The following is a 72,089-nucleotide window of genomic DNA, read 5'->3' as shown; positions in this document are numbered from 1 at the left end:
GTCAGAGAGAACAGGACCACCCTAAGCTTTGCTTATCTTTATGAGCACTCCCTAGGTTGAAACCCAACAGCTGGGAGCGCAGTTCCTTCCAGGGGCTACATTTATGGGTACAGGTTATGTCCTTTAAAAATAGAACCAGACATTTGGTTCATGCTGGAAAACACTTTCTTTTAAGATGGTTGTCCTAATGTCGTAGTAGTGATAAGATTTTTTCAGCCTAAAGGCCAAAAAAGTGCATGGGAAAATACATAGACCACAATCTTTTAACAAATAAAAAAGCAGTCCCTATCTAAAGAGTAGAAAGCAATACAAAAAAGTAATAGAGTAGTATGGTGTTACTGTCACATGATAGTATATTGTCCAGGTACACAAGGTCTCGTTCAAGTCATTGAGACCAACAATAAACAGTGGAATTAGAGAATTATGGCAGTTATAGTTTCTTCTACAAAGATGAAAGTAAATACCCAAATGAGACAAGTACAGAAAAAGATGGTGTAACACTGGGAAATGTAAGACTTCAGACAAAAAATTACTTGTTAAAAACGTTTGTTTGTTATTCGTGGGCCTTATTTCCCCTAAGGAAACCTTGCCTTCTTGTCATAGATACTGTACTTAAAAACAAAGTGTAATAACAGTAATCAAGAACCCAAAAGACACAAATAAAGTGCATGGGATAATCAGCAGCCATTAGTAATCAAGGAAAGTGCATAGTAATGTGACATCATAGATTAAGGGAATTCTGTAACATAGTGCATCCTACTAACAGTTACTAATAACTGATAATACATCAGAGCTCCTAGAGGGAGATCTTTCTCGCATAATTAGCAGCTATAATGTACAATCATAACCATAACTATCTTGTTAAAACAATGGTATCTCATTAAGCACCAATAAAGTGCTTCTGCCTTACTAGAAGAGGCAGAGATAAAAATCCTGTGGGCGGTCTGAGAACTATTGAAGCCCAAGTTAAGGCACAAAGGGCGATTGATCTATTTGCACCTGGTGCCGGCAAAGTAAGGGCAGGAGAACAGAAAATTATCAAAATCCTCGATTTCATGCCCGGAAATGATGCACTCAGTAGGGGAATTGTCTGAAGACATTTTAGAGGTAGTATGCCAAAAGCGAAATTTGATGGAAAGGCTTTCAAAAGAGGAGAGGATACTTCTTTCAAAAAAGCTTCACCTTTGGGTAGCAGTTAGTGAGACAAAAATTGATTGTCGAGTGATCCTAAGTTGGTGGAATGGTGCCAGTGGGTCAGTATAAAGAACCAATAAGTTTTAATTATAAGGGCTTTCGTGTTGGGTCTCATTATCTCAGGAAGAGTGTATATTGTCTGGAGACCTAGTTTTGAAAAACATTCAATTAGGTGCAAGAGCCACTTGATTTTGTTGCCTGAGTCAAGTTTTTTGACTTCCAAAATACCCCTTCTGTAATGATATATTTTGTGGTAAGACCAGAGCCTTGCCCAGTATAAAAGGGGTTTAGGAGCAGCAAGGTGTTCAATTCCTTTGAGGGCAGTATCGATGATTACAGGTATAGACGGTGCACTCATTCGTATTAAAGATTTAATAAACTTAAGTTCCTTAATCCTCAACTTGCTGAGGTTGCATGTTCCCCATACCTCTGCATGATAGAGCACTGCTGTCTGGGTTTTGGTCCTATAGGCCTTCAGTGCTGGAGAAATTGCGTGAAGGTGGGAGGATCTATGCATTTTTAGAATGCCAGCCAAAGTGTGTGTGATAATCAGGCTTCTTTTGAGGATCTCGGAGGACCAGGAGAGTGAATTTTTGATCCTTATCCCAAGATATTAGAAGGTTTTAAACAACTGTAGAGCAATATTATATAGGGTAAATTTGCTCTTACAATTTTTATGTGGTCTGAATGACATAAGTTTGGTCTTATGTATGTTAATTTTGAGGCCACTGGAATTACAGAATTCTTCTAAATTAGTTAAGAGATTTTGAAGAGCAAACCAGATGTGAAGAGTGTCATCCATGAAGAGGACAACAGAGATCGTATTTCCACTAAACTTTGGGGCATTGATACTCTCAGAGTTGAGATAGTCAACATTCCCTCTGAAAGGCGGAATTATGTGGGCGCCAGTCGGCACCCACATCGAACTCTCCTATGTACGGGTCGTTCGCCACCTCTTCCCAATTTGACTCTCAATAGTTTTACCGATAGAGCCTAATAAGAATGTATCATATATGGGGAGGGACTCCCAGATGAATGTATGACGTTACTACGCATACTAATACCATGTATGCCATTACAACATGGGTATTACTACTGGGTATTACACTTACAATGACCAACCATTACAAAGCATCCTTTTACCACACATTTGCCTTTACCATGCATGCCATTACAAAACAAAGGCATGCATGGTAAAGGTATAAACTTGGTAAAAGTGTGTAAGGTAAGAAACACTACCCTGCCCTACCCTAAACCCAAATCAGTAACCCTGCAAGACCCCCCCAATGCCCAGCCATTGCCCCTTCCGAAACCCGTACACCTGCATGACCCCCATGGCCCCCAGACCTTGCCCTACACTAAACCCTAAATTACTACACCTGCATGGCCTCTCCAACCTCATTCCTTTCGCTACCCTAAATCCTTGACCACTACCCCTGCATGCCCGACCCCAGTCTTCTCCCTACCCTAAACCCTAAAACCCTACCCCTGCACGACCCGACCCTCAATCCTTTCCCTAACCTAAACCCTAGAACACTACTCCAGCACGACCCTCAACCCTCAGACCTCTCCCTACCCTAAACCCCAAAACACTAACCCGCATGACTCACCCAACCTCCAGTCCTCTACCTGCCCTAAACCTTAAAACACTACCCTTGCACGACCCACCCCTGACCCATCCTCTCCCAACCTTAAAACACTACCATGCATGACCCCCGACCCCCAGTCCTCTCCCTACCCTAAAACACTACCCCTGCATGACCAGCCCGACCCCCAGTCCACTTCCTACCCTAAACCCTAAAACACTCCCCTGCACAACCCCATCCTCCAATCCTTTCCCTACCCTAAACCACTAGCCCCCAACCCCCTTTTACCTTAAACCCTAAAACACTAACTCGCATGACTCACCCAACCTCCAGTCCTCTACTTGCCCTAAACCCTAAAACACTACCCTTGCACGACCCGCCCCTGACCCCATCCTCTACCAACCCTAAAACACTACCATGCACAACCCCTGACCCCCAGTACTCCCCCTACCCTAAAACACTACCCCTGCTTGACCAGCCCGACCCCCAGTCCTCTTCCTACCCTAAACCTTAAAACACTCCCCTGCACGACCCCCTGTCCTCCAATCCTTTCCCTACCCTAAACCACTAGCCCTCAACCCCCTTTTACCTTAAATTAGTAAGCCCCACCCCAGGCCCAATGCCCCATACCTCTTTCTCCTCGTAGTTCCTCACTCTCCTTGTGTTTATTGGTTCCTGCAGTTGTCTGAGGGGCAATGCATGTCATTGTGAGGAAGCGAAAGAGCCTCTGTTTCCTCACAGTGATGTGGATCGAATATATTTTTTTACAACTTATGTGCTTTTACAGTACATACCTTTACAACCTAATTAGTTGTAAAAGCATGCATGGTAAAAGTACATGCATTGTAAAAAAAGCATAGTAAAGACTACACTTTGTTACAACACGTGTGTTGTATTGCTTGCATTGTAATGGCATGCGGGGTAACAGCCACGATGTAACAGCCATGATGTAACGGCTGTTACACTGCCTCGATCATTGAGTACTTCCCAAAGAGTGTGTCTAGGGACCCGGTCGAAAGCGGCCCGAAGATAAACTAAGGCCATGTTGAAGTGATCTTTCAGAGGAGAGACATATTTTTAGGTGATAAGAGAGAACCATAGTACTTGATTGATAGTGCTAATCCTGCGACGAAAATCAACCTAGAAGGCGGAAGAATTTTGTTGTCACCCAACCAGTCCTGGAGTTTAGTAAGGAGCTGGAAGTACAAGCTTTTTTGCAGGTTATCCAGGAGAGTTATGGGCCTATAAATCTCCTCGAAAACCTTTCTTGTAAATGGGGATAATGTGGGCCCCTGCCCAGATGGGGTGGTTCAGTCGGCATCCATTTACATTTCATTAGAAAGGCAATTAATGTAAGGGGCCCGGATGTCTATCTTCAATGTACAAAGGTCTCCGAGTATGGCATCTGGTCCAGGAGCCTTTCAAGGATGTAAGAATTCAATAGTCAACCTTGTATCCGCTAGTGAGAAAAGCAACTTGTTGCCCACAGGGTGATGGAGGGAGCAAAACAAAGGATGGCCTGCGTAACAGCTCACCAGATAAGAATTGCAGTCAGAAATGGCCTGTAGTGTCTTTATTCAAGCCCTGAAATAATGCTGCTTGTTCCTTACAATCCCCTTCATAACTGCCTATATATATTTAAAAACCCTTTCCCTTCCAAACAAGAATCTCTCTTCCCATCAATTCCATTTTACATCACAGAGCCACTTACATCACAGAATAACATTACTACAGGCTGCTCCAGTTGGATATCGGCATAAAGCTCTGTGAAATGTGTTTTTCCGAGTAGATCATGAATTAAAACAGTTGATAGAGGAAATAGCCCCAGTACTATCATGGGATAGAACTGCCAGCACCTCTTGTGCACGGCCATGAACTAATGAACTATTCACAACTGGATGTTAGTGCACCAACTCATTCTCAATCTTGCTAAAACGGAATACCTCTTCTTATCTAACTCTCTCTCCCCGCCTCCTGTTCAATCTTGGTTGGATCAGTTGAATCTACTCAACAGTAAACCCATCATTGTGGACTGCGCTAAATCCTTAGGTGTCATACTGGACAAAAGACTCAACCTAATCTCACACATCAATTCCATGGCCAAGAGCGCACGTTATCAGCTGCGCCTTCTTTGGGGGATTCGTCGGTTCTTCCCAGAGAATGACCTAAACACATTGGTTCAATCGCTAGTTCTCTTTAGATTGGACTATTGTAATTCTCTTCTGACTGGCCTTCCCAAATCTCACCTCTCTCCCCTCAAATCCGTCCTCCATTCAGCAGCTCACTTCATTTCAGGGTCCAAGTGAAGTGACCACATCACCCCTATCCTGTCTTCTCTCCAATGGCTTCCCATCGAGGCTAGAGCTATCTACAAAACGACGTGTATCACCCACAAAGCTTTGCACTCTTCCTCCCCTCGCTATCTGGTGAATGAACTGAAATTGTCTGGAGGCTCAAGACCGTCTCGGAATGCGGAAAAGTTCCTTCTTGAGCCCCCCTCCGTCAAAAGGGAAAAATTGATGGCACAATCGTTCTCAGGTAATGCGGTGAGAATCTGGAACTCACTTTCTCCTTCGCTCCGTGCCATCACCTCCATCCAGATCTTCAAAGCGGACCTCAAATCTCTTTTATTATAAAGACACTTTCAGAACTAATTCCCCCCTTCTCAGACCTCGCCAGGAAGTTCTTTAGTCATTGTAAATGTGTCACATATATTTATATTTTTATTTGTACATCCTGTGCTTGCTGCGTTTGATTTTGTGTTCCATTTGCCTGAGTTGTTTTGAGTCTATGGCTTGCTATTTTTCACCAGGAAGTTCTTTATTCATTATAAAATTTGTCATTTATATTCATATTTTTGCTTGTACATTCTGTGCTTGCTGTGCCTCAGATTGTGTGCCTTATGCTTACGTCGCTTTGATTCTATGGCATGCTATTTTTATTTGTTCCATTCCTGTAACAGTTCTCGCATGTAACGTAACTGGTTCAAGTTCAAGTTCAAGTTCAGTCATTTGTATAGCGCACTGCTCACCCAGAGGGTCTCAAGGCGCTTGGGGATGTGGTACATTATTTGTCTATTGTTCAGTGCCCTGACACCTTCGGGTAAAGTCCGCGCTTTATAAGAATGCATTAAATAAAATAAAATAAATAAAACTAAATAAATAAATGCTCCAGTCCCCATTGATTGTAAACCATACTGTCTAAGTCGCCTATAGATGGCCTCTATCTAATTTAATAGGCGTATTAGGTCTGGAGCTTGCAGATTTACATTCTCAGTATATAATGTATGGCCGGTTCATACAGGCCCATTAACCACTCCAATACTCAAGTGACCCAGTCTGATATGCTGAACTACATGAGGTAATTGTCCATCAAATCATGCTTTGTGCCCTTGATTACTAACGGGACATCTAAGTTATGACATGATAAGAGTTAGCAGGCAGTGCAGCAGCTCTTTATGTATGAAACTTCCTAGTGTTTGGATCTACATGATCAAACTCAACCAATGAGTAAAATATTTCAAACGGGTATGCAGCATGTGCATTTACAACAAAAGGTACCCCATAGCATGTATTAGGAAACCCACCTGCTGTGAGGCATTGTTTTGCTGCTGCCCTGAAGTTTGCTCATATTGAAGTAGGTTGTACTATTGTAAAACAGATTGAGACTTAAAACTGAAATTGAATTGGGGAATACATTTAACTACTCAAATATCTGTCAAACACACAGCAGGGAGGGCGCACCAGTCTGAACTAAGGGGATCATTAGGATGGAGGAAGGACCTCCACCACCAGCCATGCGGTGGCCGTCCTTCCGTACGTGAGTTTGCCCCGCTAAATTAGGATGGTGGGGGGAATTTCTACGTGACCGTGGCGGTCGCAAAGACCGTTGGCCACGGAACCACCACAGGGCAGAGTTGTCTTCACCTGTAAAATGGCGGCGGTGCCTAGCAGGCACCTTCCGCCAAATTACAATGAATACTGGAGACAGCCTTTCAACAATGGTGGTGGGCCGCCCTTGTGATGGGGGAGGTGAGGGTGCACTCGGGGAGTACCCATGGTACCCCACTACATTTGGTGCCTGCCAGGTAGTGCTGCTAAATGCACAACATGGAATTTGAGTATCACAGAGGGTGCTGCTGTCAGCAGCACCCGCTGCAATGTTAAGACGCAGTATCTGACTGCCACGGAGACGGTTGCATCCTGATCCGTTGTGCGGGATCGCCGCTGAAATGGCGGACGATCGCAGTTTACACCAGGATGGCGGACGGACTCCAGTCCGTCCGCCATCCGAATGAGCCCCTAACAACGAATGTTTCTGCTATTAGTAATAATTGTAAATCTTGTGTGAGTAATTCAATCTTACTCAAAGATCAGCCACATGCAAAGGCCGCCAAATCATACATTGCTTGGCACTAATGCAAAATATGGCCCAGCTGTGGGCTCTCTAGTTCCTTTAATAGTATGGGCGTTGTCAACATATCAGAGAACCCGGAGGACTGTAACCCATGAACCACCTGCACATAACTTGAGGAAGGTGCTACTGGGCAACAATCCATCCTGTGATACACCCACAGGAATACTTGTAATTAGAGGATACCAAACCACCTTTCATCATGAACACACACTTTCAAGTACATGCATTAAGAATATACTATAACAACTTTTATTAAAATCAAAATCCCATTCTACTGCATATAATGTGCCTAACTGTGGCTATAAAAACAAACTAAAGAGTGGCAACAATAATGGGTAATACATTCAATTTTAGAAAGAATTGCTACATTCTAAATGTAATTTAGAATGTGTCTGCATTTGATCTTTATCCCCTCTCTTCTTGCCTTTAACCTAGCTAACTTTTCCTCTGAAAGTAACCTGTGTGTGTTTTTTAGGTGGCCTTGTCTATCACCCTCACACCTTAAAGGAACAATGGAGGTATGGGGATGCTGATGTGTTTCTCTCTGCACACAACTATGGTGTCCTAAGGCAAGCCTCTTAGGCCTGTCTGGCTATTCAATGGACATTCCTTTGGCCTTTCAAAAGGGAAAGGTGTTTACAACTCATGTCTGTGTGCTCCCCCATTCTGTTGCTCAATGGAAGCAAAGATTCCTCTTTCCCCAGCAATGGTCTAAATGCAGCTTAAATACTTATTTCAGACTTTATTGGATGTGATTAGGACCAACAATTAATATATAATCCTCAATGCCCTTTTACTTAATAATGTTTTTCTTTAAAGTACATGTGCGACCAACTGGCCAACTGCTGAACAAATATTATACAAAACGAAATTTTGTTGACTTCAAAAATAGATGCTGGCAGCAATGTTGGAACTATCAAAAAGTTAAGGTATAAAGGCATGAAAAAATGAGGTATCAGGTCCTCAAACACAGAATAAGTAATATATTAATGGAGGCTGAATGATCACATTGCAATGAAACAAATTTTAAATACTGACTGGTACGTGACACCTGACATTGCGCTTGTATTGTGGACTACAAAGCTCATGGGGGCAGATTTACAATTACTGGCGCATCCCTGCATATTAGCAGAGATGCACCAGTTATTATGTGTGACTTAAAAATAGCCTTGCGCCATCATGGATGCAACGCATTTACAACGCGGTGCACCGTGGCGCAAGGATAGACAGATGCGTGACGTATTTGTCGGCGTGAAGGTGACCCAGTGCTGGAGTCATGTCGCAAGCATGACTCAACTACAACACTGCTCAGGGACGACCTATACTTGCTGTGCTGCGTCACTCCTTGTGCCTGCTACAAGCAAGCGTAAGGTTTTGGCGCAGCGGAGACGTAAAAGTGACTCAGTGAAATCTTGTAGATTTCACTGCGTCACTTTTACGAGGCTTCCTTTCAATGGAACGCCCACCCTCCATACATTATACCTGACGCAGGTGTAATGTAGCACAGGGCTTTACAACGTGACACCTCTCCCTAGATGCATCATGTAAATTTGTCCCATAGCGGTACATTGTTTACGAAGCCGCTGCATCACAGAAGTGAGGCAACGGTGTCGTAAAAATGTTACCAGGGGCTTGTAAATCCGTCCCATGATTCTGTTGTGCAGAGGGAGGCAGGAGGAGGAGGAGGGGCTACCATGCATAAAGTGCACTTCAACACCCTGCAGTGTGGGATGCGCCAAGAAGACTGGGCTAAGATGTCCCCATCCGCACCAACCCAGACTGAACCGGGCCACCCCTCTTTCATCTCTTACTTATTGTCTGACCCGGCATGGGGAAATATAAGTTTATTGCCCTCAGCAACAATTCTGAAGAGAAACATAAAGCAAATTGCAACAAAGATCCTTTTATTAGCTTTTTGGGCTCTGCTAAGGGAGCCTCAACGTGAAGATCATAACGATAGAAAAGGAATTGAGTTTACACACGTGAGTCATGGACTCTAACCTTTCAATGGGGTCCAATATCAGAAGTCCACTTTTACTGGTGGATGAAAGCAGTCGTTGGATCACATAAGGGCAAATCCCACAAGGGAGAGAGGTAAGTGTCTGTATCGGCAGATGCTCACTTTTTGAATATCATTGTAGAGGAATCAAAGTCAGTTTACAAGCTACCAGCATGAATGCATAAAAAAATGATCTAAAGATTACCACAGCCCGGCTCCCAATGCAGTAAAAGCCCCTTGTCAATCCGCTGAAGTTTCTAAAGCAGAGCAATGAGAGCTGATCCACGTTTGAGTGATCACTTCTTGAACAGACTAGTGATTAGACACAGCACCATACTGTTCTAAAGTGCAGTCAGACTCAAGACCGCAGGAGACATGTACATTTCATCCACCCATGACAAAGAGAACCCCTGCCTCTATCTTCATTCATTCCAGCTGCTCGTGTCTCCAGACTGTGTGAGAGGTGGGCTAGACTGTACGTCCTCAATGGGCTACTCTAAGACTCAAGTGAAGCCAGAAGCCCTAGCTAATCCGTTTGATGCTACTTTTCCGGATATCTTCTTTCCCAGGACAAGACTGGGTGCATTAACCAGTACCGAATACTCACAGCCACTACCAGCAATGCTTGAATGGATTCTAGTGTGTATGCAAAAACCACCCTGGATGGTGCGGCCATAGACCTTGAGCTCCTCAGTTAAGAATAATGTAATTTGTCCAATAGACTACACACAGCTGAAACAATGCTTCATGGTGTTCAGCCACATACAACAGACCTTCTCAAACAAATACAGAACCTCACCTCACGAGTCCATAATTTATAAGGACACGCTGAAGACATTGAAGGCAGAGTCCAATGGAACAATATGTGTATGTTGGATTACCCGAAGCAATGGAAGGGGATAACTCCACTTAGTGCATTAGGAACTGGATTTTGCAATCTGTCACTCCTCAGTCCCTCTCAAACTAGTTCACGTTGAGAGAGCCCATTGCAAATGTGCCAAGTCATCTCCTCCTAGTGCTACTCCTAGACCTGTAGTAGCGTAGATGCTTAATTATAAAGATACCATCGACCTGCAGTCACGCAGACAAAGGCACTTCATCGTCGGATCCAAAAAAGTCATGATCTTTCTGGACTACCCCGTTCGAGATCTGACAATGGGAGATATGGACTGATAGAGGGTAGGCTGAATGATCGCCCTCTACTTTAGGCCAGTATTTATGAATAGTAGCAGCTGGCAGGGAACAAGAGTGAAGGGGCGGGGGAGGGGTGATCTCGGTGGTGTACAGCATTTTAAAAAAACACACGTACCTCCTCGCTGCCTCCGCCATCCCTCGCGATCTCTCTGTGGCCGCCAGAATCAGGAAACACACATTGTTCCTCCCCTAAGCCAATCACACCGCTGCAATGCAACGGTGTGATTGGTCTGAGTGCCCTGGCTCGGCACTCAGATGGGGAATGGGAGGCTGGCCATGTTCCCCACCAGGCTGTGTAATGCAGCCAGGTGGGGAACATGCAAAGTGCGCGTGACTGTTTGGCCTGCCTGAGAGGGCCATCCAAACAGTCAGGCCCACTTTGGAGTGCAGCAGCCAATCCTCCTCCTGGACATAATGAGAGCCCAGCCACCACCCACCTAACCTGGCTAATACTTAAAATGAAATGATAATAACGAAAATATTTTCTGGTATTATTACTTTATTTTTGCTTTTATACTTCTATGAGAATAGTGGGGTGATGCACCCCTGCCTTGGTGGAGGAGCCGCCACTGTTTATGCACCCAATGCGAGGAAACTTTACTGCAGTTTTAGACGTACATTTAGATCACTCTCAATTACTGTCACAAAATGCACAAAAACTAAAAGGGCCTTATTGCCTTATTTACAAGCCCCTTGTACCGCCAGTACGTCACTTTTTCCCATATTCAAAGTAACGTACCGGCTGCGCAAGAGGCTTAAAAATAAGCCCCAAAATGTTGAAAACCTTACAAAGCTGGCTATAATATTGGACCCTTATGTGGCTTAAGCAGCCTTAGACCCAATAATATTCTTACCACTCATCAATCCATGATGCCGCGCCCGCTTAGACCATTTTTTTGAATACACCAGTCTTCTCTGACATAGACACAGCTGAATACGTGGGCTGTACTATATCAGATCATAACCTGCTACTGACAAACAATAATTTGGGACAAAACGTATCCCTACATAGAAACTTCAATGCAGCACACCTGAGTATTCAGACTCTCAGGAATCGCTTAGAGAGCTTCTAGATTCATACTTCAAAGAGAATATAAATACATCTATCATGCATTCCAACATGTGGGAAAGGGATGAGAAAACATGTAACCCAACAACTCAATACATTGGACAGTTACAGCCAAGACTGAGAAACTAAATCAATCACCAACAATACCTCCCATGCTCATTTACATGTGGCTAGGAAAGAACATACAACCTTAGTAGATCAGCATCGCTGCATAGATTATACAGTGTACACAGCCCACCAGCATGTGAAAGGTGACAAATTAGGATGATTACTTGCAAACTAGACACCATTTTGATCCTTATTGCTGACGCAGGTGGGTTTCCTTACCAATCCCAAGAATCCATCAATGAAGCCATTTGTTAATACTATAAAGCTCTGCACACCAACACCACACTGGTCTAATTTCGGATATAAAATGCTTAGTTAGATGCCCCCCTCCTCTACACTCCCACATGCAGATATGACTGAACTAGGATGTCTGATCTCCCTCCAATAGGTTTGTAGTGTAGTTCCTATATTCCCAATTGGCTCTGCACATTGGAATAGTGTATCCTGTAGTTTAGACGTAGGACTGAAATCAACTAGGTCTCTACCGAATATACCAGACTTAATTGTGTGTGTGCCAGCTAGCTCAGAGGTCACTAGAAACTTTCTTGAATAAACAAGAAGGGATTAGTTTCTGACAACCGCTTAAAACATGACAACTTTGTTTCCCAAAAATAAGAAATATATCTCTAGAGTCGCGGAAACAATAGATAGTTATTTCACTCAGTCAATCGTGCATGCTTGTTTCACCAGAGGTGCAGAGAAAAAGAGAGATAGGTGTTTTCAATAAAAAGGGTATTTATTGAACAGTCTTCTTTCTCAAGCATAAGAAATGAACTGCTGCAATTTTAATACTTGCTGTAAAGTACAGAGCATACAATACGAAGAGTATTATAAAATAGTACTGTAAAAGCATGATATGGTTTCTAAGCCATAAGATACCTAAACTGCATAAACATCCATACAGTGATAAATAATGACTAAAAGTACTAAACTTGTGCTTCTAAAATACGCCTACCCTGGTGTACCTAACCTAGGTCTAGTACAATGGAAGAATTGAGTGAGGTGTAGCCTAGTTTTAGTATTAGTTTTGCCGAGAAACTATTCCAAGGATTCTCTTAGGATCTAATCAGCTCCGTACCTTGGTTGTAGAATGTAGGAGGTCTTGTATCTCTCTCTCTCAGGACTCAATTTCCCAGCAACCCGCAAGGGTAGCCTGGAAACACTGGAGCTGGATTTCTCGGCTGGAGAAAGTACAGCGTCTCTCAGTGCGTCAGCTGGAGGGACGGCTTCCTTCGGCACTTGTTGCAGCAGGGCGCATCGGGCAAGTAGATAGTCGAATTGCTCCAAACCACCGTGTGTTTGTTTGGACAAGTGTGGGCATATTTATACCTTGAAGGTTTCGAGTTTGACGTAAGATTGGACATAATAGCGTCATCAGAGACTTAATTCTCTGAAAACTCCATGATTTCTTGGATAACTTAATATTCATGCAGGGGGAAGTTCTTGACTGCTGAAGGCAGGTTTTTCCAAGAATTCGTTGTAGATTTTCGGAACTGGTGGAAGTAGCCAACCCATATTAGGACTACTTGAGTTATGTCTCAATATGGTTATGATTTCTATGCCTATATAAGGATACAGTATTTTACACCTCCATAAGGGCATGAATCGGGAAAATTACACTAGGGTCCTTAAACGCTATACAACACCCACTCCACGTATTATGTCTAATATTACTAACTCTGTAAGCATAAGAAACATAACTAAAGCATGTGTTCATACTCCCACCCAAAATACATGAAATACATTAAACATAGTTTATACACATACATGAGTATTTGTCTTGTACGCATTTTACACGCAATCGCTGTCATTAAGAAATGGTATCTAAATAAAACATGAAATGACAGTCATGAAATGGCTCTAAATTTACAGAAGAAAAAAGTAGAGACCATTCCATAGCATATTATATAAACTGTTATCGTTTTCATCAGATAATGCCAAATATCTGTCTATAGGAAGTATCAAATGAATTTCTTGTTCTCTAAGAATAGTTCTGCTTTAAGCAGATTACTTCGTGCCAAGTGAAAAAAAAGGTCTATTCTGGGATGAAGAGAAAAAGTTTTCAAATGTAGATTGTAGAAACATAGAGTTCTCAAGTTAGAGGGTTTGTTTTGAAAAACGGAAGGCCGAATTTCAGAGTTCATGGAAAGCTGTGTGCACTTTCAAAAGTTATTCTTGGTGTCGGGAGAAAACATCAAATCATCTAAGCTGGCAAAGAAAGCGTCTACCACAGTTGGTGAAAGTGGAACTACTTCATCGAGTAGATCAAATGTGCAAAGATGTGAAGCATCGCCGTCAGCGTCATTCGTATTAGCAATGTTCGATGTAGATGGTACCTGTGTGCCTGTTGTTCCATGTACCTCACCAAGAACTGGATTTGCTGGTGAGATCTCAATGAATGCCGTCATCAGGATTGGCAGCCGTTGGGGGCAACACGATGCATGAGTTGTTACCGAACCTAGCAAGGCGTCAACATCCGTTGGCAGTGCTGATGGAAGTGTAAGACAGATGTCTAACACGCATTCTTCTCCGCAAAGCAGGCATCGTAGAACAGGTAAGATGCAATCTTGCCAGATTGGTCTGAATGAAAGAACCAAGTGGTATTCAGATCTCTTAAACGAGCCAAGCCAAGAATCTGTGTAATTCTGTCACGATACCGCACAGCTAGGAGAGCTTGTTCCATGTTAGTCTGGGTATCGTTGGTGACTGGACTTGCCATATCGGAGCAGGAGAAATAAAAATAGAATTCCTGCTATGAGTCCCAAAATGAGAGGCAGAACGCCCAACACAGAGTGCACAAACTTTGGAAAAATGCCGAGGACTGCTTCGAATGGTGTTAACAGTCCCGAAAAGATCGTCTTAAATACATGTGCGATGTCACTGGTATCAGACATGTTTAAGATTTGACCTAACATTTTTGCAAAATGTACTGGGCAGTTTGTTGATAGTAAGGCATGGATCTCTACAGAAGTCCTTGCAACTTGCAGATCATACGTTTCTCTAGACGAGGTCAGTAGCACAGTTTTTTGTAAAAGAATGGCTTTTATTCTGCTTAAAGTATCAATCCGTATAGAAGAGATATTCAGTGAAGGCCGTCTCCCTGTCTGTAGTACTCTTTGGATACAATCCTTGCATACAACAAGTGACCCTGGCTGGCACACTAACCAGATAGGCTCTTCCTGGCAACATGCCACAACAGCTGTGATCATTGAGCATAACGTAGCTCCCATTGGAAAGCTGCCTAAAAATCGGTTCTATCACGGCCGCTGGAGTACCGTGCATGTGGCAAGAAAGGTTATTTAAAGAACCTTCGCAGGCTCCATGTAAATTAATACCTTCACATAGTGAGTGTTTACAGTTCTTTGTACTAAGAAATACCTCCTTCCCCCCACTCCAACATTTGTGTGTGTATGGTAAAGACCAGGTTGACTTAATGTATCCTTTACCCAACCTTTCATAAAGGCCTGATGGTATGTGCTGTAGACAATACTGAAATTGGAAAATCGTCACTGGTATCGTGATGGTGCCATATATTATCCATTCAATGACAGTTTAGCACCGTATAGTCTGCTCCTCTTTGTGCCAGAGAGATTTGTTTATCTGTAAGGTTAAAGGCAGTAAACAATGACGTGGTATTGATTGGACGCCATGGCACATAGCCTTAACGGAGATTTTGCAATGTCCAACCTAGCAGTATTATAGAACATAATTGAGACTGGCCATGTTGTAACATTAGCAAATCTTGTTCTATTATGTCAATGGCAGATGATACAATGCTGTCCAAAGAATACATTCTGCAGGAGAGAGTCGTTAACCCATTGTCCACTACAGAGAGTGCTTTCTCTAAATTAATACGATCGATTTCTCGTACTTTTCCTGCAGTTTTCATTTGTGTGATTTTCCAAGCTTCGTTGTAAGCAGCGTATATACCGGCGTATATGAAACATTTTTGTTGTTGTTTGCGATGCCCGAGTAAGAAGTCTCGCAAGTCAATGCCTTCTTTAAGTAAAGTTAAGTGTTGTTTAATTTCTGGAAGTGTGGATTTCTGTAGCCAATCAAGGCATAGTTTTCCTACACTGTATGTGGTGACTATCCCTGGATGTTGTCACTGGGAGTATCTTGGATCTGGCCTATTATTTTTGAACCCTTCTGTTTTGTTCATGAATCTATCTTGACAGTTATTTGTGTCTATGGGCCAGATTAACCATTGTCTCCAATCAGTATTGGTTCTGTTGTGTTTTAAAATCTGTTTTACGTCTACCTCCTCATCTGCAGTGCCATTACTGTCAGGTGTGGCCTTAGGTATGAACGATTTGTTTAAATCTTTTATCTTAGCTAAGCCAAGACATGATGTTTGTTGAACAGTTCCATTCAAAAATATGATTTGTTCTGGTATAATGCAGGCTCTGAACAAACCTTTTAAACCCTGCACATGCCATTCTTTTGTGCCCGAGACAGTTTTTGTCTCAATGTTGTCTTTCCAAAAGTTAAAACCTAATGTAGACAGCTGAGCATACAAGTTTGCAGAATAAATTTGTTTAGTATTGGTCAACATGGTTTTCATTCCTGTCTTATTTATATTCTTAAAATAAAACGTTTCTGGATTTGTCACATCATGACCTGTAAAGTATGGAAAATTCTCATAAAATGTTTTAGAGCTGCCTTTTAGTGGCGTTGGACAATGTTCCCATTGATTATAAGTAAAAACATTTCTAGGATTTACAGATTTATGCAAATAATGGTGACCAAAATGATTATAACAATACAATTCTTCATAACTTGTTGAACTTTCTAAGTGTACATGTTTTTGAAATTTTGCTGACATTTCTAAGTCTGACATCATATTATTAACAGTTTCAAAGTCCCAATCATCTGAAAAGGTGCTTAATGAAACAAAATCTCTTAAGGAAACCTTAAACTGGCGTGGAATCTTCAACAGCTCCACCGGGCCATAAATTTCATAGTCAGTTGAGTCCCATGCTATACCACCAGGTATAGGAACGGCTGTGATGTTCACTGATGACAGGTCTCTTCGCTCACGATGAGATGACTTGTAAGATTGCAGGAGTAAGTTGATGTTCTTACTTGCTGTGTCCATTGTACTGTATTTTCCATCTACCATTCGTCCCAAACTCAAAACAAGAATGAGCCAGAGCAGGAGAAAAAGTACACCTAAAACAATCCAAAATTCAACCCGTGGTGAAACCAGATATGTTTTTTCAAGTTGATGAAAGAGTTCTGTTTTTTTTCCTTTGAAATCTTTATTTGCTGGCGTTATTTCAGGTTCACTAGGATCCTCAGAAAAGTTATTGAAGTTGATAAAATAGCCAGAGGCAGTACTGTCAATTGTTGGTATTGCATCCGGATTTTTTTAGATCACTGGAGTAGCTTCCTCCTTTGACATGTTTGAATAGTCAGATTCTACAACATTGTAGACAGGAGTTTCTTGACAAACTGATATTTGGGTATCAAGAGGGATGAGTTCCAGAGCTCTGTTGCTTAGTCCTTCTTTTCTCACTGTAGGTTTATCAAAGGTGATAAGTCTTTCAGTTTGATCCTCTTGGATTGTAGCTAGATTTGGTCATCTGCTACTTCTTGGGAGTCCACTGGGCCTACTACTTATTATCGGCCACATGATGTGGTTTTACCAGGTCAATTGATACTGTTCTGTTCTCCCTTTTACCAGCAAGCGGCGGTAGTAGCACTGATCTTGTTCCAAGAATTGCTAAGACAGGTACTGCTTTTCTATAAGAAGGCCCAAATTCCTTCTTTACCGCGATCTTTTCCCTGACTAGGGGCCAGATGTAGGTGGCCAATTACCAGTCGGTAATGGCCGAATTCGGCCGTTACCGACCGGTAATTGGATTTTGAGTTGTAGGGGGGAAAAACAGGCATTTTCGGTAATTTTACCGAATCGGTAAATATACCGGTCGGTAAAATTACCGAAAATGCATTTTCGGTATGTAGGTGCCAAGTTGCACATTGACACAGGGCTTTGAAAATCGGTATTTTACCATGCAATACAATTGCATGGTAAAATACCGATGCAGGTGTACATGCACATCTGTGCATGTACACCTGTGCCATGTGGCACACATGCATGCCCTTAGGGCATGTATGTGTGCCACATGGCACACAAGCCTAAAACAGGGGTGCCAGAGGGTGTCAAAGTGACACCCCCTGCACCCTTGCTAAAATCGGTATTTACCGATTCTGTAATTACAGAATCGGTAATGCCCATTGATTCCTATGGGCTTCACAGCCCATAGGAATCAATAGGAAATACCGATTCGGTATTTCCAGATTCGGTAAATACCGAATCTTAACGATTCGGTATTTCCACATCTGGAAATACCTACATCTCCCCCCTTCATATTTACCACTTCTTAAATACCGAATCGGTAAAATTCGGTATTTAAGAAGTGGTAAATATGAATTACCTACATCTGGCCCTAGATCCCCAATCTTTGGAATCCAGACAGGTCTGGGTGGGACAGGTGGTTTTTCTTCAGTGGTCATTGGGCTTTGTGTTGTGTTACTCAGACTTCTTCTTGTTTCATTTAAGTCCTGTAAAACAGCCAAACGGTCTTTGATATCAAAGGGTTTCTGTTCCACCACTGAAGTTTGACAATCAATGTCCTGGATAAGCATTCTAGTACCAAATAATAATTCATATGGAGTGATTCCCCCCTGGAGAATTTCTTGGCAGATTATTAAGACTTCTTTGGACACTAATTAGATGTTTGACCCACCCGCCACCCAAACCTAATACCCTTGCTGTTATAGATTGCTTTAGGTCACGTTTTTTTCTTTCCACTACCGCAGTTCCCTCAGGATGGAAGGGACTTGAAAACCGCAATGCAATGCCCAAGCTGGCCATGGCCTCCTTGTAAGCTCGAGAGCTAAACGCAGGACCCTGGTCAGAATGTAGCGTGCCGATTGCGTATGTGCCGATAAAGACTCGCAAATCTTTTATAACAGTTTTGGCGTCAGCCGAGCGCTGGGGCCACATCCAAATGAATCTTGTGCAGGAATCGACTGCGACCAGTATATTTTGATAGTTACCATCCCTCTGTAAGGGACCACAGTGGTCCATGTAAACACATGCTAATGGTTTATCTGAAATTAGAAGTGGCATCTGCGCAGGTCGTTTCACTGTAGACACTTTCATTTTTTGGCAGATTTCACATTCTAGCACAAAGTTTCTAGTTTGTTTCCTCATGCGTGGCCTCCAATATCTTTGTACTAATAATGATACTGTGGCGGAAACTCCTGCGTGTGCAGAGGCGAGTCCTTCATGTGTTGCTAAGATTAGTCCTAACCTATGTTCCATGTTTGGGATTGCCCTATCTCCCACTCCAGGGATTCAAGCAAAAGGAACATTGTTTGCATCAGTTATATATGAGTATTTTACTGGAAAGCCTTTCGGGAGTGTTTTACCACTGTCCTTCCCTGAAGCAGTGACAGCTTGCATTATTTCGCTGTCTATTCTTGTTTTTGAATGAGTGATTGCAGCAACGGAAGCCGTTTGCACAGCTGCCTTTGCGGCTTCGTCAGCCAATGAATTCCCTTCAACGTGAACGCCATCACGCTGATGACTCAGTGTATGAATCACGTGAGTCTTTTGTAGTTCTTTTTGCAAAAGAACTACTTGTTCCCATTATAGTTTATGCTTAATTGTGCCACCTTTAGCGTCTCTGAAACCGTTTTGAACCCAGTTCTGCAAATATTCATTATAAGATTGGACGCAGTAATATGAATCACACACTATGAGTGTGGGGAATTCGCGATTGGTATTTTCAAGCGCCATCTTGAAAGCTTGTAGTTCAGCTCGCTGAGCTGACCAGTCTCCGAGAGATTGAGTTTTAGTGACCATATGTCTAAATTTACCTTAGCGCCAGCGACCTTTAACAATCGCGCACGCAGCACTAAAGGCTTGTTTTACCCCCAATTGCGGGTTGTGCTGATCCGTCTGTATAGATTATACAGCCGTAATGTTCAAGTGGCAGAATTTCAGTCGGCAGAGGACATTCTAATTCGTATTGTAGGAATTCTTGTGTCTTTAAATACGGGTCAAAAATGTATTCATCGTCTGTTGCAGCAAGAGAGTTAACCCATTGTATCCATCTCGGATGTAGGGCTTTAGCATTTGGAATGCTTGCCTTTGTCACTGCCTCTAAAGCAGGTACCGGTGTAAGGATTTTTATGCATTTACCTTGTGCGAGGGCTCTCTCTTTTGCTACAGCAGTCTGAACCGCTGTCAGTATTTTTTCTGTTGAAGTGAATTTCATTTCAGCTTGTGTGTACAAGTGTGACTTGTATGCTATTGGTACCGTCTCACCTTCGTTAAAGGTTAGGTATGTGAATCCACATCTCCCTGGAATGATTCGGATCACTAGGTTGCGCACGTTGTCCCGTGTTTGTAACTGTGTTTTTGCTAACATGTCTGTTTGCACCGAACGCAAGATTTCTGTGTGTTTTTGTGTCCAATTAGTCGGTTTGAAATCAGGTTTGATTAGTTCGTAGAGAGGTTTAACCCTTTCTACGTAGTTTAGAACATAAGTTCTTCTGAAATTCAGGAAACCTAGAATTGACTGTAAGTTTTTCAGCATTTTTTGAGGTTGGAGGAACGCACATTTCTCTAAAAAGTTTGCTGCCAGGCTTTTGCCTTCACTTGATAACTCATATCCCAAAAATAGGACGTTGAGGTGGGCAATTCGTGATTTCTTAAAATTGAATTTGTACCCTTCAGAATCAAACCCAAGTAATATTATGTTCACTCTTTTCAAGTGTACGTCCAAATCATCATCTGTAAGATAGATGTCATCGACATAAGATAATGCCTCATCATCGTACATTTGTAGTAACTCTGTTACTCTGGCTGAAAATAACCCTGGAATATTCTTGAATCCCTGGGGAAGACGGCAAAATTGTCGGTGTGTCCCCATAATCGAGAAAGCGGTCAAATACCTGCTTTCCGGTGCAATGTTTTGACAAAAGAAACCATTTGAGATATCTAACGTAGTTTTATATTTTTTGCGCACGATGTTATTCATCAGTGCTGCACTGTGTGCATTTTGTACTGCAAACGTTTTGCAACAAGAGTTTAAGGGGGTCATTAGGATGACGGGCGGACTTAGTCCGCCCGCCATCCTATCGGGACTAGGGACCGCCCGCTATGAGGGAGGGGTCCCGTGGGTGGTATTAGGGCGCGGCCGCCACAGTGGTGGCCGCATCCTACATTTATAACATTGTGGCGGGCGGTGCTATCTGCACCGCCCACCACAATGCCATAAATGCATGTATGCATTTGCATACACAATGCGGCAGGCACCGCGCGGTGCCTACCGCATTGTATATGCAAATGCAGGGGTGTACCACAGGTACCCCCCGTGTGCATCCCCTACCCCTCCTGCACTGTGGGGGCCCGCAGGGGGCCCCCAAAGTGAAGACCGCATGCCTTTCCGTGGCGGCATTGCCGCCACGGAAAGGCATTGAAAAATGCCCTTCATAATATGGCTGGCGGTGTCTGATAGACACCGCCACCATATTATTCAATTTCCGCCCCGGCCGCAAGGTGACCGGGGCAGAAAAGCGGCGGACGGTCTCTCCGTCCGCCGAGGTCCCACCGCCATACTAATGGTGGGGGGGAAAAAGAGTTTAGATGTCAGGCGGATTGCCCCCACCAGGCTGGCGGTGGCTACCGCCAGCCTGGCGGGGGCAATCCACCCGACATCATAATGGGCCCCTAAGTATCTGTAGTCCAAAACTAAACAATATGAATTGTCTGGTTTGGATACAGGAAACAAAGGATTTTTAATTGATGAGGTGCATGTTTCAATCACCCCTTGGTATTCAAGTTGATTTAAGATCTCCCTGACTTGTTTTTTTAGCTTCCCGCTTTACAGGATATTGCCTTTGCATTGTTGGTTGAGTTTTCAACTGGATTTTATGGTGAGGAGAATCCTCATCATAACCTACATGATTGTTGTATAGAGCTGGGGCCTGGGCTACAGCCCATTTTTTGGCATAGGTGTATTTTTTTATGAATAGGAATGTGATCAGAGAAGGCTGGCATAATGATCTCTTCGCCATGTGGGCACTCCCTGTTAAATTGAGGTGGCCAGTCTTGTTCAGCTAGTAGGATGTCATAACCCTTAGAGAGCTTCCCCCAAAAGAGTGCTCTAATTTTTCTTGGTTTGTCCTCCTCCATCCAGAGTGTTACTTCATATAACTTATGTGGTACACTAACCCTGGTATCTGCAGTTTCAACTTGAATGCTTTCATTCAAGTCCACTGTCTCCAGATGAGCCTTCAGGATCTTGCGAGCTATGGTTACCTCTGCCGCGCTGTCTAGCATTGTTTGGGCCCACTCCCCGTTCTTGAGTTGTGTGCTCAAGATCCTCAGCATGTCTGATCTTTAGACGTGCTACCTTCTTTTTTGGAAATTGGCTTTTCTTATTTTTTGGAACGTGCTGTTCGTCTTTGGACTTCACGTGTTCTTCTTTTTGTTCTGAACGTCCTCTTCTTTCGGATTTCTGCGAGGAAGTCTGGAAGGTACGAGAGGAACGAGTATCAGTATCTTGATATCTATAAGGTTTTCTCAAATTATCCCTATTTCTAAGGTTGTACCTTTTTTCGGAGGGCTCCTGCTGAGGAGACCTTCCTCTGGACTGAGAACGCTTCTCTTTAGGAAGTGTCTGTTTAGTGTTTTCCCACTTCTTTTTAGGAGTAGTGAGATTATTTTTAATAAAAACTTTTTCAGGATTTTCAGTTACTTGGGGTTTTAATGGTTTCCCACCCAAACTATCTCTACCTAGTTCTTCATAAGATTTTTCAATAATTCTGGCAAGCTCATACGGTCGCTCAGTAATATCTGTTTCTTTTAGTTTTTGGCGGATCGCCAGTGATGCTGCTTCACCTTTTATGTTGGCTAATAGTATAGCCGAGACCTGTTTGAAAGCCTTCAGTAATTTCATGCCCAGATTTAAGGCCGGTTCTGGACCAGATTCATTTTGAATCTGTCTTAGAACGTCTGGTATTACCGCCATAGACGGGACACCATGTGTTTTTGTGTAGATTGAAGCAAAGACTGTACCCCAAGTGTCACAGTCCTCTACGTGTAGTGCAATCCCCATTGGTAAACAGATTGTTAGAATCCTGTGTTTCTCTTGAGGTGTACTATCAGGAAATACTGCCTCTATTTGAGTATTTTTTGTGCTAATCAGAACGGAATTTGTTCTCGTTTTGCGGGCAATTTACCAAGGACTGACTGTATAGTCTGTGGTATTATTTTGTTTGTGTTTCCCTGATGAGGGGTATGCTGTGGAATTCTTACAGCTGGTTGAACTGTTAAAGTCTGCATGACATATTGAACCAATTGTCTATGTATTTTAATTAACTGTTTTAGTTGAGCTAACAGTTCTGGACCTGTCATTCTTTCAATCTCAGGATGTGGGGTATAGCTGGCTACTACCGGCCATGTTGCTCCTGGTCTACCTAGTGGACCAAGCCTGGTAATGTGTTTTTGATGTTGTAGGGCGCCTTTAAACCAGAGCTGATGCTCTTGGTAAGTTAGTGGAATTTTAACGTCCTCGAAAGAAACGTATTCCGCTGGAGGTTCCTCTAATTTATAGTAGTGGAACTCGTGTGTTGCTGCATTTGCTGCAGGAAACAGAATCCATGAATAGAATACCTCTGTCTGCAGATACTCATGTGCCTCTATAACAAATATTGCTTCACCACCTCTTGGTGATATTCAATTTTGTAGTAATGGTTTTCCTTACATTTGCCGGGTTGAGTATAGCATCCGGGTTATTTTGTTGGAGACTTGTATCGTCTAAAACTGCCTGAGCTGCTAGTGTAGCTGCTCTCTCGTCGTCACTATCCGTCATTTTGTTGACTGTAAGTGTGCAGAACAAGTTTCAAGGAGCCGAAGATTAGGTGAACAATATTTTGGAACACTGTATCTTTCAACGTTGAACAAACTAAAAACGAATACATAGGATTGTTTCTTCCTAATCAGTTTAAAGCGGATATTTTATCCTTTAACCCACTCCAGACGTCTATTGGAGTATTTTACGGGAAAAAGGGGTCTGTGTGAAAAGCACGACTGAGTTACTCTAGTATCTAGCGTTAAATTATTGCCTTACCAAACGTTGGGCGCCATGTAGTGTAGTTCCTATATTCCCAATAGGCTCTCCGCATTGGAATAGTGTATCCTGCAGTTTAGACGTAGGACTGAAGTCAACTAGGTCTCTACGGAATATACTAGACTTAATTGTGTGTGTGCCAGCTAGCTCAGAGGTCACTAGAAACTTTCTTGAATAAACAAGAAGGGATTAGTTTCTGACAACCGCTTAAAACATGACAACTTTGTTTCCCAAGAATAAGAAATATATCTCTAGAGTCGCGGAAACAATAGATAGTTATTTCACTCAGTCAATCGTGCATGCTTCGTTTCACCAGAGGTGCTGAGAAAAAGAGAGACGGGTGTTTTCAATAAAAAGGGTATTTATTGAACAGTCTTCTTTCTCAAGCATACGAAATGAACTGCTGCAATCATAATACTTGCTGTAAAGTACAGAGCAAATAATACGAAGAGTATTATAAAATAGTACTGTAAAAGCATGATATGGTTTCTAAGCCATAAGATACCTAAAATGCATAAAATACATACAGTGATAAATAATGACTAAAAGTACTCAACTGGTGCTTCTAAAATATGCCTACCCCGGTGTACCTAACCTAGGTCTAGTACAAGCGAAGAAGTAAGTGAGGTGTAGCCTAGTTTTAGTATTAGTTTTGCCAAGAATCTATTCCAAGAATTCTCTTAGGGTCTAATCAGCTCCGTTCCTTGGTTTTAGAATGTAGGAGGTCTTATATCTCTCTCTCAGGACTCATTTTCCCAGCAACCCGCAAGGGTAGCCTGGAAACACTGGAGCTGGATTTCTCGGCTGGAGAAAGTACAGCGTCTCTCAGTGCGTCAGCTGGAGGGTCGGCTTCCTTCGGCACTTGCTGCAGAAGAGCGCGTCGGGCAAGCAGATAGTCGAACTGCTCAAAACCACTGTGTGTTTGTTTGGACAAGTGTGGGCATATTTATACCTTGAAGGTGCCAAGTTTGACGTAAGATTGGACATAATAGCATCATAAGAGACTTAATTCTCTAAAAACTCCATGATTTCTTGGATAACTTAATATTCATGCAGGGGGAAGTCCCTGACTGCTGAAGGCGGGTGTTTCCAAGAAATCGTTGTAGATTTTCGGAACTGGTGGAAGTAGCCAAGCCGTATTAGAACTACTTGAGTTATGTCTTAATATGGTTAGGATTTCTATGCCTATATAATGATACAGTATTTTATACCTATATAAGGGCATGAATCGGGAAAATTACACTAGGGTCCTAAAACGCTATACAACAGGTTAAAGGTACCATTTCTCTATTGATCCGTGGGACAGTCCCTGGTGTGAAGTGCATAACTCTCGAATTCTATTCCTCACTCACTGAACAAGTGCCTTCCAGGTTGGTCGAGCTTTATTACGAGGTAAACCCACAAGTGCTTCTTCTACCCACACCCGAGAGGCACTGATCACAGCCCTTCTGAAACCTGGCAGACCTCTCCTGAGCAGTTTTCATCATATAACCCCCTCTCCATCCTTAATGTAGACTGTAAAATATTGGGGAAAATCGTGGCCAACAGACTACTGCCACATATGACATGCCTGGTTCATACTGACCAGAATGGTTGTATCCTTGGCAGAAGTGCATCCCAGAATATTCATAGATTGTTTAGAATTATTGTACAAGCCCCAGAAACATCCTATTTCGGCTGTAATAACAATAGATATAGAGAAAGCCCTTGTCTCTCTTAGTTGGGAATTCTTACATAAGGTCTTAGACCACTTTGGCCTGGGCAAAGCATTTCATAAATGGATTGAACTCGTATGGGCCGCATGAACTCAGAATAATATCAAGTACCTCTCTTATTTGCCCTAGCAAAAGAACCATTCTTATTCCGACTACGCTTAGTTTGCAGAAGGTGGGGAATCCCTATTGACAGAGTAACTGACACAGTCTCACTAAATGCCAATGACCTCTTGCTATATGGTAGATACACGAAAGCCAAAATGGTTGAAGATAAATCAAACCTCTTTCCACCAAGACAGCTGGCTCTGTTGGCGTGGTGTTATACCACAACTGCCCTTTCCACCCTTATTGGTGAATTCACCACTTTAGAGGTATCCCCCCTCAGGAGTAGTAAGTCCCTCTGAAAACTCTATGCAGGTTATGCTTCTCAGCGATTATTATTACCTTTCAGCGATAGTGCAATTTGCAAGTGTCTGTCCAGGGCAGGCTGAAGGCTGCAGCGTGCATTGTGAAAAATAAAAGGGCAAGCAGCGCAAATCCTCCATTCCAAGTGCTCCTCCACCTGGTAAAATGGGAATGATAGCTGCTGCTAAATGTTTATGCTACACTGTTTTCTCTATCATGATGCAAATTTATCCTGAGTCCTGCCCAAATCGCATTTTAAGGAGGTAGAAAACCTGCTGCAGTATTTGATTTGCAATGGGAGTGGCAAGTCAGTTTGAGTGGCTGTCTTGCATCGGCCAAAGTGACATGCGCACTGTGAAGCTCTCCACCCAGCTGTCTGGAGACCAAGCACAGTCCTACAGGGCCTGAAGGAGAGTCTAACCAGCCCGCTCCATCCAATTCTGCCATTGTTGTCCTGCTGTTTAACAACAAGAAAGCAGCGTTTGGATTGATTAGGAAAGTTACCTTTTTCACTCGTGCACATTGAAGCCACAGGTTGTGAAGGGCAAAGAGTATAAGTACATCTATTTCACTTTTAATGTTATTCTAATGCATGCATGTATTTTTATTGTGCATGCTTGCTTTTTGTATATTTGTTTTGGGATGCGGTGGGGCACTTTGCTCGCCCCACCACTTTTATCTGTTACCAGCTGCTCCTGCAAAAAAGACAAAAAGGAGCCCAAAGGAATTGATTGCTGCTGTATGAGTTCTAAAAAGGTATGATACATTCAAGGTTATTCGGAACTTTAACACATAGTGCAATGGGGTGTCTGTAATCTGATCAATGTTGAGACTCATCAAAATGAATTAAGCAGTAGGAAAAATCCCTCTAAAAGGAGAAACAGCTCCCATGAGCAGGACAAATGGTGTCCTGAATTTTAGGTCGCCTTCTGATTGTTAGGTTTAGGCTTTCAACCAAATGCGCAGCCCCTAGTGTTGCATGTTATATGTCTGTTTGTGAAAAACTTGACCTTATCCACCACTGTGACACAAAACATTTGTAGAACAGAGCAGGCTTGCACTAGAATACTATCTTCATATTATAGATCTTATTACAAATGGCCAAAAGGGCGTTCTTTTACTTGTTTACAAGCAGGTTTTAACCTGTCCCAATGAATTTCTGCCTCTATTCTGTGTTCAGTTACTAACTGTAAATATTTCAGTTCTCTGTTCCTATTTTCAGGAGACGCTAAGGCAATAAGTGTTCCTTCTATTGACACCTTTAAGAGCTTCACCTGTTATTTCTTCTGAAGTATTGAATGAGTCATCACACTCCAAGTATTCCTAATAGCTTATGTGATTTCTGCCCTGGATGATGCATCCAGATAAATGTCTCTAAGGGCCTTGTCAGTACCCGTAAGTGTTGCCTTAAGACGCCAAGTTCAGAGATTGTAATGTTGTCAATGTCTGCCCCTTTTACCACCCCCTTTCACCACCTGAGATACAAATCATATATGTTCAGAGCTGTTGCGGTGAGTGTGGAAATTAGAAAGCGCCATAGAGCTACTTGAGTGTGTTGTATGCATATAGCTATTAGGCTCAGTTACCATATGTTTTCCTTATTATGAAGAGACGTAATATACCACTGCCTTTTCACTTCGGTCCATTTGAGCATTCATACTCTGAATAAAGTTGCCTTCCAGGATGGCCTCCCCCACAAATAAGTCCTGCAATTTCTTCAGGGTCTTGAAAGTAACATGCTTTGCTCTGATTTGGAGTATTCAATAAAGCCACCATAAAATCTTGGTGCCCTGCCTGCAGACACTTATTAATCAGGGATTCCTAACATACTCCTGCCAATGTGTTCCTAAACAGAGTTGCAGTCCAAAATGTTTTTTGTGTTTGCTGTTGCAAGTGCTTGGCTAATGTGTTGTGATGATTTGAACATAGGGCAATTGCCCTTCTGCTGTTGCATCTCCAATTGTAATACTACTTTAGATTTGGACTTGGGTATATAAGACCAATTTGCTGAGGAATTTAGTCGCCTAACATTAAGAATAAGGAACTAGAATGGTGTTCATTCACCATCTTGATATTTTCCTTCTTGCTATCCTAAACTGTAAGGATGATTGTCATTTTCTGTTCATAATCAGACAAATGTTGCTCTATCTGATCAATATTTTGTCTGGATTGGCTACTGACATGCCTTTTCTTCGGGCCCTTTTCAACCTGTTTGCAGCTCATTCATCTAGTATAGTTATGTTGTAGAGAGATCTATGTCTATAAGCTTCATTGGATGTGGTGGGCGATGAAGGCTATCCCAACTCAGGACCTCCCCTTGTAAGGAGTGTGCATATCTCAAAACTCTTCTAGGGATCAAACCCAAGCCCTTTCATTTTAGCCTATGTGTCAAATTGGATTATGTGTTGTACTACACCCACTGTTAAATGATTCTCAAAAGGAGAGTTGTGGCACACCAGTGTTATCTGGATTGTTGGATCCCAACTTACTTTGCCACAGTGTCTACTTTTGTTTTAAGAGGTCTTGCTTGCACCCCAAGCATCACAAACAGTGTTAACAGTCAATATGACTGCCATTTAGTATAAGTTCATGACACCAAGTTCCCAATCTGTGCACTGCTAGCTTTCTTATTTGCCATAACTCCCATTTGCTAGTGTCATTGTAGTGTCACCAAATGCCTCCGTGTCAGGTTTATCCCACCAGGGTCCATTCTGTGGTTACTTTTCCCCTTCATGTTTGTCTATGCCACCAGGCACACCCGTTGCTAGCCAGTCATCTTTCAAGTCCTTGGCCACTCTCAGCTTTCAGGCTTGCTAACTCTCCCATACACTGCAATACCAGTGTTCAGGTGCAGGGCCTAAAAACTGCTCAACTCATGCCTACAGCACAGCTATTCATGACAACGCGGTCTCCCTTAGGGGATCAATGTTTTCACTATGACAGAGGGCTACGGTCTTCTGACACCCTCACAGAGCTTTCTGGATCTTCAGGTCAAAGGTTTTGGCTATTAAGAAACACTTCATTCAAAATCACACCTACCATGTGGTGGTTCATCCAACAACTAACTATTTATGTTGCATTATCACTCATTTCGCCATGGCAAAGTCGTCACAGTTGGACAATTATTTTCTGTGGTCCAGCATGATTTTTTCCCCTTTGCCTTACCGTTCCTGAATTTCCTACAGTCTTTTTTTAAGTGAGGATTTTATTGAAATTTTTAAATTCATAAAATTTAATTTAGGAAGTCCAATTGAATTGGCATATCATCTCGATTCATTGCATTCAGCACCAATTCCATACAGTCATTTATATGACTCTGAACATTGCAGTACAAATCTCCAACTAAACGACTAGAGCACCACAACTGACACATTCCTGTCTTAGTATCTTGCGCCCGCCATATAAATCAAGTATTATAAATAGCCCCACCGTAATCCTGGCTGGTCGTAGAGTTCACACCCATCTTGATCCTCTAGTTATAGCAAGCATTTGAGTTTTAGTGTGCTCATAGGATAGGTGACACTCCCTTACATCGGAATCCCAATGTCAGTGAACAGCTGTCAGGAATAGGTAGGGTAGGGAATTTCCTACTGTCTTGGAGGAGCAATTTATTTGCTGTAGCTTTCCTTAGGCAACATCCATCAACGTGAGTAGCCGCGACCGGGAGAAGAGTGATCTCTGAAACTGGAAGCCGACAATTAAGCAATGGGGTATATCCCGTTCCTTCTCAAACGTCCTCAAACCCAAAGATCTGTAAATGAAAGAGCGATTCCATGATAGTTGCAAAATGTTGTATGTCAGCCCCCTCCCATTGTTTACACTCAAGGTTAAAACAACAAGATATTGATTGTCCTCCAAACAGGGGTATTTAACTAAATCAAGCCAAACACCTTAAAATACTGTTAACAATATGGGTAATATTTTGGAAAGTTAGAATGGCCCGACAAACAGTAGAGGGTTGATTATTTCCAATTCTCAGATCCACCCAAGTCACAAAGGTCCTCAGGGTATTATCTAGCAATAAGGCTGATACAATACATGAGACCATGAAATGTCCAATTTTTCCCAAAGCCCGACAGTCAGTGCTCTTGCACAAGCCACAAGCATGTGATTAAGATCGCATGGAATGATTGCAACTGGATCAGAGTAAAGCTTTGACTCTAGGATACATTAATTGAGTGATCTAGTGACTCTTACTAGTGTTCCAGTTTGTTGACAGCAATCAAAGATGCCATTTCTTGTATAAGTGCTTGATGTGTACATTGTCATTACTGTGTTTTGGAATGTGCAGAGGTGAATGCAATGCTTTGACTTCTCTGGTTCCCACATGGTTTCAGCTCACCTAAGACCACTCTGGGCTTCTTTACGAGGTTCATGTTTCATTACCTTGTAACTCCGCCCCTGCAGGTACCAATTGTGAGCTATGTGTAATTCCGTGGGGCGGATATAAAGAGTACTACAGCCCTGATTCACAAAGGTAAACTTACACTTTTGTGTATGTTAATATTTGTTTTAGAATTTACAAACTCCAATTAAATAGTACGTTTGGGACTATGGAGGCTCCACAGTTGGAGCAGAGAACTTTGCATATAAATAGTTAGCCATGGCATATCTTTTTATGTACTGTGTTCTCTACAGTCGTAAACTTACTATTAAATTGGAGTAGGTGAATTAAAAAATAAATGTAAACTTATACAAAATTAAAAATGTGTATATTTACCTTTGTGAATCAGGCCCTACAAGTGGAACCCAGACATCCCCCTTAGGAATGAGATATTACCTGCAGAGTCAGTAATTCTGGTATGATTCTGAAGTCATTCCTCAGTTTCTGTTTGTAGCAGGCGGAGTCTCTGGGTGAAACACCACAGATCTGCTGAGTTACCATGCATCTTGCACGAGCCCCTTTGCCTCTTCTCCAAATTCCAACTTCTACTGGACGGGCATATCTACAAAGCAAAGTAGGAAAGCCGCCTGATGTACGGTTAACATCTTTAAAACTTAGATGCAGGTAGAGCTTCAGAATTCATTGTCAGTGCAATCACTCCTTCAATTGGTCACCTCCTGAAAATGAATGGTGTACACTATTGTTGTCTTTCTTTCTGTAAGTAGCTGCACAGGCCTGAGCTGTTACTTTGCAGTTTCTCATCCCCATTATGTTCATCATGTGATCTAAGACATTAACTCAATTAATCAGTTTACTTGGTGTTTAGCTTTCTATGTATTCAACCACTCACCATCTCTAATTTATTCTCTTGATCCCTTTACCCTGGCCACTAAGTCTTCTCCCTCATAAAATAAGCTTTTTAGCCTAGAGTTTTGGATCCTTGATACATCGCCTTTCTGCAACCTTTACTGGTGACTGCAGCATAAACCCATCACCCATCTCTCACATACATACCAATCGTACTGCTGCTTTGCTTCTGCTGAGTGGGCCTTTTACAGTTATTTAAAAGACTTGATAGTGTGGTATTTATCTTTCTGCTGCATTGGGAGTGTCAGCAAGGCCAATATTTTTCAGTGTTGAACACCATTTTCACACTGCACCATTCCTACTTCGGTGAGTTTAGATATTTACATTCAGTGAACGTTTCCCCCACAATGTAACTGCTCAATTCAATAATTCTCCTCAAGGTCCATTGAAGAGTAATACATACAACAAATCTCCACTCAACAGGTAATTGGCTAATATGCACAGTTAGCTCTAAAATTAGCTCTGAACAATGCATAAAGCAAAGCTAACCAACTCAACACACACTGTCCCAATTTTCGATTTTTACAAATGAAAGTAAATACAACTGACAGAAAGCTACCCATGCTCCAAGAACTGCTGCTAGATCTCTGTTTTCTTTATCGATGATCACTTGTTTACGAACGACATTTTCTCTATTAAACGTCTTCTATTCTCCAATAAGAAAGATGTTGCCTTGCGTTAATCATTTCTAGTCCAATTACTGTCATGGATTGTTCTGAGCCCTCCTTATAATTAGAGATGTAATGACTTGTAATTAATTTAGGTACCATTGGACTGACATGAAACATGGTATATTGCTACAGTAATAATTACATTTGCAGCAAGATGTCAGGTATAATGCTTTAGAGAACAAATCTAAAGAAAAACAGCATGTTTTCGACCAGGCTAATTTTCATCGTCTGCTAGAGAGTGCAAAGGCAGTTTTTTTTATTTGAGATAGTGGCAGTTGATTTAAAATCCCCCATAAGGCCAAAGAGGTTATGGATCATTGTCTATGGAATAGTGTACAATTCTAATTCCCCGTGTTTATCTGAAATGAAAAGGTTTGTTGTTTTCTTTCCTACAGGAGCCAATATTTTTCAGTGTTGAACACCATTTTTACACTGCACCATTCCAACTGCAGTGAGTTTAGATATTTGCATTAGTGAACTTTTCCCCCCGCTTATTTGAGATAGTGGCAGTTGATTTAAAATCCTCCATAAGGCCAAAGAGGTTATGGATCATTGTCTATGGAAAAGTGTACAGTTCTAATTCCCCGTGTTCATCTGAAATGAAAAGGTTTGTTGTTTTCTTTCCTACAGGAGGCAATTCAAATGAAATGGTTATTTGTCAACTGGATTTCAGTGCTGGTGAGCCGACTAACTATTAAGGTTGCATAGTGAGTTTGTTTCTGAAAAACAAAAATAAAACAAAAAAAATGAATGTCTCCCACACCCTGGAAGTTTTCTCCCAGGGTGTGGGGGCCATTATTGTTTTCTTCTGTCCCTGACCGCCAACTTCTTCCTGGCAGTGATGGACCGCAAAACAAACCCATCACACCATTCTGCTCTGAATAGAGTGGCAGTGTGATGGCTTGAATCCCTTGGTCCCTAATCCACAGGGCCATTGGAGAAAGCTTTCTGCCAGCAGGACGGAGTGAATGGGGGATCCGCCAACAGAAAGCTTGCGTCTGCCTATCACTAAATGAGGTGGGCGGGGACGGCTTTAGGGCGGTGCTATGGGTGCTGACTTTGGCAGGGGCGCTGTGTTTCAAAATAGCTTATGGGTTCAAAAGCTTGTGAACTTCCTTGTGCTTCCGGCAGTTTTCAGGCAACAATAAAAATGCCAAGATAACTCTGATGATTAATGTTACAGCTGGTGAGATATCAGAATTTTGTCTAGTGGCAGTTTTTACTCAGTCAGTCAGTCAGTCAAATAACTTTATTCGGTTAATTAAAACCATAAAAGCAGTGCAGAGTTCGTAAGCAATAAAATACAATTAAAAAACAATTAAATTTACAATTAAAGTTTCAAAGATGATTGCAAATCCTAAGAAAGAATCCATTAAAAAAAAACATTAAAAGAGAGAAAGTTATTAGATAAAAGCAAGTTCACAAAAATTTAGATAAGGAGAATACACTTTCCAGTATGTTTTGCAATTTCACTGCGTACAAAATTTACAAAAAAGTATCAGGTTTGGAGATTGTTTATCGGAGGGAGTTTAGTTTTGTTTTGTCTGCCAGCTGCTACCAAGAAACAAGCTACACTATAAGTGACCTGCACCGAGTTCAACATCTGTAGGTATAGGAGGGCCGGCCGTACCGGAACAAAGTTCAGATCTTTCAGAATTGGAAGGAGGAATTTTTTACGGGCCGCCCTGTAGTGATTGCAAAGCATAACTAGATGGAGAGTATCCTGCGTGGAAAAGGAATCACAGGAACAGGGTGGGGTATTTTCTGGAGTACCCCATTTTGTATATGAGCCAAGCACAAGATGTATCTGGTTAAACCTGAACCTTATTAGTAAAAAACGGTGGTATGGTTTGGTTACATATTTCAGATAAGGTTCCATAGCCATGGACGACGAGAGTTGGTATAAAATCCTTACCATTGGCTTGCGAAGCTCAGGCGCTTCCCTCTCTGTCTCCAACATATTACGAAAATGCTGCTTGACCCACCTTGCATCCTCTTTCTTGAGGCTCTGTGGTAAAGAATACATGTCCGGGCGCCCTAGCCTTGCGCATGCCGCTCTAACATACGCCAGCCAGGGTATGCTCGCTGCTTTATCCAAGGCCATACAGTCTTTTAGAATGCAATGGTTCAAAGTGATCTCCTCATTTGTCCAAGTTTTAATCCAGCATAACAGTGGAGACATTTTTAAGAGATCAGTAACATATCCCAAGCCTATTTCGTTATGGATTGAATATGTAGGAGATGAATTCGGGAGTGACAGCAAGGTACGTATAAATTTATTTTCTACAGCTTGTATACCTGGGGCTGAAACATAACCCCATATATCTGCCCCGTAAGATGCGATTGCCAAGCATTTGGATCTATAGATGCGAGTCATCGCCTCCATGGGTCTTGATCCAAGCCTTTTGGAGAAATGCATGAGTGCTGCAGTGGATCTACTGACTCCGTTCTCTTTTAGTTTCAGTTGGGCACCCCAAGTTCCTTTTTCGTCAAAGGTGACGCCTAAATAACAAAAAAAGGGTACCCTCGAGATTGGGGAGTTATTACAGCTAAAGGACCTGAGCTTCGTGTTTTTCTTCCGTGAGCCCGTAACCATAACATGCGATTTAGCTGTATTAATCTTTAGGTCCAGCGCTTCCATAAAACCACCAAAGTGATCCAATAGTCTTTGCAGGCCCACACCTGTTCGGGCTATAAGGACGGCATCATCCGCGTATAGGAGGACCGGGATAGGTGACCCCCCCATACGCGGCATGTCCAAGGTTGCTGAATTCAGGGATTTCCCCAGGGAGTTGATGTACAAAGTAAAAAGGAGAGGGGCAAGTATGCAGCCTTGTCTGACCCTCTCCTTGATCTAAACTTCTCAGTGCATCTTCCCTCCCTTGTTACCCTGACAGAGGCAAACAAATGTTGGTGAAGATCGTGCAAGAAATTAACCAAGGTGGAGTCCAAACCCAAATCTCGTAAAATAAACCACAACTTAGAACGGTTAACCAGGTCGAAAGCAGAAGATAAATCCATGAAACCCAAATAAAGATGCCCCCCCTTCACCACGGTGTATTTGCTGATAATAAGGTGAAGGTTTAAACATTGATCCATGGTCCCCCTATGTGCTCTAAAACCATACTGCAAATCAGAGAGGATCCCGCTCTCCTCAAGCCAATCCCCGAGTCTTTGCAGAATGACTCTGCCCAGAATCTTGACAGCAGAGTCCAACAGGGAGATTGGCCTGTAGCAGGCAGGATCCCCCCTGTTCCCCTTTTTAAATATGGGAACAATGATAGAGGTGGACCAGGAAGATGGGAAGCCAGCTGCAGGTATCGCATTAAAGACATTAGTTAATATTTTTGACCAGAATTGCGGATACTGGATGTAGAGATCTGCAGGGACCCCGTCAGGTCCAGGGGCCTTGTGTTTACTAGTATTTTTGATCGCCCTTTCAACCTCCGTTGTATTAAATTCCATAACCAAATTGGGTGGACCGTGGGCGCTGACCGGTGAAGTTGGTACCGTGGAGTCGTAAATCTTTTTGAAGTGGCAAAGCCATCTAGCATCTTCAATCACGCATTCCATGTCAGTCTTCCCATCCTCGGAGAAAAAAGGCTGATTCACAATGGCCCAAAACTTTTTGCTGTCTCTCAGTACATCAATGTCTGATAAGCTGTCCCAGGCTTCCTCCTTAATTTGGTTCTTGCGTTTAACAACTGCAGATTTATATTCTTTCCTTAAGTTTGCCACTAGAGACCTGTCTCTAGGTTTGTGTTTTAATGCCTTCAACAGGGTAGAGTGCTTTAGCGAGCATTCTTTATTGAACCATTTATGGATTTTCTTTCTGCCTTGCGAGCCCGAACTTAACTCCAAATTCTTGGTGATACTCGCACATATCTCCACATAGGCGGCCACTACATCAGAGCCCGAGGCAGTTGAATCTAAACAAACAGCCATATTATCCTCAGTCTCTTGGGCTAGTGTTTGAAAGAATTGCTCAGGAACAATCTTCTCCCATTTTAGTCGCCTTCCCTGATCCTTAGTCATCAGGTCTCTTGGGCCCGCCACACCAGTTGTACTCCCAGTCCGGAAGCAATCTAGGTCCAGCTTTAAGAGGACAGGATGGTGATCACTGAAGCTAGCAGTTACCACCCTATACTCGTATGCCTTAGGGTGGTAACTGCTAGCTTCAGTGATCACCATCCTGTCCTCTTAAAGCTGGACCCAGTTTTTACTCATCATAAAGTAGCACAGAGGGTTGATGTGCCTGCTGCAAAGAACGTGTACCATGCAGATCACAAAACTGAGTGTGTGGGAACTATGAGTAGTGCTTTAGTGATCAAATTCATGGAGAGGGAGGTTAAGGGGGGCGCTGAAAAAGACTGTCACCATGCACCACCAGCGCTAAAACCACCCCTGGTGGGTGCATAGAGTGTTTGACAGACAGGGTATTCTGTTCTATTTGCGCTGGAGTACCATACCTGCAACGTTCTATCACAGCCCCCAAGTCTCAGCAAAAGCTTTGTGAATTGCACCCAAACTGATTCAGATTTTTTCTGTACATTTTGTACAGTTCAGTGTGACTCTTTTTACTGACAGGAGCTTCTTTTGTTAATCTGAAAGTAACCCTAAACTAAAAGGTGGACACACTTTTCATGTATTCTCTATCCTTTGTTTTTGTTGACCTCTATTTTCTTATTGTTGAAATGATCCTGTTATTGGGTTTTGTATATTTAGTTTATATTCGTTATTTTAAGCAAGTCTCGGAAACAATAATTTACAAACGTTTTATATGTGAAGCAAAATAAATCATATTCCAGTGACTCTTATGTTGTACCATCGTTTTAAACCAATTCCCTTGCCTACCTGCTATATAGTGAGTTTGTTTATTACTCTGGATTTTTTACCTATTGCCCTGTTGACATACATTTTCTATTCCTCCCTTATCTGTTGGCTACACGAAAAAGAACTGTAAAGCACAACAAATAACTACTGTGTTGAAATAGCGCAAGGGATTACCTCCAATAATTAAGAAAACATTTTGGGTGAGCAGCTGATTGAGTAGTCAGAAGTATGATGCCACGAATAAATACATTCTTTAAAATCAGAAGATGATTGCCAATGATCCCTTCCTTATTTCAAGCAATCGATTAACCAATTAGTTAATTTTGAAAACGTATTGCGTAAAACAAATAAAATCGCATATACAATAAGCAATCAATCACATTAAAAGAACAAAATTAAAACTTTTTGAGAATACAATTTTAAAGTACGCACGGCATGTTTGTAAATATTTATATATATTTCTGAGGTTTATCACAGTGCAAATGGCACAAAGCCAAATACCTCATGCCCTGATTCCATGCAAAATATAAATATATGATACTGTAAGTAAAAATGAGTATTTGGGGGGAAAAAATGAAGCCCTACCCATACAGAAGCCTCATATGAGAAGGGAGCCATAGACTCCGCACTTGCCACCTCATGGGGGACAAGTACTACAGTTCCCAGCAGCCCCATGTTCGAATAGGCAGCTGGGTATGCAGCGCATCCTCTTTCAGTGCACTCATAAGCGCTATTGTTTCCCCGTGGCATGGGACAGGCATGGGCTGTGTGATGTGTGGAGTCGGTGGCAGCACAGAGCCTAGTATGGTTGCAGACATGCTGCTAAAATAATCAGACGATCACACGTTGCTCTGATCTGCGGCCGACTGACTATCGCGGTCACGCCCAGTTTATTTATTCAAGCGCTCCACCTTCCGGCACGAGCGCTGGGGCCGGACAATTCCGGCGCGTGCGTCAGCACCAGGAGCTGGCATGCTAACTCACCACATCCCATCTTAACTCAGTCCTTGACTGGATCCCAAGTGTCTCACAGTTCACTTAATTGGCAGGCAAAGTCCCTCAAGTGAGTGCTCGGCTGTGGGTTGCTCCTCAGGGCATACATGTGCTGGCCACGGCTTGATCTGGGTACCGTAACTGATTCACTGGGCCGGGGTGGTATCTCTGGGAGCCTTTGGGTCGCTTCTGGAGCTTTTGGTGGGGAGGCAGACTCTGGATGGTAGTCCCCTGCCTCTCCTGGCCCCGCTGGTGTCACCCTCAGCTCGCAAAATCAAAAGAACAGGACACTTGTAACTACGTTACACGAGGTTTGTAACAGACAACCCTCATAAACGCTATGTTGTTAATCGTTGCGGTATATGTTGTTCATCCGCCCCACATAGTCGTTGTGGCATTTATCATCGGGTTGTCTGAATGTGCTGTATGCCAGCCTCAAACCTGAGGCAACCTCTGGAGTTGCGTAGTAGTGTCCAGAGATGCATTAATACCCCCGTTGGTGAAGGTGAAGGTAAAATACCCATCTACATCCTTGAAATTTGTTTAATTAGTACAGGATGTGATTGGAGTTAAAAAAAAAATGGATATGCACTGTGAACAGGTTACTGGTTCATTGCATATTACTTGGTCAACATGTTTCTGCTCCCTTTGCCCAGCCGGGTCTATTGAGCATTCGTCAGGACAAAACGATTACATAAAACACACAATACAATGTTAAAAATTACTCACACCACTTGTGCAGTATTGACTGAGTAGTCAGAATTTTCTCAGTTTTGATAAGGTAGTTTTACCTGAAGCATAGGAGACAAAAAATCAAGCTACAATTTCTGCAATATTCAACATAGGGGGCAATAGACTAGCTAATTTTTGCTAGTAGTAAGACAAAAAATAACTTTTGTGTCATTGATATTGTCTGTTTTGGGCACTTATGGAAAGGGAGTGGCGAGTCTTTGAAGGAGAACTAAAAAAGTGAGGGGAGCACATCTTGAGACAATGTATTTATTCTGTGAAGCATGCACATTGCAAGTATGGTATTCATCAAGTTGGTGACGTGATATTTTTCAAATGTCTGCTTGTGGGTATTACAATTACATGTAGTAGAGAAAGAACGCGGTCTGAAGTAAACATGCCGGCATGGTTTTTTCACTCTGTCTTTTTTGAATGTCAACTTATAGATGTTACAATTGCATATGTTAGAGAATGAACGCGGTCTGAAGTATACATGCAAGCATTGTTTTACACTCAGTATATATTTTTACCTTATAGTTGCTGGTTATTTTCCTCGTCAGGGGAAATTGGACCGAAGGTCCCAGGCTGTAAGCAGAGGAGCGGCAGATATATGATATTGTCGTTTATGGCGTAGAGACGCCACGCTTACCTTTCGTTTTCTGCTCTGACTCACCCGCATTGGAAACGACTTCCGCGTGCAGTGCTGGCTCTGCCCCTGGACGCGGAGTCGTCATCGGTTTACGACTTTGAATATTCCTCAGGAAGGCGTAAACACAAAGAGAGGACAATTTTTTGAGCCAAGTAATTCATATTCTCTAAGCAGTTGTATTTTAAATGGGAATTCGCTGTGTAACCTCATTAATAAAGGCGGACCTTTTATCATTCCGTTTTTTTCATTTTTTTATCTCATTACAACAGATGTTTTTATGTCACTAAGTAACATATAGTTTATTTAAACTATTTTACCCAAAGAATGGGGGAGGGGTAAGGTTGTTTAAGAAGGTTGTTTTAGAGAAATGTTGTTTTAGAAAAAATTGTTTTTAGAAAAAAGTAGTTTTTTAGAAAAGGGGTTAATTCACATATAAGATTTTTTCACATATAAGATTTAAAAGGTTTTTAAGGGCTTGCCCAGACACAGCCTTAGTGGTGACCCATATTTCTAATTGGATAAAGCTGACTGTCATAGCTATCATCAGCTGTTCCTAAGTTTTTGCGAAAGACAGAGAGCTGAAGACAAATTTATGAGAAGTGATGCCATTGAATGGCATCGTTCAAACCCACTTGATTCGTTTTGAGCCTATCTACCCATCTTTGCTCTTTTTCATATAGGATTTTTTCTGCATTTGCTGTTCTCTCTACAAGCATTTCTAGTACTGTCCATCTGAGTTCATCAGCGCTATGGCCCTCATCCACAAAATGTGTACATAGTTTAGTCGTGGACTTTTTTAGTCTAATGTTACTTCTGTGTTCTCCAACTCTTATCTTGACTCTCCTACAGGTCATCCCGATATATCGTTTTTGACAGGGGCACGTTATCATATATACCACATGTTTGGAGTTGCAGTTTGTATGTGCTCTTTGCGTCCAGTTGAGAGTCTCTGTAAGTTGAATGCTCTTTGTTGCGGTGGTGTATTTACAAACTTGGCAAGTACCACAAGGGTAATGTCCAGTTACGGGGTTCATCCCCATGTCTCTTTGGGATCCTTGTTGTTGGAATCTTCTAGAACGAGTATGCACCAGTATGTCTTTTAGATTTTTTGTTCTTCGGTTTGCAAATCTAGGTTTTGGCCAGTCTAGATTTCCTGTTGATAAAATACGCCAATTTCTGTTTATCAGCTTTTTCATTTGGTAGGTTGCTGGGCTGAATGTGGTGACACATGTCACTAGATTTTGGATGGGTTCTTTTGCGATTGTTTCCAAAAGGCACTCTCGTGGTTGGTTGTTCGCCCGTTTACGACATTTTGATATCACTGATTTTTTGTAATCTCTTTCTTCAAATTTGACGGAAAGTTCTCGTGCTTGTTCCTTATTGTCACAGTTCAAGCTACAATTTAGTTTTAGTCTCAGGAACTGGCTATAGGGCAGATTGTCTCTCAATGGTTGAGGGTGGAAGCTTTTGTAAGACAGCAAGCTGTTCTTCGATGTCGGTTTGTGAAAAGTTTTGGTTTCAACCTGTCCGTTCTTGATAAAGATTGTCAAATCTAAGAAATCAATGCTCATGTTGTCCTTTGTGAAAGTGAACTGCAACCATTTATCCCGTGTGTTCAGCCAGTCAATGAAAAGTTGTACATCAATTTCATTCTTCCATATCATGAGTATGTCATCGATATAACGTTTCCAGTATAATATACTGGAAACGTATGGGTTGGCATCAGTAAGAACGTGATTGGTTTCGAAATTGCTGACATACAGGCCTGCTACAGACGGGGCAAATGCACTGCCCATAGAGGTCCCATGGTTCTGCAAGAAGAGATTGCCTTCAAATTCAAAGAAATTTTCGGTTAATGCTAGACGACAACATTCTAGGATGAAGTGGCGTAGTGTCTTATACATTCCATATTCAACAAGACGTCTTCCAACATTTGGAGTGTCTCTTTTTGTGGTAGGCTAGTGTAGAGAGACTCCACATCTAAACCTACGAGTAGCATTGTGTTTTTATCGAATGGCATCCCTGATATTTGGTTAAGGAGATCTCGTGTATCCTTGAGATAAGTTGGTGTCTTTTGTACCAATGGTTTAAAAAATTGGTGTGCAAATTGAGACAAGGGTTCCAAGATTGACCCTATTCCAGAGACTATAGGGCGTCCTGGCGGTGAATCTCTGTTTTTATGAATTTTTGGTAACGAGTAGAAACCAGGTATTTTCGGGTCTTTTGTAATCAAGTAATCTGCTTCTTTCTTTGTGATCCATGCATTGGTCTCGGCTTCAAAAACCATCATAGCTATGGAGTTCTGTAATCTGGGAGAGGGGTCACGTAGAATCCTATTGTAGAACTTGGTATCCGCCAAGAGTTCCAGGCACTGTTTTTGGTAACCTTCTTTGCTTAGAATGACAACTCCCCCGCCCTTATCCGCGGGTTTTATGATGATCTTGTCATTTCGTCGTAATTCCTCCAGTGCAGTTCGTTCTTTATTCGTTAGATTCTGAAAGGGAGGTTTGACTTCATTTCGTATGCCATCTATACCTTTCATCCAAGCCTGTTCAAAGGTCTGTATCTCAATTGGAACCAGACTGGTGGGAGGATTGTAATTGGATTTTCTTCTGAGGTTCGTATCTCCTTTATCTTGATTGGATTATTTTCCTGTGAAAAATGCCTTCAATTTTAAAGTCCGGCAAAATTCAGCTATTTCACTCTTCATTTTGAAAGTGTCTAGTGGGGGAGTTGGCACAAATCCTAGGCCTTTGTTCAGGATTTTTGTTTGGTCTGCAGTTAAAGTAATGTCCGTCAAGTTCACTATCAGTGATTGTTTTTGCTCGTTCCTGGCTTCTCTGCAGTCATGCTGCGTGTTAGCATATTTCTTTGTTGGTCTTGCCATGTTAGAGTTTTTCTCCGTCCCCTTTGGTGTTGGCCCCTGGCTAAAAAAGGCTGTTGGTTTTGATTTTCAGCTCCCATCGGCGGTTGACCCATCATTTGAGGTATTTGTTGTAAACTTTGGTTGTAAGGGTTCATCCAACCTCCAAATGGTTGCATGAATGGTTGAAAGAACGGTACCTGATGTCCCATAAAGTTTTGTCTGGGCCATCTATTCCCCCTTCTCGGTCGCTGGGGGCGGAAGTTATTTCTGCCTCTTCCTGGTGCTGTTCCTTCTGAGCCACTTTCAGAGCCGTCTGAGGAATGCCAACCACTAGATTCATTATCGGTACCTGTGTCTTGGGTTGAGAAGTCTTCTTTAGAATATGGGTGCATTTTCTCTTGACTAAATCTTTTTAGATCCTTCGCCAGTTTTTGTAATTTGTTCTGCATGAGATTTTCTTGAATGTCTTCCATTTCTTTATTTAGATCCTCTAATCGTTTTTTATATATTCGAAAATCTACACCTTTTTTTAGGTCCACTTCACATTCTTGGATCTGGACAAGTAATGCTTCTGATAGTCTCTTTGCTGTCTTGATTATCAATACCAGGTAATCTAAGGTGCATTTCCAAGAAATGGATGACCAATCTCGTCTGAAGGCTAGGTCGTGTAAAAAGATTCTTGGGGCATTATTAACCCAGAGTCCTCTCGGTGCCGACTTGGTTCTTAGATACTCCGTCATAATTATACCATGTATTGCAGTTCTTATTTGTTCTCGTTTCTTTTCTGATAAATTCTCCCAATCGTCAGTTTGTTCTAGTGCTTGTGTCAGTTCCGTATTTTTCAAGAGTGGTTGTGCTGCCAAGATCTCACTTATGTCGTTCTCCGTAAAACTCAAGCCACTGTTGTTCTCCATCGTGCACTGTTAAAGCTGTATAACGCTACAGCTTTTGAAACTCCAGCAGCTGTGCGCTGCTTTAAATTATTCAAAATCAAAAGGAGGGAGGAGGAATGTAGTGTCCGGTTTATTCCCCTTGTCAGACCGCAAAATCAAAAGAACAGGACACTTCTTACTACGTTACACGAGGTTTGTAACAGACAACCCTCATAAACGCTATGTTGTTAATCGTTGCGGTATATGTTGTTCATCCGCCCCACATAGTCGTTGTGGCATTTATCATCGGGTTGTCTGAATGTGCTGTATGCCAGCCTCAAACCTGAGGCAACCTCTGGAGTTGCGTAGTAGTGTCCAGAGATGCATTAATACCCCCGTTGGTGAAGGTGAAGGTAAAATACCCATCTACATCCTTGAAATTTGTTTAATTAGTACAGGATGTGATTGGTGTTAAAAAAAAAAATGGATATGCACTGTGAACAGGTTACTGGTTCATTGCATATTACTTGGTCAACATGTTTCTGCTCCCTTTGCCCAGCCGGGTCTATGGAGCATTCGTCAGGACAAAACGATTACATAAAACACACAATACAATGTTAAAAATTACTCACACCACTTGTGCAGTATTGACTGAGTAGTCAGAATTTTCTCAGTTTTGATAAGGTAGTTTTACCTGAAGCATAGGAGACAAAAAATCAAGCTACTATTTCTGCAATATTCAACATAGGGGGCAATAGACTAGCTAATTTTTGCTAGTAGTAAGACAAAAAATAACTTTTGTGTCATTGATATTGTCTGTTTTGGGCACTTATGGAAAGGGAGTGGCGAGTCTTTGAAGGAGAACTAAAAAAGTGAGGGGAGCACATCTTGAGACAATGTATTTATTCTGTGAAGCATGCACATTGCAAGTATGGTATTCATCAAGTTGGTGACGTGATATTTTTCAAATGTCTGCTTGTGGGTATTACAATTACATGTAGTAGAGAAAGAACGCGGTCTGAAGTAAACATGCCGGCATGGTTTTTTCACTCTGTCTTTTTTGAATGTCAACTTATAGATGTTACAATTGCATATGTTAGAGAATGAACGCGGTCTGAAGTATACATGCAAGCATTGTTTTACACTCTGTATATATTTTTACATTATAGTTGCTGGTTATTTTCCTCGTCAGGGGAAATTGGACCGAAGGTCCCAGGCTGTAAGCAGAGGAGACTATGTGGGGCGGATGAACAACATATACCGCAACGATTAACAACATAGCGTTTATGAGGGTTGTCTGTTACAAACCTCGTGTAACGTAGTTACAAGTGTCCTGTTCTTTTGATTTTGCGGTCTGACAAGCGGAATAAACCGGACACTACATTCCTCCTCCCTCCTTTTGATTTTGAATAATTTAAAGCAGCGCACAGCTGCGGGAGTTTCAAAAGCTGTAGCGTTATACAGCTTTAACAGTGCACGATGGAGAACAACAGTGGCTTGAGTTTTACGGAGAACGACATAAGTGATATCTTGGCAGCACAACCACTCTTGAAAAATACGGAACTGACACAAGCACTAGAACAAACTGACGATTGGGAGAATTTATCAGAAAAGAAACGAGAACAAATAAGAACTGCAATACATGGTATAATTATGACGGAGTATCTAAGAACCAAGTCGGCACCGAGAGGACTCTGGGTTAATAATGCCCCAAGAATCTTTTTACACGACCTAGCCTTCAGACGAGATTGGTCATCCATTTCTTGGAAATGCACCTTAGATTACCTGGTATTGATAATCAAGACAGCAAAGAGACTATCAGAAGCATTACTTGTCCAGATCCAAGAATGTGAAGTGGACCTAAAAAAAGGTGTAGATTTCCGAATATATAAAAAACGATTAGAGGATCTAAATAAAGAAATGGAAGACATTCAAGAAAATCTCATGCAGAACAAATTACAAAAACTGGCGAAGGATCTAAAAAGATTTAGTCAAGAGAAAATGCACCCATATTCTAAAGAAGACTTCTCAACCCAAGACACAGGTACCGATAATGAATCTAGTGGTTGGCATTCCTCAGACGGCTCTGAAAGTGGCTCAGAAGGAACAGCACCAGGAAGAGGCAGAAATAACTTCCGCCCCCAGCGACCGAGAAGGGGGAATAGATGGCCCAGACAAAACTTTATGGGACATCAGGTACCGTTCTTTCAACCATTCATGCAACCATTTGGAGGTTGGATGAACCCTTACAACCAAAGTTTACAACAAATACCTCAAATGATGGGTCAACCGCCGATGGGAGCTGAAAATCAAAACCAACAGCCTTTTTTAGCCCGGGGCCAACACCAAAGGGGACGGAGAAAAACTCTAACATGGCAAGACCAACAAAGAAATATGCTAACACGCAGCATGACTGCAGAGAAGCCAGGAACGAGCAAAAACAATCACTGATAGTGAACTTGACGGACATTACTTTAACTGCAGACCAAACAAGAATCCTGAACAAAGGCCTAGGATTTGTGCCAACTCCCCCACTAGACACTTTCAAAATGAAGAGTGAAATAGCTGAATTTTGCCGGACTTTAAAATTGAAGGCATTTTTCACAGGAAAATAATCCAATCAAGATAAAGGAGATACGAACCTCAGAAGAAAATCCAATTACAATCCTCCCACCAGTCTGGTTCCAATTGAGATACAGACCTTTGAACAGGCTTTGATGAAAGGTATAGATGGCATACGAAATGAAGTCAAACCTCCCTTTCAGAATCTAACGAATAAAGAACGAACTGCACTGGAGGAATTACGACGAAATGACAAGATCATCATAAAACCCACGGATAAGGGAGGGGGAGTTGTAATTCTAAGCAAAGAAGGTTACCAAAAACAGTGCCTGGAACTCTTGGCGGATACCAAGTTCTACTGTGATGTATTCCTATAGGTTCTGAATCGATCCCCCTATTCCTGACCCTATTCTGGTTAAACAAACCAACAAGTTAACTAGCAGTCAGCCCATGAGGCAGAAAACCCCCATGATGCAGATACCGTTATCTGACGCAGTCACACTACGGCACAGGAACGTGTTATCTGATTAGGTCATAACGCTTGCGATCTAATTAGACAAGCGATATTCCTCCAGCCCCTGATAAGGCATACGGAGTTCTCATAACAAATCAAACCTATGACAACCTGGGCAAAACCCTGCGGCCACTGTTTTGATTTCACCGAGAACTTCAGCAAAAGAATGTGCTAACGAGCAAGTCGTATGACATCCTTATTGACGTATCTATGTCCATCCTTACGTCAATCTCGGCACCTTAAAGGTATAAATATTACCGATCTTGCCCTATGCAAACACACGCGTGGTGACGAGACGGAGCAGCCATACTTGCCGAAGCCCAGAGCAGAGCAGACCCCGCTGGCAGCAGCCCCGCCTTCCTGACGCGCTGAGAACGAGACGCGCTGCTTTCTCCTGCCGAGAATCCAGCTCCGGCGCTTCTGGGTAGCCCTCGCAGGCAGCCTGGAATATCGAGACCAGAGAGAGAGATACCATTCCTCATTCATCCTAACTTCCAGGTACAGAACTGAATAACCCCTCACATCTTAAGTTAGTCACTTGGCAAAAACAAACTTAACTTAAACTGTAACTTTCTATTCCCGCCCACGTATTAGACTTAGGTCAGGTACACGGGGTAGGCGTATTTAGAAACACCAGTTGAGTACGTTTAGTCAAATGTATATGCGTATGTAATATATTTTAATCATTTTAAAACATCTTATGGCTTAGAAACCATATCAATGTTTTTACAGTATTATTTTATACTATTGCTTTTAATGTATGCACTTTACTTAACTATAAGTATTGCAATAATATTGATCCATTTCTCTTGTATGAGAAAAGAGACTGATCAATAAATAACACCTTTTTATTGAACATGCCCGTCTCTTCCTTTTCTCTACATTCTGATGAGACTAAGAATGCACGTACTGACTGAGTAAAATAAATTGCCTTTTGTTCACACGACTCTCGAGATTTACTCTTGATTAGGGGAGAGCAAAGTTGTCATGTTCTATGGTTGTCAGAAACTAAATCCCTTCTTGTCTAATCAGGGAAGTTAAGTCCTCCTTGAACATTCGAGAAAGTTTCTAGTGAACTCTGAGCTAAGCTGGCAAACCCAAAACTTTAAGTCTAGTATCGACAGTAGTAGACCTAGTTAACGTCTGGTCTAGGCCTTTACTGCTGTAGGTATTATTCCAATGCGCAGAGCCTATTGGGATGATAGGAGCTACACTACATGGCGCCCAACGCGTTTGGAAAGGGCGATAAAACTAACGTAAGACATTTAGAGTAACTCAGTCGTGCTTTCTCACTCAGACCCCTTTTCCCACAATACTCAAAAGACGTCTGGAGTGGGTGAAAGGTTATATCCGCCAGACCTCGCAGGAGGGAACTCCTATGTATGGTTCTTGGTATAGTCAACGTTGAAGGATACACTGTTCCAAAATATTGTCCATCTAATCTTTGTTCCATAAGAAACCTGATCTGCAAACAAAAGAAATAACCATCCTGTCGGTAAAATGGCAGACAGTGATGATGAAAGAGAGGCAGTTAGATTAGCAGCTGAAATAGCAGCAGCTGATACTGCTATACAAGACACAGACCCGGATATAATACTCATCCCGGTCATCAAAAGGAAATCTATAACCTTAAAACTTATAGAAAATGGACTGACACCTAGAGGTGGTACAGTCATATTCGTAATTGAGGCACACGAATATCGGCAGACAGAGGTATACTATTCATGGATACATTTTCCAGCAGCAAATGCTGTAACAAAGTACTTCCACTATTACAAAATAGAGGAACCTCCGAATGAGTACACTCCTTTCGAGGAGGTGGAAGTACCACTCAAATTTCAAGAGCATTTGCTCTTATTTGATGGCGCCCTAAAACATAATAATCACATCACCAGGCTCGGTCCTTTAGGTAGACCAGGAGCAACGTGGCCGGTCCTAGCCGGATACACACCGCATCCAGAGTTCGAAAGAATGCCTGCAGCAGATCTTTTAGTACAACTAAAACAATTAATAAAAATACATAGACAATTAGTCCAGTATGTGATGCGGACTTCAACAATTCAGCCAGCGATTAAACTTCCACAGCTGACCCCTCACCAGGGGAACACAAATAAAATTACACCACAGAACATCCAGTCCTGCCTAGGTAAAGTACCGGCTAAACGGGAACAAATACCATTCTGGTTGGCACCAAAAATAACCCAAATAGAGGCGGTGTTTCCTGACACCACGCCATTAGAAAAACACAGGATTCTGACTATCTGTCTCCCAATGGGAATCGCACCACACATTGAGGACTGTGACACTTGGGGTACAGTCTTTGCTTCCATCTACACAAAAACGCACGGTGTTCCATCCATTTCGGTGATACCAGATGTGCTAAAACAAATTCAAGACGAATACGGTCCAGAACCCGCTTTAACTCTTGGTATGAAATTACTAAAAGACTTCAAGCAGGTCTCGGCTATATTATTAGCCAACATAAAGGGTGAAGCAGCAAACGTGGCGATCCGCCAGAGGTTAAAAGAGACAGATATAGCAGACCAACCAGCTGAAATTGCCAGAATCATAGAAAAATCGTATGGGGAACTAGGTAGAGATAGTTTAGGTGGAATACCAGTAAAACCGCAACTGACTGAAAGTCCTGAAAAAATATTTTTTAATAATAATTCACCAAAAAAGAACTGGGATGAAAACAAACAATCCAATCCCAAAGAAAAGAAATTCCAGTCCAGAGGAAGGTCTCCTAGGCGAAGAGTAAAATCTCCGAACCAAAGACACAGGTCACCCCAGAGTGACCCCTCTGGGAAAAAATATAACCTTAGAAATAGGGATAATATAAAAAAACCTGATAGATATCAAGACATTGATACACGTCCCTCTCAATCTTTTCAGAATTCCTCGCAGAAATCGGAAAGAAGAGGACGATCAGAACAAAGAGAAGAGCACGCCAAGTCCAAAGACAAGGAACCTGCTCAACTAAAAAAGAAATTACAATTTCCAAAAAAGAAGGTAGCCAGTATCAAGGTAGTTAACAATGCCGAGAATACTGAGGACACAACTGAAAAACGGAGAATGGGCTCAGACAATGCTAGACAGCGCAGCAGAAGTGAGCATAGCTCGCAAAGTCCTTATGAATCATCTGGAGACAGTGGACACGAATGAATATCTTCAAGTGGAAACTGCGGACACCAGAATTAGCAAACCTCACAAAATATACGAAATAACATTGCGTATAGAGGGAGATAAGACTAGAAAAATAAGGGGTCTATTTTGGGATAATCTCTCCAAGGGCTATGATATCCTTCTAGCTGAAAAAGACTGGCCACCAGAGTTTGTCAGGGAGTGCCCTCATGGCGAAGAAATAATTATGCCTGCCTTCTCAAATCAAATTCCAATTCATAAAAAATACACACTTGCCAGAAAATGGGCAGTGGCTCTAGCTCCTGCTTTATATAAAAATCACGTGGGATGGGATGAGGACTCTCCTCCTCACAAAATCCAGTTAAAATCACAACCGACTGCACAAAGGCAGTACCCAATTAAGCAAGAAGCTAAAAAACAGGTAAATGAAATACTAGATCAGCTAGAATACCAGGGGGTGATTGAAACTTGCACCTCACAAATGAACAACCCTTTGTTTCCGGTCTCCAAACCAGACAATTCATATCGTCTAGTTTTGGATTACCGACACCTTAACACATGTTGCAAAACTTTTGCAGTGCAAAACTCACACAGTGCTGCACTAATGAATAACATAGTGCGCAAAAAATACAAAACAACATTAGACATCTCTAATGGATTATTTTGTCAAAACATAGCACCAGAGAGCAGATATTTAACTGCGTTCTCAATAAATGGCACTCAAAAACAATTCTGTCGGTTAGCCCAGGGGTACAAGAACAGCCCGGGAGTATTCTCAGCGAGAGTAACAGAATTACTACAAATATATGACGATGAAGCATTATCTTATGTCGATGACATTTACTTAACAGATGATGACTTGGATACTCACTTGAAGAGAGTGAACACCATAATACTTGGGTTCGCTGCAGAGGGTTACAAATTCAACTTTAAAAAATCCAGAATTGCCCATCTGACAGTCCTGTTCTTAGGATATGAATTATCAAGTGAAGGCAAAAGCCTGGCTGACAATTTCCTAGAGAAATGTGCCGTACTCCAAGCACCTAGAACACTAAAAAACCTACAGTCAATTCTAGGCTTCCTAAATTTCGGAAGAACATACATTGCAAATTACGCAGAAAGGGTCAAACCCCTTTATGATCTAATAAAACCAGATTTTAAAAGATACAATTGGACTCAAATACACACAGAAATTTTGAGATCCTTACAAACAGACATGCTAATTAAAACAAAATTAGAAACACGTGATAACACACGCAATCTTGTGATTCGAGTCATCCCAGGAAGTTGCGGATTCACATACCTGACCTCTAATGAGGGAGAAAAGGTACCAATTGCATTCAAATCACACTCGTACACAGAAGCTGAACAGAAATTCAGCATTAAAGAAAAAATTGTTCATGCAGTTCAAACCGCAATAGCTAGAGAAAAAGATCAAGCTGACGGTAGACATATCACAGTCAGAACAGCAGAATCAGCCTTTGAGGCATTAACAACACCGTGTAATTTACCAACAACATCATTGAATCCGGAATGGATACAATGGGTGAATTCAATCACAACGGACAAAGTATACTACTACTTTGATCCAGAACTAGAGGAATTAAAAAATCTAGAATATGAAAAAACATATCCTCTGCCAATCGACATTCTGCCTTTACGACATTACGCCTGTGTAATCTATACAGACGGACATGCTCAACCCTCCGTTTGGGGAGAACAAGCATACAACCCAACATGTGAGATTACAAAAGAAGTGTGGCGCGGAGGTAAACTAAAACCTCTATTAACAAAAACACACTCAGTAGAAACTAATTCAGAACAACAGACTGAAATATTAGCATTGAAAATGGCGCTAGATAATGCGGATCGCGAATTCCCGACACTTATAGTGTCTGATTCATATTACTGCATCAAATCATATAACAAGGATTTGCAGACATGGATTCAAAACGGTTACAAAGATGACACAGATGCACCAATAAAGCAGAAACTGCTCTGGGAACAAATAGCTCTTTTACAGAAAGAACTACCAAAGACTCACGTGACACACTCACTGAGTCATCAGCGTGATGGCGTTCACGTTGCAGGGAATTCATTGGCTGAAACAGCCACAGCGGCAGCCACTAAATCGGCTCCCGTAGTTCGAAAAAAGCGTACATTAAAATACATTGACGGTGAAACAGTGCTGGCGGTGAAAACGTCATCAAAAGGCGACTGCTCAGCGTTACCGATCAACTATCCACTCAATTATACATACATAATCGATGCAAACTCCGTCCCTTTTGCTCGAATCCCTGGAGTGGGGGATAGAGTGATTCCAAACATGGACAGGAGAAACTTGTTAATCGCAGACGCACATATGGGCGAGGGTCTCAGACACCTTAAACTAAAAGATTCTCTGGAAGAATTACAATCACGGTACTGGTGGCCAGGCATGAGCCTGCGTCACACCATGTTTGTAAAAAACTGCCCAAACTGCAACAGAGATCGCAGTGGGGAGAGAAACAGTTTAATACCTCGTCGGTTTACTCCAAAAAAAATCAGAAGTAAAAAGGAAGGGTTGCGATTAACATATACAGGCTAGTTTCCACTTATAATGTAGATCACCAGCACTCGGCTGACGTCCGGACTGTTATACAGAGATTTGCGAGTCTAAATGGCATATACGCTAAGAGCATGCTACGTTTGACCATTGTTTTCACTCTAGCCCTCCAGCCTGAGGGGAAACATGGCCAAATGAGCATAGCACAGCGGGAATCTTCTCACTTCCTTCCTGAGGGATACGGGATGGTGTAAAGAAAAAACCAAGGCATAAAGCAATCTATAACGGAAAGGATATTAGGTTCGGGAGCTGGGTGGGTCAAACATCTAATAAGTGTCCAACGTAGTCTCAATAACTTGCCAAGAAATTCTCTGAAGGGATTCAGTGCGTACGAATTATTATTTGGAACTAGGATGATGATCTCTGACATTGATAGTCAGACTTCAGTGGTGAAAGAAAAAAGCTTTGATATCAAAGACCGTTTGGCTATTTTGCAGGACTTAAACAAAACAAGAAAAGACCTGAGCAACATAAAGTTGAAACAACAGCCAACAACCACTGAAGAACCACCACCTGTCCCAGCAAGACCTGTCTGGATTCCAAAAGTCGGGGATCTAGTCAGGGAAAAGATCGCGGTAAAGAAGGAATTTGGGCCTTCTTACAGAAAAGCAGTTCCTGTCTTGTCTGTCAACGGGACAAGATCAGTTGTACTACCGCCACTTGCTGGTAAAAAGGAGAACCGAGTTGTATCCATCGACCTGGTAAAACCACAACATGTGGCCGATAACAAACAGTAGGCCAAGTGGACTCCCAATAAGTAGCAGAACACCAAGGTTTGCTACCAGTACAGAGGTCCTAACGAAGAGGCTCATCACATTCGAAACGCCTACAGAAGTACAACAAGGACTATGCGACAATGCAATAGAACTCAGACCTCTGAAAACCCAAATAAAAACATTTAGCAGAGACACACCAATCTACAATGAAGTACCAAGTGAAAATGCAAGAAACAAAAATCCTGAACCAATTGGGACAATTGATAGAACCGCATCCGGCTACTTCATAAACTTCGATGATTCCTCTGAAGACTTCAGTGAATCAAAGACACAGCCATCATCAAAAACCTTTAAAGACAAAGCTAAAGAACTTTTGAAACAACTGAAAGAAACATATCTGATTTCTCCATGGATTGAATTTTGGGTGGGTTTTGGTGCATTAATCCTCATACTTTGGCTCATCATGGTACTTACTTTGGGACGCTTCATTGAAGGAAAATATGCTAAAATGGACACAGCAAGTCAGAAAATCAACTTGATCCTCAAACCACACACATCTTCACACGTCGAGAAAAGAAAACTTTCTTCAGTCAACTTCACAGCCAATCCGATACCGGGTGGGGTAGCATGGGACAACACTGACTGTGAAATTTATGGTCCGGTCGAGATCCTGAAATATCCACACCAAATTAAGATCTCCTTGAGTGACTTTGTAAAACCAAACTCATTTGCTGATGATTGGGACTTCGAAAGCATTAATAATATGATGTCTGACTTAGTAATGTCTGCTAAATTTACCAAACATGATTATTTGCAGGGTTCTACAAATTATGATAATATGTACTGTTATAACCACTATGGTAACCATTTTTTACATAGATCTGCACAACCTAGAAATGTTTTAAATTATAATCAATGGGAACATTGTGCAACACCTCCAAAAGGGAGCTCAAGAACCGTTTACGACAAATATTCATATTTTTCAGGTTTTAACACAAGTAATGCTGAAACATTTTATTTTAAATTGTCAAACAAAACAGGGACCAAGACCATGATAACAAACACAAAATTGATATATTCAGATTCCTTTTTTGAACAAATGAATACTTTTGGATTTGATTATTGGGACAAAAATGTTGAATTGAAAAGTGTTTGGGGTACAAAAGATTGGCAAGTACAGGGTATAGAAGCTTTGTTTAGAGCTTGCATGATCCCAGAACAAATGATATTTTTAAATGACACTGTTCAACAAACCACCTGTCTTGGCCTAGCCAAAATCAAAGATTTAAATAAACCGTCTATTCCAAAGCCAGCAATGTTTAGCAACACTTCTACAGATGAAGAGATAGACGTAAACCATATATTAAACCAAAACAGAACACATCCTGATTGGAAACAGTGGTTGATCTGGCCCAGAGATACTAATAACTGTCAAGACAGATTCCTGAACAAAACACAGGGGTTCAGAATGACCAGGCCAGACCCTAGATATCCTCAAAGACATCACCCAGGGATAATAACCACCTACAGTGTGGGCAAATTATGCCTTCAATGGCTACAAACTTCCACACTGGCAGAAATTAAGCAACACCTAACTTTACTTACTGATGGTGCTGACTTGCGTGATTTCACTATGGGACCACGCAAACAGCGTCAAAAGCGTTTCATAGCAGCCTCTGTATATGCAGCATACAATGAGGCCTGGAAGGTTACTCAAATTGGAACAGCAGAGAGAATACGGGAAATTGACCGTATTAATTTGGAAAAATCACTTTCTGTAGTGGACAATGGGTTAATGACTCTGTCCTCCAGAATTTTTTCTTTGGACAGCATTGTGTCTTCAGCAATCGACATATTATCACAAGACTTACTGTTGCTACAACACGGTCAGTCTCAATTGCGTTCTATTGTACAGCTTGGCTGGACGTTACAAAATCTGCGTTCAGGCTACGTGCCTTGGCGTTTAATCAACACAACGTCACTATTCCAAATCTTTAACCTTACTGATAGACAAATCAGTATGGCACAAAAGGGTGCTGATTATACAATCTTGAGCATTGAAAAACTAGAAAGATTACCAGTGACAATGTCAGAACGACCTGTCAGTGAATGGATAATACATGGGATAATAAATATTCCAATCTCAACCTTCAGGTTTCAATACTGCCAAAAATATATACAGGCTGGCATGTACGAGACATTGGGAAAGGGGTACCTTAAAACAACTTGGAACCTGCCCTATTCACATGCATGTGTCAGTAATAAAGGACAGAAAGTGTTTCTTAGTGGCAACAATTGTACGATGTCACTAAGTGGCACACTTCTGTGTAACGGAATTAGTTTGCACGGAGCCTGTGAAGGGAATTCATACAACCTTTCATGTCACCAGCAAGGCGCACCTGCAACAGAGATAGAACCATTCTTTCAAAGACTCTATAATGGGAGTTACATTCTAATTGTAGACCGCAGATGTTGTAGTCTTATGCCCGGGACTCCTTATCTAGTAACTACGACTGCGAAGGTCAAGTGCTGTGGACGCTCATTGTTCCCCAGCTCCTTTCCAGACAGGGAGGCAAGGGCATGGCCCAATTTGAAAATTACTTCTATTCGAATAGATACTTTAAGCAGAATGAAAACAGTGCTTCTTCAGACGCCTACAAGGCTCACGTCATCAAAAGAAACGTATGATCTACAAGTCGCAAGGACGACTGCAGAGATACATACATTATTATCAACTAATTCCCCCGTACATTTCGCGGAAATCCTGAACGAAATCTTAAATATTTCTGATACCAATGGGGTCTCAAAGGTATTTAAGACAGTATTTCCGATGGCATTAACACCATTCAAAGCCATACTGGGTATTTTTCCAGATTTCGTCCATTCGATTTTTGGCAGACTTCCCCTCATTTTAGGACTGATTGCAGGAATCCTATTCTTAGTCCTTATTTTTCGTTATGGCAACCCATGTCACAGACAAAACTCTTGCGACAAGGGAAGAAACAATCCTAGCCATTGGTTACCGGGACCGGATATCAAAAATCCTGGGACTCTCCCGGCTTAGAGACCTGAACATGACTTGGTTTCTATCATTTCGACCAATGTGGCAAAGATGTGTTTTACCTGTACTAAGGTGTCTGCTATGCGGAGAAGAATGCGTGTTAGACACCTGTCTGACGCTACAATCGGATGCGCCAATGGATGCAGAAACATTGTTGAGCCCGATCAAGGTTCATGCTTTGTGCTGCCCTCAAAGGCTACCAATCCTGATGACGGCATTCGTGGAAGCTTCACCACTACGATTGATGGGTGGTGAAGTTCAAGATGAAAGCAGCATCGAACAGGTACGACCTTCTGTCAGTAATGCAAATCAGAATGTCAATGGAGACAATCATGCGCACGAATGCATGATTACACCTATTTCCGAGTTAGTGGAACTTTCCCAGGAAGCTGTTGACAGTTTTTTCGAAAGCCTAAATGATATGATGTTCTCACCAGAACAGAAATAGAGACTTTTGAACAAACTCGCACACGACGTTCCCTGAATTCGGCCTTCAACTTTGAAAATAAAGTCACATGAACAGTTTTCCCTCCAGTTCACGGACAGCAATTTTTCAGCAGCCCCAAAATGTTTTTTCATATTTTCCGGGACACTATCTTCTGCTTAAAGTAAGAACTATTCTTAGAGAACTAAGGTTTCTAAAAATTTTAGATGGCTTATAGACATTAGCTGCCCGCTGGTATGTTCACAAATATTTTATTCTGTGATGGAATGGTCTCAACTTTTTTTTCTGTATTAAGAGCCATTTCATGTGTAATTCTCATATACCTAATAAGCAATAATGTATACTAATGCGATTACTTTGGCGTTATTCTACAGCTTGAGTGCATACAATACATATGTCTGCAATTTTTCAGTATATTTGATAATTTCAAAATGCATTTATGTATTTTGGGGTGGTAAGGTATACACATTACTCTATAGTATGTTGTACTATGTTATACTATGCATAGATTAGTAAATATGACCATAGTTAGCGTGGAGTGGGTGTGATGTATTCCTATAGGTTCTGAATCGATCCCCCTATTCCTGACCCTATTCTGGTTAAACAAACCAACAAGTTAACTAGCAGTCAGCCCATGAGGCAGAAAACCCCCATGATGCAGATACCGTTATCTGACGCAGTCACACTACGGCACAGGAACGTGTTATCTGATTAGGTCATAACGCTTGCGATCTAATTAGACAAGCAATATTCCTCCAGCCCCTGATAAGGCATACGGAGTTCTCATAACAAATCAAACCTATGACAACCTGGGCAAAACCCTGCGGCCATTGTTTTGATTTCACCGAGAACTTCAGCAAAAGAATGTGCTAACGAGCAAGTCGTATGACATCCTTATTGACGTATCTATGTCCATCCTTACGTCAATCTCGGCACCTTAAAGGTATAAATATTACCGATCTTGCCCTATGCAAACACACGCGTGGTGACGAGACGGAGCAGCCATACTTGCCGAAGCCCAGAGCAGAGCAGACCCCGCTGGCAGCAGCCCCGCCTTCCTGACGCGCTGAGAACGAGACGCGCTGCTTTCTCCTGCCGAGAATCCAGCTCCGGCGCTTCTGGGTAGCCCTCGCAGGCAGCCTGGAATATAGAGACCAGAGAGAAAGATACCATTCCTCATTCCTCCTAACTTCCAGGTACAGAACTGAATAACCCCTCACAGAGAATTCTTAAGTTAGTCACTTGGCAAAAACAAACTTAACTTAAACTGTAACTTTCTATTCCCGCCCACGTATTAGACTTAGGTCAGGTACACGGGGTAGGCGTATTTAGAAACACCAGTTGAGTACGTTTAGTCAAATGTATATGTGTATGTAATATATTTTAATCATTTTAAAACATCTTATGGCTTAGAAACCATATCAATGTTTTACAGTATTATTTTATACTATTGCTTTTAATGTATGCACTTTACTTAACTATAAGTATTGCAATAATATCGATCCATTTCTCTTGTATGAGAAAAGAGACTGATCAATAAATAACACCTTTTTATTGAACACGCCCGTCTCTTCCTTTTCTCTACATTCTGATGAGACTAAGAATGCACTTACTGACTGAGTAAAATAAATTGCCTTTTGTTCACACGACTCTCGAGATTTACTCTTGATTAGGGGAGAGCAAAGTTGTCATGTTCTATGGTTGTCAGAAACTAAATCCCTTCTTGTCTAATCAGGGAAGTTAAGTCCTCCTTGAACATTCGAGAAAGTTTCTAGTGAACTCTGAGCTAAGCTGGCAAACCCAAAACTTTAAGTCTAGTATCGACAGTAGTAGACCTAGTTAACGTCTGGTCTAGGCCTTTACTGCTGTAGGTATTATTCCAATGCGCAGAGCCTATTGGGATGATAGGAGCTACACTACACTACAATAGGATTCTACGTGACCCCTCTCCCAGATTACAGAACTCCATAGCTATGATAGTTTTTGAAGCCAAGACCAATGCATGGATCACAAAGAAAGAAGCAGATTACTTGATTACAAAAGACCCGAAAATACCTGGTTTCTACTCGTTACCAAAAATTCATAAAAACAGAGACCCACCGCCAGGACGCCCTATAGTCTCTGGAATAGGGTCAATCTTGGAACCCTTGTCTCAATTTGCAGACCAATTTTTAAAACCATTGGTACAAAAGACACCAACTTATCTCAAGGATACACGAGATCTCCTTAACCAAATATCAGGGATGCCATTCGATAAAAACACAATGCTACTCGTAGGTTTAGATGTGGAGTCTCTCTACACTAGCCTACCACAAAAAGAGACACTCCAAATGTTGGAAGACGTCTTGTTCAATGTGGAATGGAAGTATAAGACACCACGCCACTTCATCCTAGAATGTTGTCGTCTAGCATTAACCGAAAATTTCTTTGAATTTGAAGGCAATCTCTTCTTGCAGAACCATGGGACCTCTATGGGCAGTGCATTTGCCCCGTCTGTAGCAGGCCTGTATGTCAGCAATTTCGAAACCAATCACGTTCTTACTGATGCCAACCCATACGTTTCCAGTATATTATACTGGAAACGTTATATCGATGACATACTCATGATATGGAAGAATGAAATTGATGTACAACTTTTCATTGACTGGCTGAACACACGGGATAAATGGTTGCAGTTCACTTTCACAAAGGACAACATGAGCATTGATTTCTTAGATTTGACAATCTTTATCAAGAACGGACAGGTGGAAACCAAAACTTTTCACAAACCGACATCGAAGAACAGCTTGCTGTCTTACAAAAGCCTCCACCCTCAACCATTGAGAGACAATCTGCCCTATAGCCAATTCCTGAGACTAAAACGAAATTGTATCTTGAACTGTGACTATAAGGAACAAGCACGAGAACTTTCCGTCAAACTTGAAGAAAGAGATTACAAAAAATCTGTGATATCAAAATGTCGTAAACGGGCGAACAACCAACCACGAGAGTGCCTTTTGGAAACAATCACAAAAGAACCCATCCAAAATCTAGTGACATGTGTCACCACATTCAGCCCAGCAACCTACCAAATGAAAAAGGTGATAAACAGAAATTGGCGTATTTTATCAACAGGAAATCTAGACTGGCCAAAACCTAGATTTGCAAACCGAAGAACAAAAAATCTAAAAGACATACTGGTGCATACTCTAGAAGATTCCAACAACAAGGATCCCAAAGAGACATGGGGATGAACCCCGTAACTGGACATTACCCTTGTGGTACTTGCCAAGTTTGTAAATACACCACCGCAACAAAGAGCATTCAACTTACAGAGACTCTCAACTGGACGCAAAGAGCACATACAAACTGCAACTCCACACATGTGGTATATATGATAACGTGCCCCTGTCAAAAACGATATATCGGGATGACCTGTAGGAGAGTCAAGATAAGAGTTGGAGAACACAGAAGTAACATTAGACTAAAAAAGTCCACGACTAAACTATGTACACATTTTGTGGATGAGGGCCATAGCGCTGATGAACTTTGATGGACAGTACTAGAAATGCTTGTAGAGAGAACAGCAAATGCAGAAAAAATCCTATATGAAAAAGAGCAAAGATGGGTCGATAGGCTCAAAACGAATCAAGTGGGGTTGAACGATGCCATTCAATGGCATCACTTCTCATAAATTTGTCTTTAGCTCTCTGTCTTTCGCAAAAACTTAGGAACAGCTGATGATAGCTATGACAGTCAGCTTTATCCAATTAGAAATATGGGTCACCACTAAGACTGTGTCTGGGCAAGCCCTTAAACACCTTTTAAATCTTATACGTGAAAAAATCTTATATGTGAATTAACCCCTTTTCTAAAAAAGAACTTTTTTCTAAAAACAATTTTTTCTAAAACAACATTTCTCTAAAACAACCTTCTTAAACAACCTTACCCCTCCCCCATTCTTTGGGTAAAATAGTTTAAATAAACTATATATTACTTAGTGACATAAAAACATCTGTTGTAATGAGATAAAAAAATGAAAAAAACGGAATGATAAAAGGTCCGCCTTTATTAATGAGGTTACACAGCGAATTCCCATTTAAAATACAACTGCTTAGAGAATATGAATTACTTGGCTCAAAAAATAGTCCTCTCTTTGTGTTTACGCCTTCCCGAGGAATATTCAAAGTCGCAAACCGATGACGACTCCGCGTCCAAGGGCAGAGCCAGCACTGCACGCGGAAGTCGCTTCCAATGCGGGTGAGTCAGAGCAGAAAACGAAAGGTAAGCGTGGCGTCTCTACGCCATAAACGACAATATCATATATCTGCCTCTCCTCTGCTTACAGCCTGGGACCTTCGGTCCAATTTCCCCTGACGAGGAAAATAACCAGCAACTATAAGGTAAAAATATATACAGAGTGTAAAACAATGCTTGCATGTATACTTCAGACCGCGTTCATTCTCTAACATATGCAATTGTAACATCTATAAGTTGACATTCAAAAAAGACAGAGTGAAAAAACCATGCCGGCATGTTTACTTCAGACCGCGTTCTTTCTCTACTACATGTAATTGTAATACCCACAAGCAAACATTTGAAAAATATCACGTCACCAACTTGATGAATACCATACTTGCAATGTGCATGCTTCACAGAATAAATACATTGTCTCAAGATGTGCTCCCCTCACTTTTTTAGTTCTCCTTCAAAGACTCGCCACTCCCTTTCCATAAGTGCCCAAAATAGACAATATCAATGACACAAAAGTAATTTTTTGTCTTACTACTAGCAAAAATTAGCTAGTCTATTGCCCCCTATGTTGAATATTGCAGAAATAGTAGCTTGATTTTTTGTCTCCTATGCTTCAGGTAAAACTACCTTATCAAAACTGAGAAAATTCTGACTACTCAGTCAATACTGCACAAGTGGTGTGAGTAATTTTTAACATTGTATTGTGTGTTTTATGTAATCGTTTTTTCCTGACGAATGCTCCATAGACCCGGCTGGGCAAAGGGAGCAGAAACATGTTGACCAAGTAATATGCAATGAACCAGTAACCTGTTCACAGTGCATATCCATTTTTTTTTTTAACACCAATCACATCCTGTACTAATTAAACAAATTTCAAGGATGTAGATGGGTATTTTACCTTCACCTTCACCAACGGGGGTATTAATGCATCTCTGGACACTACTACGCAACTCCAGAGGTTGCCTCAGGTTTGAGGCTGGCATACAGCACATTCAGACAACCCGATGATAAATGCCACAACGACTATGTGGGGCGGATGAACAACATATACCGCAACGATTAACAACATAGCGTTTATGAGGGTTGTCTGTTACAAACCTCGTGTAACGTAGTTACAAGTGTCCTGTTCTTTTGATTTTGTGGTCTGACAAGGGGAATAAACCAGACACTACATTCCTCCTCCCTCCTTTTGATTTTGAATAGTCACCCTCAGCTCTCCAGGATCGCTGGTTGCTTCAACACAGTGTTCAGGGTTAACCACCTGTTTGAACCGTGGGGTATTGCGGGTTACAACTTCACCTTCCTTGTCGACTGTCACCATGGTTACAGTCCTGTAGCCCTGTTCATACCAGGTTCGGAATTTCCCCCCGGGCCTCCGGTCCCTCATGATGACGGTATCCCCTCATTGCAGCTAGCGAGACACAGCTCTTCTGGTTTGGCTGGCTGTGATGTTGCATTGTTTCATCCTCTGGAGGGTGTCTTCTTCATCAAAGGGAGGGGATGTCCACCCTGGGGTGATAGGGAGGCCATCGCGGCAGGACCCATTGAACATTAGCACCCATGGTGCCTGACACATGGAGCTTTGAGGGGTGCTCTGGTATTCCAACAGGAACTTCTGTACATGCTGTTCCGGATCAGCAAACTCAGCCACGGCGATGCATAGGGCTTTGTTGATTGTCACTTATATACCACAAGTATCCAAGCGTCTAAAATACAATAATAATATTCTGAGCACAGTAAACTCTGAAAACAAATCTTAATGTGTACGCCACCGTAATAAAAAGTCCTATTTAAATAAACCGATTTCCATCACTCACCAATTGGCGACATGCTTCATCATCCGGATCTCCTCTTGCAGTCACTCTGGTGACACTAAGGGCTACAACCCCATCATAAGGATCAGGAAGCCCGAGGATGTTTTGGTTCTAATAGTCAGAAGAGAAAACTATACTCCTGTCTAAATTACCAGAAGTGAGCAATCGACTTGTGTGGGAAATAAATGCAGTGCATAATAACAAAAGGTGATATGTGAATTTAAAATTGAACTATGACAGACCCTATATTTATTATTGTCTCCCACAGTCCAAACTAAAACCAGTGCAAATGACAGTTTGTAACAAATACTCTGTCTGATGTTTGAGAAAGAAGTCAACATGTTTCAGCACATCCGGACAACATTCTGTTCAGTGCCTTCTTCAGGACCACCTAAAGTATTGCTACTGCAAAAAGTGATAAAAGTACAAATTAAATGTGTATAATATTACATACATGTACACTGAAGCGGTTGGAAACAATACAACTGGATCACCTGTGGTCAGGAATGTACAATCCTTCCTCTGCAAAACCCGTACAGCTGACGGTATCTAACACAGCGAAGGACATAGGTGCAACTTTTTTACTGAACACAGAGTTTTCATGCTCAGAACAGTACATCCAATGTAGTGACATTACCATTATCATCTACCAAAACCCAGTAATGGGTACATACCAATCGTTCTTACCCGATATGCATGGGGAGGATACATCACCTCACCTGGCAGTGGCTCAGGGAAAAAGGAGGCACCGCTCTATGAGAAAGAAGTAGGAACAAATCTTGTTTATTGTGGTATCCTACCAATCCCAATATCCCATTGACTGCCCTGTGCTGCAATCACCACACATAAACACACACAGCACAAGATTAAAAACAGTTTGATATATATGTTTGATGTTATCATAAATACTTAGTGTGTAAAGATATCATTATCATGAGGTGGTGAAAACACACCTTCATCATACTCATCAAGCTAGATTGGAATATAGCTAATCCCTCTTTCTTAAAGCATCGGAATGTCAAGCCTTTATTATTATAGCTAAGGCACCAAAATCACCACCCCTGTTCGTGTTAGATCAAAAACGAGTGTTTCCCGTACAAAACGTGCTCTGGGAATGTTCACATTTTCCCCATAAGCCCAAACAAATATACATTGTCCGAAGGATAGGTAAAACAGAACGTGGAGAGACACTACTGCGTTCTCTATCTTCTACATAATAACTGCCTAACTGGCCTTAACAATGCTTATTTAGATAGGACTATTTATTACAGTGGTGTACACATTAAGATTTGTTTTCAGAGTTTACAGTGCTCAGAACATTATTATTCAAGTCAAAAGGCTTTATTACGATAAAGAGTTATCATAAAAGCTTCACATAAAATTCATAGGTACAGTGAGGAAGCCAAGAATAAAAACAAGTTATAAAAAGGAAAAAGTTATACATAGAAATTATTTACACATCACAAGTTAAAAAAGAAATTAAACAATTGATTTCAGCCTTTTGGCTCGGATTAACCAGGCCCAAGATAAAAATTTGGCGAGAGCACAAGCATAGGTAATACGGCTGTCAGACATTAATATACGAATTGCGTCTGAATGGCACCTAGTACCCAATTGGCGACAAAGATGTTTAAGCCATATTTTCCTTGTTAATTGTACTCTCCACATTCAAACATAAAATGTGCCAATGTTTCTCGTTTAGCTAGACATACTGGACAAAGCTCAACAGTTTGTGCCGGTGGTTTCCAACTTGAAGATAAAGTATACAATGGTAGAGTTCCTGCTCTAAATTTAAAATAAAGAGCCCTATCAAAAGGTTTGCCAATAGCATCCAGATAAAGTTCACATTTTGGAGAGTCCTTAAATTTTAAGAACTCTTCAGTAAGTCTGCCCAAGGAAGTATTAGTATTTCGTTGTAACATAACCCAATTCCAATAAAGTTTCTTGAGAATTGCCTTTGGAGGAGAAGATCTATTAGTCCATGAATCATTTAGACCCAAATTAAATAGTAAACTTCTAATGTCACTCAGCCATTTAATTTTGTGCCACCCTGGCGAGGACATGATTTCTGTGAGGCCTTGCGCATATTTACACAGTTCAGGCACTCGCCACAATCGTGCCCATAGTAAGAGTGGACGTAGTCTTGCTAGATCTTCGATAGGGCGACGGCCCAAATCAAGCATTAATGGGACCGTAGGGGTACCCTGTGGGAGTGACATAATCGCCCTACAAAACTTTCTTTCAGATACAGGCAAATCATTGGAAATGGATGAGCCCCAAAGCTCCGCCCCATACAGAGCAGAACTAACCCCTCTAGCTTCATAGATGTCAAGAACAAATGCTATTGGTCTAATTACACAGGAGCGTTGCTCTTTAAGAATTGCTCCTGTGATCCTTTTGTGTGATAATAACATTTTATCCAAATGTGGAGACCATTGCATTTTATGTGATAGTCGGATACCAAGGTAATCAAACACCTCTACTCTCTCCAAGGGTTCAGTATTCAGGATTGGTGGACGTGCTAATTTTTTTGGGGGATTCAACACAAGATATTTAGTCTTACCTGTATTGATTACGAGGCCCCGTTTGGTGCAGAAGGATTGGAAACTATTTAGAAGCCTTTGGAGGCCTATCGGGGATTTTGAGATTAGAAGCGTGTCATCCGCGAAGAGGAGGGTGGGTATACGTTCACCAGCCAGGGATGGTTCATCTGAAGGGTGTTCTAAGAGGTGCTCCACCACCCCATTAATATAAAGAGAAAACAGGGTGGGAGCGAGGACACATCCCTGGCAGACCCCTCTCTCTACCGAGATGCTGCTAGTTTTCTCCCCTCCTGGACCCCACCTGATCTGGGCAAAGCTATTTTCATGCAGCCTAACCAATAATGTGAGTAAATATTGTGGCAACCCCATATAAGCCAGGACTCTCCATAGTGTCTCCCTCGGTACAAGGTCAAAGGCAGTCTTCAGATTGATAAATGCGAGATAAAGACTGCCTTTGCCTAGGACCACAACCTTCCAATATACCATCATGAGCCTAAATACTTGTTCGACTGTCCCAGTACCCACTCTAAATCCTGCCTGATAGTCGGAAAGAATTTTATTTTCTTCTATCCAGTCCAGTAATCTGACCAGTAGAACCTTACCAACTACTTTTTGAGTAATATCCAGCAAACTAATCGTCCTGTAGTTGGACGGCTCGTCTCTGGCACCTTTTTTAAAAATGGGGACCACCTCCGCCCCTTTCCATGACGAGGGGATAGGAGCACCCTTACAAATGGCAACAAGTAAGGAGTAAATGAATTTACCCCACTTTGGGATATCTAGCCTCAAAAGGTCGCCCGGGATACCATCTGGACCAGCGGCTTTCTGTGGCTTGATCGTGCTTATGGCATATTCCACCTCTTTGATTGTAAAGCCAAAATCGTCGGGGACAGTACTTCCAACTAATAGATTCGTTGTTGGAACCACATACCTTTCTTCCACATCAGTGGGTGCCTCGGTGAGTGGCAAATCAACATGTCGGGAGTAAAGTTCTGAAAAGTGGTTGACCCACGCTTGGCTTGGGATGTTACATGAGATGAGGTCCATATCCGGCCTATTTCTGGCTCTAATCGTATCCCAGAAACATTTTGGGTCTTTTTTGAGACTAGCTTCCTTAAGAGTAGACCAGTACTCTTCTACCCATTCTTTTTTGGCATGTGCCAGCGTAATCTTGTGTTTCTTCCTAGCAGTCTGTATCAAGGATTGGGATTTACTTTTAATGGCCTCAATCAAAAGGGACTTTGCACGTCTATAAGCAGGTGTATACCAATCATGTTTTCCCCTGGGTTTAGGATGGGACAAATTCCCCCCTACAGTGCCCTTAACCAAAAAGACCTCACCTATGGATTTAACCGCTGCTTCAAAGATATGTGTTGCCTTTTTGGTTATTAGAGCTGGATTGGTATTATCCATTTCTATTTGCGAGGCCATTAATAGTGCGTCTATGGTGGAAATCTTAGTAGCGTCCACAGCAATTTTATTCCATTTTAGACGTCTTCCACAGGAGGAAACAGTGTTTATATGTGAGCATTTAGATACGACTGCTGGATCGTTACCAAACCAGGGGTTCGTTAGGGATAGGGAGAGTGAATTATGATCACTCTCGACAGTGGCTATCACTACCATATCGTGGACCAAACCCCAAAGTTTTAGGTCCAGCAGAATATAATCAATCCTTGAGGAGTGATCTATTCTGTTGAACGTGTGTGCACCCATGCGGTCTGAGACTGTGCGGCCATTAGTTGCTCTTAGACCAAACTCTAACGTCAGCGCATTAAGCTGTATTGCGCTGCGGACCATCTTTTTATCGGGGGGATAGTAAGTGCAGGGATACCCCATTTGCTGTCCTCATCGCCCAGATCTAAGTTATCCTCCATAGGAAGTGGCTCATAGGTGCAATTGAAATCACCTGCTACCAGGGTATGGTCTGCTTCATCATGGTCTCTAAGCTGCGTTTCCAAAACAGAGAGTACCATAGAAGTACACCCGTTTTTAGTGCCTCTAACATAGATATTATATAAGGCAAGGGATAAGCCCGTCCTAGGATTAGTTAGTAAAACCCCTAGTATATCTGGGCTATTTACCTGTCTAGATGTTACACAGCAGTTAAGTGAGATACTTATCCAGATAAGCAGTCCCCCTGAAGGGCGTCCTCTCCCTTGCGTTGCTTTCAGAGCAGGAATGAAATGTGTTACAAAACCAACCCGGTGCAGTGGTTCGGTACTCCAAGTCTCCTGGAAGAGGCAGATTTTATGTGCCTCTACCAAGTCATTCCATTCGGGGAGGGCCAGTTTCCTATGGATACCTGCAAGGTTCCAACTAAGGATTTTGATTGGTTCCTTGACTGGTGTAGTATTATGGTCACTACTTATGTTAATGGTCTGCGATTCCAGGCAATCACTTGCCAGAGCAGAAGATATTCGCTCAGAATCTATGGTTCTGGGCACGTCTGCCTCAAACTCCTGAGCCCCACCAAATAATGTTTCTTGTGCCAGGGAATTTTGTTGCTTTGGTTCCAGTGTCGAGACCCCTATATTTGTAAGCACTATAGGTTCATTTCCCATTGTGCTGATGTAACGGCCCATATGTCAATCGACCCCCTCAAGTCCACTCAAGCAACTAAATCGATTGGGACCGTTGAATGGTAAAGCCGTGCCTTGAAAAGGTGGTCGAGCATTAAAGGCATGGTATCTGCCCCTCCGGGGAACCCTCGTCCAGATGTCATGGGGTTGATTAAGCTGCCTAGGGATAGGGGGGAAGAAGAATGACACGTGTAGGGTTTGTATTGTTGACTCGAGAGATCTATTCTTCCCTTGACATATAAAGGTGACAGTCCCAGGTTCCCGAAAGCTCACCAAGATACAATCCCCTACTATGGATTTGTTAGTTTTACCCACCCAAGGGACCATTCTCACCATAATGATTTCGTTGTTAAGGTGTAACGGGAGGGGCCTATTCACATTTAGCCACTTAATGACCCTGCTTTTCAGTGTGCAGAAGTCCTCAACTTCGCCCACTTCGAGCAGGGGAACACCGGCCATAACGACCATAAGGTCATTTGCCTCTGGAGGGAGATTGGGTCTACGGGGCTTGCTATAAGGCTTAACTGGGGGTGGGAAAACAGTGCTACCTCTGGCTTCTATAGAAGGAGCTAAGCCTACAGCAGAAGGTGGTTTATTAAGATTTGATGGGGGAGCTGGAACTATATTAGCCATAAGGGATTGGATAGGATGAGCAACAATAGTAATCGGGGGGGGGGGGGGTACTGGAATAACTGGCCTGTTGGAAGAGATCGTGGAGACCATAGGAGGAGAAATAGACTCAAGAGGTCTAACCTGGGTACCCACCACCGATTTCATGCTGTTTAGTGTAGTCTCTAGTATAGTGAGTCTAATTTCAACCTTTTTTTATACTCTCACAAATGGGCAATAATAGAGACCTGAGGAGGAATTCAACATTTCCTAAAGGGACAACAGAAAGAAGGTCATTAGTGGGATTATTTGCCGTAACATCAACCATATCAGTAGCAGTGGTTACCTTTTTTGAGGGTGTTAAATATACATCTTCTACTGGCTTTTCAGTAAGGGAAGGCGCTTTTGTAGACCTACCAAAATCAGAGTGGGGAATCTTTATTTTAGTTATAGGTATTCCTTGGCCACCCCTTAATTTCCTCCTACGTTTGTTTGGTGGGGGCCCATATACCCCTTTAGCATTGGTATGTTTTGTTTTGACAGAAGCTTTCCTAGCTTTAGTAGCCAATGGAGGCTGGGAAATTAAATCTACAGTCACACTGCTTGGATTAGGGGAGGGGGCTGAGTTAGTAATTATCTCAGCCATGGTGTTGCTACATTCCCTCAAAAGGAGTGGGACATCATCCAAAACAGATATTTCGTCACTTGATAATATGGAGCTATCTACAGAGGGCCTATTTTTCAAATTTTCTATTGAGCGTCTGCGCTCCGCCCTAAGCTTATCCAAGTTACTTTCCTTGTCCCCTTCTACCCCAGCCCATGAGAAGTATTTATCGAGGGTCTTGTTTTTTGCCCCTCCCTGCCTCATAGGAGTTCCCTCCCTAGCTGGGGAGGGCATGACTAACCTTAGTGGGTACAGAACTTACAATACTTGCTTTAACAACACAATAAACCTGTGAGCAAGGGGCAAACTAAAGAGGGTAGGCCCAGCCCTGCCTAATTCGGCCTATGACGGCCTTAGAAGGCCCCGCCCTTGTCCCGGGCTTCTCCCGGGACGCTCCCGCACGCTCCCGCGCAGCGGGTATACTAAGGTCTTTAAATACCTATTGGCGTTATGGGCGAGGGGCGTGGCCGGCAGGGAGAGCAGCCCAGCTGTTGGCAATGGGGCACGCAGGGGCTCCTGGTCCACGGAGTCCCTGCTTCGGCTCGCAGCCCTGCCGGTCCGGTGGTAAGCCCAAAGTCAGCAGCCCTTTAAACAATACCGCGCTGCGGGACCCGCGTAGCGGGTCCGGCGAGGTAAAAGGTAGATCCCTGTGTCAGGAGGGCTTCGGTAGAAGGCAGTAGCCAGCAGTCCGGTGCAGCTTTCAGCAGGAGAGTGTCCCGTTTGGATGCGGGAGATCCCGCCTGTAATGCTCCGTGGGCGGGTGGCGTGGCAGGCAGGGAGAGCAGCCCAGCTGTTGGCAATGGGGCACGCAGGGGCTCCTGGTCCACGGAGTCCCTGCTTCGGCTCGCAGCCCTGCCGGTCCGGTGGTAAGCCCAAAGTCAGCAGCCCTTTAAACAATACCGCGCTGCGGGACCCGCGTAGCGGGTCCGGCGAGGTAAAAGGTAGATCCCTGTGTCAGGAGGGCTTCGGTAGAAGGCAGTTGCCAGCAGTCCGGTGCAGCTTTCAGCAGGAGAGTGTCCCGTTTGGATGCGGGAGATCCCGCCTGTAATGCTCCGTGGGCGGGGGGCGTGGCCGGCAGGGAGAGCAGCCCAGCTGTTGGCAATGGGGCACGCAGGGGCTCCTGGTCCACGGAGTCCCTGCTTCGGCTCGCAGCCCTGCCGGTCCGGTGGTAAGCCCAAAGTCAGCAGCCCTTTAAACAATACCGCGCTGCGGGACCCGCGTAGCGGGTCCGGCGAGGTAAAAGGTAGATCCCTGTGTCAGGAGGGCTTCGGTAGAAGGCAGTTGCCAGCAGTCCGGTGCAGCTTTCAGCAGGAGAGTATTATTGTATTTTAGACCCTTGGATACTTGTGGTATATATATAAGCGTTGTGAATTGGGGCAAGGTATCCAGGCAGGTCTTTAAAGATTGCCTCAGGCCCTATCCAAAATTGTGTATTTTTTGTTCTTTGTTGATTGTCCTCATAAATTGTTCTTTCTCGCCATTGTCTTGGGGACATTGCGGCGTGATGCATCTGTGCCGGATGCCATGACATTGCATGAACTCCTGAAACTCATGCCCTTGGAACGGGCGTACGTTGTCACTTCGGAGTTCTTCTGGGCATCCAAACATGGCGAAGATCTTCTCTAGCACGGGCCTGACGTGGGAGAAGGCTGTTGAGGGGACAACCTCTACAATTGGGTACTTTGATTAGCTGTCGATCAGAGCCAGAGTGACACTGCCATCCGGGAAGCTCCCGAAGTTCACGCTCAGCTTCTGCCATGGATTCTTCCCGTGCTCTACGGTGTGGATGGCCACGGGTCTTTCTGGGCCACTTGTCACCTGACAGGAGGGACACCTCCGGACTGTCTTATCGACACAGGCATCCATACCCGGGAACCAGACCTTCTCCAGCATGCAGGCCTTCATCTTCTCCACCCCTTGGTGTCCTCCGTGGGTGAGTTGCTTCGCTGTGGCAGTGAGTGATGCAGGGATCACAATCTGAGAGCCTCTCACCAAGATCCCCTGTTGGGTAAGCTCAGTTCATTCCAGACACTCCACATGTGTATTAGATTATGCTTCTCTGGGCCCGACCATGAGTTGGCTGATTGTAGGAATTGATGCCAGTGCCCTCCTTCGACGGCTGCTCTGACCTTTTTGTAAGGACTGGGTCTGCTTCCGCTGCAGCTACCACCTCCTCAAGGGTCAGCGCTTGAGGGCATGTGAGTGCTGGGATCATGTTCAAGTGGACCTCCATGGGGTCAGTGCCCATTTCTTCACATACGTCTTCAGCTTGGCCCGGGTGTCTCAGGAGTAAGGGGCCGATTAGGATTGCAGTTTTTCTGCATCCTCCGGGCCGGCGGAAGTGTCCGCCGGCCCGGAGGATGAGGAAAAACCGCTGCAGAGCCTTCAAAGACCCCTCGCCAGATTAGGATGGCTGGGGGGTCTGGAAGACCGTCCGCCGCTTTTTCGCCGCGGTCGCCTTCCGACCGCGGCGGGAAAAGCTCTAACATGTCTGGCGGTGTCTATCAGACACCGCCAGGCATATTAGGATGTCTGCATTTCTATGCCTTTCCACAGCAGCATTCCCGCCGTAGAAAGGCATACGGGCGTTTGTTTGGGGGCCCGTTGCGGGCCCCCAGGGGTGAAGGAGGGGTGGTGGTTGCACATGGGGGGTACCTATGGTACCCCCCTGCCTTTGCGTGCAGGAAGCGGCAGGCACCACGTGGTGCCTGCCGCTTCGTGCATGCAAAGGTAAACATGCATTTTTTTAACCTTGCGGCGGGTGCTGCTTCAAGCAGCACCCGCGGCAATGTTAAAAATACAGGATGTGACCGCCAGGGTGGCGGTCACATCCTAATTTTCACGGAGGGACCGCCGCTGCCCCTGCGGACGGTCCCTCCACCTCTGGGGTGGCGGACGGCGCTGGTCCGTCCGCCATCCTAATAGGGCCCTAAGTCAGCAGGGTTCTTGGCACCCGGCTGCTATGCCATATCCATCTCGTACTGCTGGAGTCCAATGGCCCATCATTCGATCTGTGGAGGAGGGTGAGGCACTGAACAATGGTACTAGGGGTTGATGGTCCGTAATGATTTTGAATGGGTGCCCACATATGTAAATGAAAATGCTGGAATGCCCAGCGGATGGCTAAGGCTTCCCTCTCAATCTGGGCATATCGTTTCTATCAGGGAGAGGGCTTTACTGGTGTATGCCAGGGCAGCCCACCGTCCCGGCTCTTGTTCCTGGGTAAGGATGGCCCCTAGGCCAACGGGGCTGGCGTCTATGAGTATATCAGTCCGTTTGGTGGGGTTGAACTACACCAGCGTGGTGTGGTCGAGGAGAGCACTCTTGACTGCTTGAAACGCTGCTCGCTGGGCCGGCCCCACTGCCACGGTGAGGGGTGCAGCTGCATTCTTGATGGCCTGGGATTTCCGGGGGTCGACCTGGATTCCATCCTGTGTGAACGTGTAGCCAAAGAATTCAATTAGTTGTTGGAACAGCAGAAACTTCTCCTGATGTAGGGAAACCCCATGGTCCTGGAGACTTTGCAGCATGGCTCTCAGGTGCCGGTAGTGTTCCTTGGCTGTCTGTGAGTGGTTGAGGATGTCATCACTCACCTTTAGTATACCCGGCAGCCCTACCAGGATCTCTTTGATTGCATTCTGGAAGATTTTGGCGGCCGAAGATATGCCGAAATTCAGGCACTTGTACCTCCTGAGTCCTAGGTGTGTGCTGAAAGTAGTTATGTACCGGCTTTCTTTCGCAAACACCAGCAGGTGATATCCTGGATTCAGGTCTAATGTCGAAAACCACCTGGACCCATTCAGGTCGGCCACAATGTCGGCCATGGTCGGCGTAATGTGGTATTTGTGCTGAATGGCCTTGTTGGGAAGGTGCATGTCAATGCAGAATCTTAATT

This window comes from Lissotriton helveticus, chromosome 11, assembly GCF_964261635.1.
Source record: "Lissotriton helveticus chromosome 11, aLisHel1.1, whole genome shotgun sequence".
Classification (NCBI taxonomy): Eukaryota; Metazoa; Chordata; class Amphibia; order Caudata; family Salamandridae; genus Lissotriton; species Lissotriton helveticus.
The sequence above is the reverse complement of the archived record's forward strand: the minus strand, read 5'-3'. Positions refer to the sequence as shown.